Consider the following 58,748-nt stretch of genomic DNA (forward strand, 5'->3'; position numbering starts at 1 on the left):
AACTAAAGATTATGTAGTGAGATAAATATATCTCACTATGTGTGTATGTGAAACAGGCAGAATAAAAAACTGTAAGTAACTAAAATCACAACTAAAATAAAATACATGAATATTAAGAAGGATAGAAGAAAATACTAAAAAATTAAAATGAATATGTTAGGATAGGTAAATTTTCTCTTTTCCTCAAATATTCTGCAAGGTCTTATTTAGGTAAGAACTAATCACAACTTTTCATTTTTAGTGTGTTCTAGTTTTCTATTTATATTACCTGGATTTATTTCAAGAGCAGTTAAGAAGAACAATAAGGCTAGTGGAAAATTCAAGTAATAGATTCTCAAATTCTGGTACATGTGTGCTACGTATAACTGGATGACTTTAAAGGTCATTACATGGAAACACAAATCATCCCCTGAAGAGAGCTGCAAATCAGACTACTATAAACACATCATCTTTTTTTCAGGCTGACCATTCAATACTTGATGAATAAATAAGTAAACCAAAGCAGAAACCAAACAGAAGACTGCCTTACTAGTATATACATACATGCCTTTGAAGAAAGTTTTTTTTAACAGTACATCAGTCTGATTTACAGTTGGAAAGGTATTTATAATAACATTTTTAATGTCAGTATTCTGGCTGACAAACTCATTTCTGATTATCATGCAGGTCCTTTATTAGACTGACATCTCATTCAGAACTCACCTCACAGCACTTCAAACAAGAAATGAAACACAAGATTCTGTATTAAGGATAATGAAACCTGTTAATATTGCAGAGTTCATTTATTTTTATTGTTAAAAAATCCAATATTCTCATGAGCAATCTATACTAGGGCAATAAAGAATTTTTCAAAGAAAGTCCTTAAAACCTTTCTGGCAATGTCACTTAAAAACTGAGAAAAGCACCTATTTGCCAAGCTGAAAAAAATCATTAACTTAAATTTACAAAATTAAACCTTTTGTGGAAAAAATTAATAAACAGGAAAGAACTGGATTCACTGGCCAGGAAGACTTCTACAAGCAAAAGTATTACTACAAATACATATTCAACTCAGGAGATCTAAATAGACATAATGTACCTGACTGGAGGCATCTGGATATCAGCACGCAGCCGTCTGCTACGAAACTCTGGTGGAGATGAACTCACGCTTTTTCGGCAACTCTGCAATTCTGGCAAATATGGCTCTTTGACATGTTCCTTGAGTTCTTCTAGACCAAATGCTCTGGTGTATTCTAATTAAAAGGAGTATCATAACCATCTTCATTATTTCTTAGTTAAGTGTATCTATCTTCTTTTCCTACATACTATAATCCATAATAAAATATACTAAATCAATCATTAAGTAAAGAAAATTAAGCTACGCTACTTTGCCTAGCATCTCTCCCAAGTATATAGCTTGAATTCCTGCAGGGAAAGTGATTAAATTACAGCTTAAGACAAAAAAAGGAAAAAAGGACAGTTTCATAAATCTCCCAGTTTTCTGCTTTCATGATTTGCTATAACTAGAATTCTTAGAATATTACATACATTCACATTAAAAAGAGTTTAAAAGCACTTTCAAGAGTCTTATGTTATCTGCTACTTTAAATCTTTCCACCTTCCTGTTTTTATGTAAAAAATCAAGATGTGTAAATACATGATCATCTGACCTAGCAATAAGATGTAAGTATTCTGTTTTCAAGCATTGATTTTAACTATATCTCTGCAAAATTCCACACCAAATCTATAAACAACAATACTGAAGCACCAAGATTTCTTCTTCTACTGACCTCACATATTATTGAACAAAGATATTATCAAATTACTTTTAACTTTTTTCAAAATGAAAGACACAAAAGGGAAAAAAACAGATTAAGAGATTAAATGTCTGGTTGATCACTAAGGTAAACACAGAGAATTGTTTTTAAAGATTTCTCTACTAGGCAAGTCTAGCCCAGCAATAAAAAAAAAGTATTTAATGGGACTGGAATGATATTAAACACTCAAAATGCTATTTTGCAACCTTTGATTTTTTTTTCAAAAACAAAAAAAGTTTCTCTTGATCAAAAAAGTATACAGATTCTCTTTTCAGCAATTGAATCTGGGGATAGAGGACAGATAAACTGGTGTCTTCTGAGTACCTTTAATGGGAATCTAGTGAAGAAGTTGAAAAACTCTAGCAACACATTCAAAACCAGAAGTGATGAAATACTTAGGGAGTTTGAATTTTGCTATTTTTAAGAATTATATCTCCATCAATAAAGCTAATGGCAGAATTCAGTATCAATTTAAAAATACTATTATAATTTGAAATTAGGGAGAAAAGCTATGAATACACTCATTTACATGTCAAAAGTTCTCAAATTAGTCTTTAAGTAACTATACAATATAAGACTCTTTCCAAGGAAAGGAAGGAAGACAATTCTGGTTAGAATTACGAATACAAAAAGGTGCTGCTAAAGATTTGTGGATTTCTGGGGGGGGTGGTGTTTATTTTCAGAAGTAAACTTTTATTTATTTTCTTTTTAATTGAATTTATTGAGGCGACATTGATTAATAAAATTATACAGGTACAATTTTATAATACATTGCCCATATACTATATGGGGTGTTCACCACCCAAAGTCAAGTCTCTTTCCAGCAACATTTATCCTCTCTCTAGCCTCTTCTACCTCCCCCCACCCCCTTTCCCTAGATTTGAGTTTTTTAAAATATAAAAATGAACTTCAGGTATTGAAAAACAAACACTATTCATGAAAAATAGTATGATCCAACAGAAGAAGCACTGCATTAATATCAAATAAAACATTTTAAAATATCAAGAGAAGTAGTTCTTTAAAATTTGTTTCTGTTATGAGTTACAGAATTGCATTAAGCAAATTAATTTTAATTTGCTTCCATTTTTCTTTTCTTTAAACTGAAGATACTATCCTTACTTAAATGTTACAAAATTATAAATCTCTTATTGCTTTAAAAATATACATGTAAATTCAAGTTCACTATTTCTGTATTTTCTTTCTTAAGTAAAATTGAAGTTACCATTTCTCAACTTCTTTGTTTCTAAAACTGCTTTCCTCCAACTACTCTCAAAAAGAAAATAATTGTCAAGGGAATTTTTGGTGACACTGGAAGTCTGGACTTTGATTTCAGGAGATAGCACAGGCATTTTTTCTTCTTTCAACAGCAACGATGAAAGTGAGATGCTGACCCCGATTCAGGACACAAAATTCAAAGAAGAAGAAAAGTTATTTCAGACAAATATGTTTTCTGAATTTGTTTTCCATAGATCTAAATGAAAAGTTTACTTATATATGTAAATACAGATTCCTGGTATTTTAAAGCAAGAAACCTTTAGGAATATAGCTAAAATATGCACAAGAATTTTTTCTTTTGTATATTTTAATGAATTTATTAAAATTCCAGGTTATAGATATTTGTCAGTATAAAAATAATTAAGTTCAACAGCAAGTTATCATGTACAAGACAAGAAAATGCTTAAGATCTTCTCAAAAATATTATCATTATACAACAACTGACATTTATCTCTGGGATGCATTAAATACACAAAAATCAATTAATGTGCTATACCACAAAACGGAATGAAAGATATAAATAACCATGTGATCATCTCAACAGGTCAAGAAAAAACATTCGATAAAGTTCAACACCCTTTGACAATAAAAAATAGTTTTAACCAACTAAGAATAGAGAGAAATTACCTTAACATAATAAAAGCTATATATGAAAAGCCCAGAGGTAACATCATACTCAATGGTGAAAAATCCAAAACTCTACCTCCAAAATCGGGAACAAAACAATGATGCCCACTCCTGTCTCTTCTATTCAACATAGTACTGCAAGTCCTAGATAGAGAGATTAGGAAAGAAAGGGAATAAAAGGCATCCAGATTGGATAAGAAAAAGCAAAATTGCTGCTGTTTATAGAGGACATGATCTTAAATTCATGGAATGCCCTAGACTCCAACAAATAAAAAGAAAACATTAGAGTTAATAAAGGAATTCAGTGAAGTTGCAGCATACAAAATCAACAAACCGAAATCACTTGTAATTTTATATATTAACAACAAACTATCTAACAAGGAAAGTAGGAAAGCAATCCAATTTACAATAGTGTCACTTCAATAGAATACTTAGGAATAAATTTAACTAAGGAAGCAAAAGACTTACACATTGAAAAACTACAAAACATTAATGAAAGAAATTAAAGAAGAAACAAATGGGAAGACATTCAATGTTCACAGACTGAAAAACTAAATATTGCCAAAATATCCCTACTACCCAAAATGATCTACAGACTCACTGCCATTTTTACCAAAATCCCTATGGTATTTTTTAAAAGAAGTAGTAAAAGAAAACAATTGAAAAATTCATATGGAAGCACAAAGAACCCCAGATAGCCAAAACAATTTTGAGAAAAAAGATCAAAGCTGGAGGTATGAAACTGCCTGATTTCAAAATTCATTATAAACTTTGAGTAATCAAAACAACGCGATATTGCCATAAAGACAAACATACAAGCCAACAGAACAGTGCACAGGCTACAAATAAATCTACACATATATAGTCAACTGATCTTTGACAAGGGTGCCAGGAATACACAATACGGAAAGGATAGTCTCTTCAACAAAGAGTGTGGAGAAAACTAGATATCCACATGCAAAAGAATGAAATCGAACCCTTTCTTACACCATGCACAAAAGTAAACTCAAAATGGATTAAAGACTTAAGCCTGAGACCTGAAACTATAAAAATCCTAGAAGTAAACACAGGGGAAAGCTTCATGACATTGGTTTTGGCCATGATTTTACGACTATAACACCAAAAGCACAGGAAACAAAAGCAAAGTTGGCAAGTGGAATACATCAAACTAAAGACTTTTTGCACAGCAAAGGAAACAAAGAGTGAAAAGGTAATCTACAAATGGGAGAAAATATTTGCAAATCATGTATCTGATAAGGGGTTAATACCCGAAATACATGAGGAACTCTTACAACTCCCTAGTTCAAAAAACAAACAAATAACATTATTTTAAAAATGGGCTAAGGAGTTGAACAGACATTTCTCCAAAGAATATACACAAATGGCCAATGGGCATATGAAAAGATGTTCAACGTCACTAACAATCAGGAAAATTCTAATCAAAACCACAATGTGGTATCAACTCACACCGGTAAGGATGGCTATTATTTAAAAATTGTGAAAAACACAACAGCATCAGGGAGCATATAAACTGGAGCCCTTGTGCACTGCTGATGGAAATGCAAAACAGTGTAGCTGGTATGGAAAACAATATGGAGGTTCCTGAAAAAATTAAAACTAGAACTGCCATACAATCCAGCAATTCCACTTCTGTGTATTTATCCAAAAGAATTGAAATCAGTATCTCACAGAGATGTTAGCATTCCCATGTTCACTGCAGCAATATTTACAATAGCCAAGATATGGAGAAAACCCAAATATCTATCAAGAGATGAAGGAATTTTTAAAAATGAGGTACAGATATACAATGGAATATTATTTGGCCATAAAAAAGAAAATTCTGAAATATACAACATGCATGGGCCGTGAGGGCATTATGTTAAGTGAGATAAGACAGTTACAGAAAGAAATACCGCAATATTACATTTATATGACGTCTCTAAAACAAACTCCTAAGAGCATAGACTGATGGTCACCAGGGGCTGGTGTGGGTGGTGGGTGGGATGGGAAGTTGCTAATTGGTGGGTATAAAGTTTCAGTGAAGCAAGATGAATACATTTTAGGGATCTGCTGTGTGACGTTGTTCCTACAGATAGTAATACCATATTGTACACTTAAAAGCCTTATGTTAAAATTGATCTCATGTTGTGTTCTTACCGTGATAAAATTTAAAACATTTAAATTATCACCATTATAAAATGCATTTGTGTCCAAAGAAAAAGATAATTTCTATGCTCCATGGAAAAATAAACACATCCTCAGGATAGCCATTACTTTTCTAAATATGGATACAGACAAATAATCATGTATCAGCTTATTTACTACATATTCAATTTAATCATAAGTATTAAGTATTTATTTTATACAAGGCATTACTAAACTCTAAAGAGGATACAACCATGAGCAAGGCTTATATTAATTTTCTCCAATCTTCACAACAAACAGATTACAGATACCCAGATTTTGCTGTGCCCACTCATTCATACAAAATATTTACTGAGGATTGATTCTGTGCCGGGAGATGCACAAGGCATTGGAGAAACATGATAAACAAAGCAGTCCCTACCCTTGAAGAGCTTACTTAGACTCCAGTAAACACAGACAAGGACACTGGGCCTGCAGGGCAATAAGTGGTAGGAAGGGAAAACAATACAGGGTCCTAGTAGAGGAAACACATGTGAAAAGGTATGAAATGAGAGACAATGTGGCATGTGTGCATCTCCACGCATGGGTGCGCAGCAAGAAGCAGGGGAGAGAAGAGGGTGTGGGAGGAGAGAGGAAAGGTAAGAGAAGAGGGAAGAAGGAGAAAGAGGGTGGAGAGGAAAGGAAGGTAGATACAAAGGTTGCCTCAGAGATGGGGGAGTGATGAGAGGTTAGCATCTCCTAGGAAGTATCTCCATTCCTATCGAGCCACCTGTGTCAATCCTGGAGAGGTTACTAATTGGGACATGAAAAATGGGATGAGAATAAAGGGGGAAGAGTCTGGACTTAGTGGTGAGAACTTGGGTGTCCTTGAAATGGCAGTGCTGGTGTTAAAGACAAGGGTGAGGACCAGACAGTTATGGGCTACAGGAGGGGGTAAAGAGCATTAGCAAATGGAGAGACAGCAGAGAGAGGAGTCGCGACCTCAGCACCATGTCAAGGGCCCACATGGGCATCTCCAGTGGGACACCCCAGGTTCTCTGCTCTAAGCCACTGTCCCTCCCTGCAGCTGCTCAGAGGCTCACACTGCCTCCCTCACTCTCCATGGCTGCCAGCAGCCTCTCTGCCCCTGGGCCTGTCCTCCTTCCCAGCAGCAGTGGAAGAAGAGCGGCTCATTCTTTCTTCAACACTCTTGGACTCTCTTGATTTCACAGTGTTTATTGCTAAAGACTTGAGGAAACAAGACGATCAAAACAGCAACAACAATAAAGAAAATGACAATAAATCTGAACTAAAATAGAGAGTAAATTAAAATTTGAAAGTCTTCAAAGACTACTAGAATCAAAATCCAGGCTCAATTCTAAGACCTCATTTTTTCCTTTTACTTATAAAGGTGAAGATGACCTGACAGCTTTGTTTTTGCTCCAAGGCAGACCCTCTTCTCCTTAGAAGCATCCCTCCTGGGGCAGGAGAAATGACCATGGACTAACAATAAATGCCTCTTTGCACATTGTATCAAACCAGGTGAAGAGCGGTTTCCGCTCTAATACTAAATATTTTGAAAATATTCACCCAATAAGTACATGAGGGGTCATTATATTATTATCTCTACATTTTTATGTATGCTTGAAATTTTCCACAATAAAAAGTTGGGAGTGGGGGTGGGAAGCCCACAGCTGCAAGAATGTACAAGTTAAGGAATGTGCAGAAATAATTTTAAAAAACAAATGTTTTTGATCTTATGTTTCCTGGAAACATGGTCAACATCTAATTCTGGTGAAAAGAGAAAAATTAAAGATACTTCATAGAACAACAGCAACAAAAAGACTTAAAAAAACATGTAGAAAGAGAAGATAAAAAAGAACAATGTACCTATGTTCTAGGGCAGGCCATAAAAAACTCACTCAAAACAAAAGCTTTCACAAATAGTAAAGAGGCTGGAGATTGAGAGAAATTAATTGCTTAAAATAAAGAGCTGTAAAATAATTACTATATTTTTAAAGACACCCTAAAATATGAGTGCATTTAAATACTTTTAAAGAAATATTCCAAAAATTTTTAAATTAATATTATCTTTTTTCACCTAGTCTAGAAGAAAATGTTAATTAAATGTTCTCTATTCATTATTTGTCCATCCGTTCATTCATGCACTTAACAAAACATATTGAATGACAAACATGTCACACAATAAGGATGTAAGAATGAATGAAATCACATGGGGTCCCTGTTCTCCCAAAATTCAGGTGAGAGAGGCAGATATTAAGTAAACAAATTAACAAAAATCATTTCAGATAAAATACAATGAAAATAAAGTCAATTCTCATTATTCACAACAGGTACATTCTGTAAAGTCGATGTTAGCACTGAATTGGTGAACTGAGCTACTGCTTCTCCAAACTCCAATCCAGGGGTCAGCAAACTATGGTCCCAGGGAAAAATCTAGCTTGCCACCTGTTTTAGTAAACAGATTTGCATTGGAACACCAATGTCCATCTGTTTACATAGTTTCTATACCTCCCTTAGGCCACAGAGCAGAGCTGAGTAGCTGTGACAAAGACAGTGGCCCACAACGCCTATATATTTTACTGAACTTTGCTAGCTCCTGCTCTAATTTGTTCAACAAGCACCAATTGAATACTTATGCTAGGTGCAATTTCTCAAATTTAAAATAGTATATATGTAATAAGAATTTGACTTTCTTTGCGAATGGATCTTATTTATCTCGAAGTTCAGGCAACTTATTTTGGAGGTCATAGTCACAAACAATGGAAGCTGATGAAGGATTAGACCTAAGATTTTAAAATTCATGTCAATATTGTTTTAGCTTCAGCAATATTGAAAGAAAGATAGGAGCAAGGAGGCCAATTACAAGACTATTGCAATCCCCTAGGTGAATGGTACTGGGAGCCTAAACCCGGGACAAAGATTCCAGAGAGCCAACTGGCTAGGAGTAAATGTAGTAGCATTTAAATACCTGGGAGCTGTGCAAGACTGGTGCGATTCGCAATTTTAGGCAGGATGAGGAACTTGAAGAGATGCCAGTTGAACAAAGATGAGAATGTAAACATTCATAAGAATATTAACTTCAATAAATTAAAATATATTAAATATGCAGAATATGCAAATGTATTATGATACTTTTTAAAAAACACCACACTGACCATCTTTGGAGGATACTAAAGAATGAATTTGATTTGAAACCTACTACATATAAGGATCAAATATTTATTCAAAGGAATGATAGTGAAGTTTTTCTTCATAGAGTATCGAAGATAATAAATGATGGACTGATAATATTAAAACATCACCAGTTTTATAACTTTAATTAGTTCATGGATCTTGGCAATTGTGATGGTTAATTTTCTGTGTCAACTTGGTTAGGCTCTGGTAGCCAGCTAACCAGTTAAACACTAATCTAGGTGTTTCAGTGAAGGTGTTTTATAGATGTAGTGAATATCTACAGTCAATTGACTTTAAGTAAAGGAGATGGCCCTCAACAATCTAAGTGAGCTGTACCTAATCAGTTAAAAGTCCTTATGAATAAAACTGAATTTTTTCTGAGGAAGGAAATTCTACCACAAAACTCTAGCATCATCCTGCCTGAGAGTTTCTGACCTGCTGTCCTGCACTTCAAATTTTGGATTTACCAGCCAACCCTTACAAGTGCATAAGCTAACTCCTTGAAATCATTTTGTGCATACACTGGTTCTGTTTCTCCTGAGAACCCTGACTGATATAGCAAGGATAATCAATGGCAGCTCAGATCAAAAAAGAACTCATGAAACAAATACTAAGTACCTCCCAATGGAGCAATGCCTGTTAAGTATTCCTGAAAAGCAAAAGTCAAACCTGACTTTGATCAAGCCTTCAGATCCAACTACTGATTTAGAGAACATGCAGGGGGCAAAAAAACATACTACATGACATTACAAGGATGAGATCAGCAAAATCAGAATGTGTAACTCTAGACCTCTCCTGTTCTTTTCCATACTTCACTGTTCTTGCTTTATGGGTTTCCATACCTTCATCTCCTTGAATATTATTTTTTCCATCATGTTCTATTATGTTTTAGTTTGGAGACACAAATCTCCCATTTGCTAAATATGCCGTGTTTTCTTTCCTATGGTTCATTCCCTTATATAATTTGTAATCTTTACCTGTAAGCTCATCTTTAGAGAGGTTGCTATCTACAGGAGCCCTGTGTTCCCTGAGCTACAGAAACCTTGCTATAGAGTGAGATTTTTCCATTCATCTGCCTAGACCTGGGTTTCAGAGGTGCCAGACCAGTTACTATGACAATTTCTTGGAAAGTCCTGTGAATTCAGACCTCAGCCTTGAGCTGTGCAGGGTATGAGGCTCTACCCTCTAGCAGTTTACTCTTTTCTAAGTTCAAGTGGTTGGCAAACTTCCTTGCAGCCTCCTCAGGCCAGTGGAGGGTATTTTTCTAGTTATCTTCTCAGTGTCAAGGTTCTTGTGGCAGGTTGTGTTTTTCAACATATCTTGTACAAAAACATATCCAGTACCACGTTCTTCCGTCAATGTAATGTCAACACTCTTCCTTCATGAGGTGAAGTCTGTGTTCCCTCCCTGAAACTAACTTCCTCAGGCAATAAGACGTAGTAGAAGTGCCTGTGTGATTTCCAAAGCTAGATCATAAAACATGATACAACTTCCTCTGGCTTTCTCTCTTGGGGTACTCACCTTTGAAACCTTGCCATCATTCTGTGAGGAATCCAGGTGGCAGGAAGAGGCCACCATGCAGATGTTACAGCTGACGTCGCAGCTCAGGTCTAAGTCCACAGTCAGCATCAACCACCAGACATGGGAGGGAATGAGCCTTCAGGTGATTCTAGCCCCAAGCCTTCAAATCTGCTGTCAGAGGGCCCAGACATGATGAGGCAGAGCCAAGCTGTCCCTGCTGTTCACTGTCCGAATTCCTGACCCATAAAATCCATGAGCACAATAAATGGTTGTTTTCCACGACTACGTTTTGGAGAAATTTGCGATGCAGTCATAGTAACAGAAACAGTACTCCTTTGTGACTTCCAGATTTCAGCAGATGCTCAACAGTGGCTTCCTGTGTGGACATTCCTTCATCACTGGCACCTGGGCCTTTCCTTCTTTTGGTTTCCAGCTCAGCCACATATCTATAAATTACCTTATTATATTTTGCCCACACTGGAAATATAATGAAGCAGAATGGAGTCCCGTTCTTGTCAGCTCACTCTGCCCAGAAGTTCCCAGAATAACTTTTTAAATGAAGATATAAAGAAATGAAGAATTTAATTTTTATATACAGTGATTCTTAGAAATCAAAATAATAATGAACCCTATAGAGAATTTAAGAACAGATAACTCATTGCAGAAAAAAATACAAATGGCCAATAAAGTTCATTCTCACTAGTACGCCAATAAAAGCAATATAATGAGCTCATCACTTTCACCAAATGACAAGGATTTTTTTCTTTAATACTCAGTGGTGTAAGATGGGGTACAAGGAACGAGGCACTGTCATGGGTTTCAGTGTACGTATCTTTATAATATTTCCAGGGAGCAATCTTGCAAGATACATATGTCCTTATAATTTTATATACTTTGACCCAGCAGTCCATTTCCAGGAATTTATCTATCAATTCTGAATCATTGATGCAGAAAAATATTTATCTTCAAGAATGTCAAGTCCTGTGTTTTTTATAATAAAAAGGCTGAAAATAACCCTAATATCAAAAGCTGATAGTAAAATTATCTTAAATTTTAGCTTCAAGAAAAACTGTAGAATCATTGAGAAACTGGTTGTTTATTTATCTACAATGCCAGTCATTGTGATAGAAGTTGAACATACAAAAGTAATTAAAATGCAAAAGCCTACAGTGTATTAAGGGGAACAAAGTAAATGATTACAGTTCATTATGATAAACCCATGTTGGAATTCTGCAGTACAACAGACCCTTAGCTAACCTTATAGGGCAAGTAGGAGAGTTTTGCTTTTGTTTTTGAGCAAGGATGTTCAAGCTAAGTCCCACAGGTTTTGATAAGTAGAAATGAACTGTGGCAGAGCAGGCTAAATGCCTAGCAGAATTTTTGCTCCTCCAGAGAAAACAAAGCTGTTCCTAGGAAGTGGCTGTCTTTCTGGAATTGGGATGTGGGAGAATGTAAGGTGAACACTTTCTGCAGAAAGCTTTTATGAAGGTCTGCTTTCACCACACTCTGTCCTTCCCCTTCTTCTGGTTGTAATTAGATAACAGCAGTGTGCTAATGAATGGATCCTACTACCCATTGAAGAAAGCTGCCTGCTGACTAAGAACACCAGGTCATCAAATGATGTCATTTTGTTTAAAGTTGTTTCATTATTACGGAGATGAGAAAAACACTTGATTCCAGCCGGGGCCAGTCTGTGTGGAGTTTGCACACTCTCCCCATGTCTGCGTGGGTTTTCTCCGGATCCCCATATCCCAAAGATGTGCACATGAGATGAATGAGGACGTACTACTTACATTAAATCACTAAAACGTTAAGGTCTGTTTGTCACTATAGCTAGCAATATTCTAATATATGCAATTTTTAATCCCAAGTGAATGCATTAGCTCACTTACTCAAATATATTCATTAAGCATGTACTGTGTATACATCAGTGTGCCATGTACTTGACAAGTACAAAGGGTATCTAAATAGAAATCCTGCCTTCATAGAATTTATTGTCCAAAAGGAAAAACAGTAGCCACTCATACAGCTACAATACATGAAATGACAGTATTGGGGTAGATATATACATATGCATATGTACACAATGAGGTCTGTCTGGAAAAGGCCCAGCTATTGTTAACAGACGAGAATATTTTATGTGAAATTGGTGTAACCTGGCAGCCGAGAAGAGTGGACTGGAATGTACATGCATGAGCAATGGCAACTTCACTGTACTAATCACTGGGGGTGGTAGGCACCATTGAGTGAGCACATGTACTGTGTGGCCATCGCATTCAAAATGACTGAGTAGAACAACAAATATGCATCCAATTTTACGTTAAGTTTGAACATTCTTCCACAGAAACTATTTAGATGATCCAGAAGGCCACAGCTATGGGCAACTGGTGATTGGCAACTTCATCACAACAATGCACCCACTCATGCATCACGTCTTGTACAGAGGTTTTGGGAAAACTTCAAATCACCCAGGTGACTCAACCCCCCTGCAGCCCAGATTTGGTGCCCTGTGACTTCTGGCTTTTTCCCAAAACTAGAATCAGTTTTGAAAGGAAAGAGATTTCAGACCATGGATGAGATTCAGGAAAATATGACTGGGCAGCTGATGGAGATTGAGAGAACTGTGTGAGGTCCCAGATGCCTACTTTGAAAGGGACTGCAGTCTCATCGTCCTATGTACAATGTTTCTTGTATTTTGTATCTTCTTAAATAAATGTCTCTATTTTTCATATTACATGGCTGGATTCCTTCTGGACAGACCCTGCAGATGTCGCTCATAATATAGGAGTTAAAATAAGGGCAATAATACTTTCAAAGACTTGGGAAACACTAGAAAATAATGTTTAAATAAAATTCAGACAGGCAGAAATGTGGGTGGAAGCATTCCAGGGAAAGATACAAATGTGAAAGATGCCACAGAGAATGGAGACAATGGTCCAGATAAGAGCACTGTGAGAAATAGTAAAATGGTAGACTGGGGAAAGATCACAGACACATCTTAATGCTGGCCAAGGTGGTTATGCATGATTAACAACGGACTGAATTTAGGAGGTTGAACGACAACAAAAAAAGATGATGTAGGCTATGAGATAGGTTGACTAAGAGAATTTAGAGAACCATGAATTAACCTCAAAGAGAAAATGGCCTGGAGGCAGAGGACAAGGAGCTCAGTTTGAGATAACGTGACTCCAGAACATCCAAGTGGAGATATAACCTGGATCTAAGTTCTGGGGGTTGAAGACTCTAGGTTTGGTTGGGAAATGAAAATTAAGAATTATCTATTTACTGGTAAGAATTAAGGCCAGAGACTGGAGTAAAGTTGCCAAAGGAAATTTGAGAGAGAAAAAAGCCAGTTTCCTTTAAAATATACACAAAGGCAGGAAGATAAAGAAAAGGGGGAGAGAAATGACTGAAGAGGCAGAGGATCCAGAGGAACCAGAATCTCAGGAAGCGTTGTACCATGTCCAATTCAACAGAAGTAGAGAAAATAACTACCAATAATATGTTAACACCAAGTACATGACCCCATTTAATACTCAAACAGCCCAATGAAGCAATTCCCAGTTACTGACCAGAATTTCAGACCAGACAAAGAACTGAAAGTAAACAAACACTGAAGTAAAATGAACTTGGATTCTAATCTTAACTCCGTCCTTCAATAGCTACACAACCATAGGGCAATGAAGAAAATAATAGTGTCTACGGTTCTCATTGGGTTAGTGAGGATTACTTTTTAAATACATATAAACTGTTCAGTGCAGTGCTAGGTATGTATAAACAGTATGTGGAAGCTATTGGTTTAACTGTTTTTAAATAATGATCAACACAGGTTTTTCTAAACATGGTCTTTTGACAGAAATGTCAACTGATAAAGACTTTTTTGGAAGGCAAGATTCCACCAAGTTGTTTTTTAACATACATGCATACATACCTGATCCTGTGATTCTGCTTCAAGGAATTCATTTGTAGAACTATTACCATGTCTAAGAATATTCATTGTTGCAGTGTTTGTAGTAAGGAAAAGTTAGAACCAATCTTAATGCAAGATGTTACTTAAATTATTGTGTGTGTGTATACACACCATATGATCACATATCTACATGATACATCTATGAAGTATTCAATGCAAATTAAGTAAAATGATATGATAGGTACTTGCAGTATCTGAAGTGAAAAAGGCAATTTCTCAAAATAATCCATATATTATTCCATTGATGATCAGAAAATAAATGGAAAAAAATGAAACGATACACACTAAACAAACTCTAACAAATGTTAGCAAATAAAGAATAGAAAGCAGAGAGGGCTTTCACCTCAAATTCCTGTGCTGTTTGAATGAGAAATTTTGATGTATTATAATGTAATTTCAAAATGTAAGCACTTAAAATAAGAAACGTCAGAAGTATTTTTGAAGAAATGTCTTTGTAACCGGAGTTCTGACTCATTATTAGCAATGTGGATAAAAACTCAATACGACGATTTCGGTGCTTCGGAGAACACTACCAAGGAAAATGGTTGCAAAATTGCGTTTGTCTAGTGAGAGTCTCCACAGTACGTAACCTTTTTACCCCATAAAGGTTGTAGGGGAAATGACGAGTACGTTAGAACAGACGACGTGCATCACACAAATCTTTTCCAGTATTTTTAACCCCTAGTGAAAACAGTAATAAACACACCAATTATGGGTAAATCAGAAATAGTACAAAGCAAAATTGGCGATGAAAATGGGACCAGAGCTAACTAATTAACATGGTCAGTGTCCCACGCCTGCTCCATCCACACGGCTGGGTACAAGTGGGGGGCAGAGGGAGACAGCAAACACATCCTCCCTCCTCTTCAGTGAAATGCTGGAGGGTGGACCTGCGCGCTGTGTCCCGGGAGGGATGGCTGTGGGTGCCGGCCTGTACCAGAACGGGAGGAGTGCGCAAAGATACACATCTGGCGGAGATCCTCCCTGGTTTCACTCTCATTTGTCAGTCCCCTGACCCTGCGCAGCAGCCTGGGACCGGTCCTCCACCCCAGCCTCCTCGCAGGTCTCCTGGACGAGAACAGTTGGAGTGACTCATGTCCCTCTCCAAGTTAATTTCCCTTCCTGGGAAGGGGAAGCCTCCCTACAATCCCTGGCCGGGCAAGGTCCCTGGGCCCTCCAGCTGCACTCACTGTCCCCGCAGCTCCGCCATGGAGGGCAGGGGCTTCTTCGCCCGCTGGGCCGGGGGTAGTGGCGCCCAGGTCTGAGCCTCCGGCAGCGGGGGCAGCGGACAGCGGGGGAGCCAGCAGCGCTCCGAGCAGCGCCCCGGAACCTGGCAGGGTGATGGGTGGTGCGGGCCGGGCGGCCGCGCGCTTGCTCCGGCGCCGCTCTCCAGGCGAACATGCTCAGAGGCAGGCAGCCCTGCGACGCTGGGGAGCAACTCCCCGCCTGCTGGCAGCAACTCCAGAGGCTGCAGCTCCCCAACCCGACGCGCATCCGTTGCCAGGCGCCCAGAACTTCCGGCTGCACTCCGTCAGCAGGCCCGCAGGCCCTCATGGGAAACGGTGGCGAGTTGAGACTGCACCGGGGTGACGCAAGGGCGGGTAGCATACGCACGTACCCCCTCCATCCCCAGGACTCACTCGGTACTGCTGCCAGCGTTGTGGTCACAGCTACAGGAGTTGGCGTGGGCAGCTGATGCCGAAAACCGGGCTGGTGAAATGAAGTCAGTCGTGACACAAGGTCAGAGGGGCATAGAAGGTGCACCAAGCACTACAGGTTGGGTGGTGTGCAGTTGGACAAGGCTGGCAACATACATTTCTGAGTTGCATTTTTAAGATTCAAACGAGTGTCTCTAGAATACTGATGAGTCTACACCTTTCAAACAGCCCAGTAATACCTGACTATTCCAGTCTTAAGTTACAGAATCATCCCTGAATTCCCTCCCCACGTCTGCTGGAATTCCATGTTCTAGGCTTCCTTTGGCTTCTAGGATGAAAGCTTAGGTTGTCTTCTCCCTAGCACCCTGACTTGCACAGTGGGCTCTTAGAAGCTATACTCTTGTCTTCGTTTCCTGACTCCTCAATAGGGCTGCAAGTTCTGCCTTGGTAATATGGTTTCAGATTTCACAAAATTCCTGAAACTTCTCTCAAGCTCACTTTTCTGTTTTTCATTAAGTTTCACGATACCAACCTTTCCTAGTTCCTTTAAGAACACAAACTCAAATTAGACCTGGAACTTAACACCGTATTTTGCCATGTAAAATGCACTCCCATGTATAATATGCACCCACGTTTTTGGCCCCAACTTTTAATTCAATTTTTATTTATATATAAAACCAATTACCATATTACCAGGTTATTTACATACAGATATTGTTATTGCTTTCTAAAGTTTACACTTAATGCATAAGCATAAATAAAAATTAAAAACATGTAGGTATCGAATTAGTACCCATGTATAATGCACATCTTATTTTTCACTCAGAAATTTGGGCAAAAAGTGTGCACTATACACAGCAAAATATAGTACTCAGCCCCGCCACTGATTCAGTTGTGTAATCCTCAGGGAGAAAAGTTAACTCATCTAAATAATAGTGATAGTGATATACTTACCTAAGTGAATAGGCACACTGAAACCACGTGATCTTAAAGGGAAAATGTCTGGGGCCCACTCCAAAACCAATTAGGAATTCAGTTCTTGGTGCTGCCCTCAACACATTATCCAGTTTACTAACTGCTCTGCTTGAGTGTTGCTATCACACCCCCCCACCAACAGCTCTGTCCCAACTCTATGCCTGGCTCCTGTTGTTTCATAACTGGGCATCCAAATCCTACCTTTGTGAAACATCTCTTATATTCTCCTAACATGCTGCTCATTTTCACATACTACTATCCCTACACAATTAAACTCATAAATCCACATTCCAGTCCCCACTCCCTTCCCCATCCAACATGCCGGAACTACAAATGCCAAGTGGAGATACAAAATTTTAAATGGCTATTGCTCTTCAGGCAGCTTGATTAACTGAAAGCAGCAACTGGCACGCAATGCACCAAGCAGTTAAAAGTACTAAAACAGAGAAGGCAGTGATTCAGACAAGTCAGTAGAAAGTTATTTCAGGTATGAGATGCTATGGAAAAAAAGTTTCTGAAGAAACATGTCAAAGATGACCTTTTTTCCATAATGAAAAAGCCAAGTGCAGACCTGAGGGCTGAGTTATCCAGACACAAGAACAAGTGCCAAGACCCTACATTAGAAGCTTCTCGTATTTGAAGAGCAAGAAAAAAATATAGCTGGGATCCATAAAGATCAAATAGCCCTTCCAAATATTTCCCTGTCCTAGGTCCTGAGAATATGCTATCTTATGTAGGAATTTTGCAAATGTATTGAAACTAGGGAATGTGAGATGGGGAGGTTGCCCTGGATTACCTGGGTGGCTCAATGTAATAACAAGGTCCTTGTAAGAGGGAGGCCAGGGGAATCAGAGATGTTGAAAACATGGAAGCAGAGACTGTACTTGGAAGATAAAAGGTATGATGAGCCAAGAAATCCAAGTGGCTTCTAGAACAGGTAAGGAAATTGATTCTCCTGTAAAGCCTTCAGAAGGTGGGCAGGCAGGCCTGCTGACACCTTAAACCCCATGAATTGCGCTTTGGACTTCTGAAGCTCCAAAACTGTTAAGACAATAAATCTGGGTTTTTAAGTCACTTAAAATTTGTGATTTATACCAGTGATAGGAAACATACTTAGTGCTACAGGTATACCTCAAGATATGAGGGTTTGGTTCCAGACCACCAAAATAAAGTTGGAATCTTTTTTTGCTGGTGGAGGGTCTTGCTTAGCTTTGTTTAAAAAAAAAAAAAAAGCAGAGCCCTGGCTGGTGTAGCTCAGTGGATTGAGCATGGGCCTGTGAACCAGAGTATCAATGTTCGATTCCCAGTCAGGGCACATGCCTGGGTTACAGGCCAGTTTCCAGTAGGGGACATACAAGAGGCAACCATACATTGATATTTCTCTCCCTCTCTCCTTCCCTTACCCTCTAAAGATAAATGTAAGCTTAAAAAGATGAGGTTATGCCTGTGTTATGTGTCAGGTACTAAGTATGATGAAAAAGAAAGGCTGGCCTTAAAGAGTTTTACTGCCCCAGAGAAGGAAGGTGTATGAAAATGTTTTGGCCAGTTTGATACCAAATCTGTAAAGCAAAATGGCAGGGGCAGAAAGTGGTCAACCTTCCCCTGGAGGTGGTTCCCCCAAGACCCCAAGAACCTGTCACATTCTAGATGGCCCTATAGCATTTACCTCAATATGTGCTCTACACCTTGGCCATTACACTTACACATGAAAGCAGAGGCTTATTTTCATTTGTATGCCCCTGATAGTTGCTCAAGTTTTACAACAGTAAAATAGCACTTAGAACTTTCACCCAGGCTCTGCTCTAAACATTTTACTCAACCTGACATAATTTATTGAGCTATTATTTGGAGGTTGGATATGAACCCAAATAGTTTGGTTCCTGAGCCAGCACTCTTGATCCAGCCTATCAGAGGAAGCTTCTAAGCAACATGAGACTGAAGGACAGGGACAGCCAATAAACTTGGCACTCTGAAGGGTACAAATGGTAATGTACTTATGTGAGGTGAGTGTAGAAGTAGCACCTACTTGGTGACCCGGACTTTCAGAACGGTTAGTTAGCTTTCTAGCTGACCGTCCCTTGTAGAAGGGACTTTTAGAAGAGGAAGCCTAAGTAAAATAAGGCATTAACCTATATTTAGTTTGAACTGTTCACAAAATATTCTTATAACCATTATGTAGCCTTCATGATCCTGTGAAGGCAAACACACTATATAGGGTTCGTACTGTTCACTGCTTCCAGCATCCACTGGGGGCCTTGAAACCTATCCTCTGTGGATAAGGGGGACTAGTGTATCTAACCTCAATCTACTGTGAATCTAATACTGTTCTAAAAAAATTGTTTAAGAAGAGTTGTGTTTAAATGCCACCACCCCTAGACAGTTGCACTTCTACTTACTACTATCCCAATTCCTACATCATTTAATTTCACCCACCTACCCACGCCTAGGTAGTTAGCAATATGCCATATGAACAACTTTATACAACAATGAAATTTTCTTTCTTCTGAGTCACTTCTACCTTTCAAGATACTGGATGAGCAAAGGCTGAGGGGGATGAATTCTAGCTGCCTAAGCAGTAAAACAAAATAGGTAACTTCCAAACTCACTCTTTAGGCTCCACCTAGAGATTAATCTATGCTAATTTTTTGTACATTTATCCAACTGTTTACTAAGACACAAAATTTCTTGCAGACCACTTATACACTCAGACATGTAACACTGACTTTATAAATTTAAGGACCTTGCCCTGGTTGGCATGGCTTGGTGGACCATCACCCCACAGAGTCAAAGGTCGCCAGTTCCATTCTTGGTAGGGCACAGGCAAGAGGCAACAAATCAAAGTTTTTCTCCATCTTTCTCCCTATCTTCCCCTCTAAAATAAAGAATTGTAATCTTTAAAAGTAAATAAAAGACCTTAATTTCCCTCCAGAATTTACTGACTCTAAACTCACCAGTGCAAGAACAGCTTCCACACCAAAGAATTTAAAGAAATTCTTAGATATACTTGTCCAGCAACTTTCAAATATGAAAAAGTAATATTCTGGCACAAAAGTATCAAAAGAATTAACAGGGCATCTGTTTCATACGCACCATACCTTTGGCACAATCATTGAAGACTACAAAAAATTGTTACTGTTATTGTATATACACTTATGTTATACTGTAAACTTTCAGTTCACTGTCAGGTAAGATGACATACAAAACATAGAAGAATATAATTTATAAAATACCAAAACTCATTATTTAAAATTTTTGCTCAGTAGTTTCACTTTAGGCGTGCCAAAATAACTCAGATCAGTGGACACTAATTTCTTCCTTTGTAATATATACAATATGTAACGGAAAACTTACCAAAATATGGACAAAAGACACAAAACAAGAATATAAAAACACATTTACATGGTTCTCTATAGGCAAGCCAAAGCCTGAAAAAAAAATAGAGTTTCAACAATAACTTACTTTTATATATGTTGTTTTTATTACCTTACCTACAAGTCACAAAGGCCTGTGAACTAGGCAAAAGGCTGCCTCAATGGCACAATTCAAATTGTAGAAATAAAACCCCTTTCATATAGAAAGGGATCTGTACAAAAGGGATTTGGGAATCCCTTTCCTAAATCCAAGAAATGTTTTTCATAAGCTACAAACTGGACCTTACGTTCTGGATGCGATGGTTTTTGATTTGGCGTAATTTCATCATATAGCAAGTGGTGCCATAATAGTTAAGGGACATCAGAACAAGCTAACAAAAAAGTCACCAAGACAACATAATGTATGTCAATTTTAAAGCAGTTCCTGTTTATTAACTGACCAGATTACAAAAATGACCATGGTAGATACCTGTAAGAGAGAAAAAAAAACTATTATTAAAGAAACAACTTTAACAGCTAATAATTAACATAAATTAGAAATTTACATGGAAGTGTCAATCCCATTTCTTTTTAAGTAGGGAAAAACAGGCTTTTTCTTCCCTCCATAAATATCCTCAAAAGGAGTAACCAAACCAACTGTAATCATTTGAGATGGTTGATTCCCACTCCCTCCCAACTAAATATATGGATTAGAACTCAACCAAACCCTATTCGACATTTAATGGAGAAGACACTTGAGATTATACCACTTTTACTGTAGTATTAAGTAAACTTTTCAAGAAGTTACTCACCTTAGTTCATCCTTCTAATAAGCCTGTTGATCTGGTCTTCCCTATTACCAGCATCTCCACCTTCTACAAAATGGGTGGTCTTTTTCTTCATTCCACCTCTTGGAGAAGATAATTTGAAGGGCCACAGGAAGTTGTTTGCTTCTTTGAAGCGTTTTCCAACAGTATAGATCTCATGAATCAGATCCTCCATGCAGATTATGCCATATTTACCTGAACATTTTACCGTTAAGATGATTAGAACTAAGTTTTTAAATATTATTAAGTTTTAAAGTACTCAACAAGCACAATTATATATAGGATGTAACAGAGTTAAAAAGTAAATCAATAGTAAAAAGAGAAAAACACAGGGCCACAAGACACCAGAAAACATCAACTTATTTATCTAATATCAAACTTTTCCTCAAAGAGATAGAACCTACCAAGAGATCGAGCAATCAATGCATTATCTGTCAGGGCAATTCGTTTTTTGTTGATTTTCCCATACCCACGCTTGTAGATCAATTCATTTACTGACTTCAGGTTAGGGTACCTGAAACATGAAAAACAAATATAAATGACCAGAGAATATGGTTATTGTCAAAACACCTAAAATTCATCTTGCTAACATAGCCAATTTACCAAACAGAAATCAAAGGAAAAGACAGACTTACCCCCATGCAATATATGGTTCCACAATTCTCAGCATGTTAATTGAAGCCTTGTTGAGCTTAACAAAGGTACCATTGAAGATCTGGCGAAGGCGAAGAAGCTGCAGCACCTTTCGGACCTTTGGGCTCACACCATTGATACTGGAGTGAAAAAAAAGACCAAAAATTCACTGGCATTTTATAAGAATCTTTATTAATAAGAAAGTATTACAATTTTGGACAACCCAAGTCCAACCTAAATAGACAGAAATCCTTTCGTGTTACCAAGACCACTGGTGTTTTCCTCATTTAGGTAAAATTTTGTATCACTGCTCCCAGTTTGCCTCCTTTTCAAAGTAAATTGTCTTTGGACACAAATCTATTACATTTAAACTTCCCCTCACCCTTTCACCACTTCTTAGTTAACGTAAGTCTACACTTTAGAACTTTCGAACTTCATCACAAGGACAGTGAACTGAAGTCCAGCGCTCAATCAGAGAATGGACAGGAGCTTTGGGCACAGGTCTTCCAATTAAACCATTAAAATATTGTCCCCTTGTTAAAGCTACCCCCAAAGTATTTTTATTCCAGAGCCAAGGCCTCCAGAAGTAATGTTTAATTTTGCTGGAACTGCATAGTTTTCCCTTCAAAACCAGACTGCGGTAAAAAAAACGAACTTACCCTCTGATCCTGATGACAAATGCCAATTTGGGTTCTGCAGGTACATAGAAGTTGCCAGCTTTTCTTGCCATTCTAGCCATTCGAATCTCAGTTCTGTACATCTGCCTATATTCCTTGTGATAGTGCTTAGCTTTCTCATAGATAAGCTTCCTCCTAGCCTTTCGAAGCTGAAAATGAATGATCAGTTAGTCATCTGATTTCCAGCTCCCAAACACAATTAGCAATATGATTTTCCTAGAAAAAAACTAATCTTCCCTTGCAACTTTTTTCTTGCCAATCTGCACTAACATTATGAGAAGCAGATGCCACCTTCACTTGAGATGCCACTTTGAGGAGCTAACCAAGCTCACTGGGTACAGTGGGCTAAATAAACAACTCCTGTTAAGACTAACACCCTCCTCCTTTTCAACCCCAAAGCCTCTTTTTACAGGGTAAGTACCTCAAAAAAGTTTCCTTACCATCTTTTGGGCAAACTTCTTTCTCAGGCGCTTGATTTTCAGCTCTGCGAAATTCCTTCGCTTTTTCTTAAGGGTTTCTGGCACAGCAGGAACCTTCTTCTTCTTCCTAGTATTCACAAACAACATTAATACTTCAAAAAGCTCACAGCACTGCACCATACTGAGCGTCACTTAACAGTAGTATTAATGTATTAGTATTAATACAACAGTAGTAATATTATCATTAGCTCTAACACTAGTACCTTTAATTGTTCTAGTCTGCTACAGCACGAGGTGCAGATTTTAGGCAATTTCTATGCTAACAACCACCTATAACAGGGACATTACTTAACCGGCAGCCGCAAAGACAGCCGAGTCCCAGCCTCCCTCCCCACGAGAAACTACTTCAAGACACTGATCCCCAAACTTTCAACAAGGTCTTAGGCTTCCCCCAAATAAAAAATAGCTCCAGAAAAACAACAACAACCAAAAAAAACCAGTACCATCTGGTTTAGGCCTCAAGCTCCACATGCTGAGACCGAAGGGCCAAAGGCAGGAACGCCTAGACCAAGTACCACCCAAGCGCGAACTCATGTCAGAGTGGACTGGGCAACCAGCCGATTCCACACATACTCAGCTCTCACACCTCGCCTCGTTTCCAATAATTCCTAAACCTCCGCCCCAAGGCCTCCTGCATCCCATGTTAGCCTCTGGCCACCACCAGTATCACAAGACGTCATAAACACACAGATAAGTGGGCAAAGATACAGTCTACAGTTGGACCACGAGACAGTGAGCCAAAAGGCCTCCGATCTCGAGGATGGAAGAGGATTCTCTAAGGATGAAAGAGCAACTTACTCGGCGCCCTCCATGGTTCCAGCCGGAAAAAAAAGAAAAGAGGAAGTTGGCGCATGCGCACTGTTCACTTAAAAGAGTGCGAAGCCCCACGACTCATAGGTATTCCAGGATAAGCCAGAAAAGAAGTCAGAACTGAAAACTTGCAGACGCAAAATTAAGAAATGCCCTATTCAGCCTCTTAGGATCAAGTTCAGGATAAAATTTTATGGGGAAAACCAGCATGTATTAGTTAGGCTTTTTAAGCAACAAGAGCAAAGAATGCTGACACCTTGACTGCTCGGGGTCCTAGTCCTCAAGCCGCGTTTAACCCGGTACAGCACGAATTCCAACCACTAATGTACGCAAATAACACGCCGCTGGGGTGCGAACTACAAATCCCAGCATGTACCAGTTCTCTTGCCCACCCGCTGGGAGGGCAACGCTTGGCCGGGACTGTAGACAGCCACTACGGTCGTGATTCCAGCCAAAAAAAATGAGAGTCTTTTGGCCGACATTGCAAAGGGCTATCTGCGATTCCCAAGTCGCTCCCGAGACCCGGCTTTAACTGCCTTTTCGGCTCTGTCAAACCCAGTCACAGCCTCCGGCACCCCAGGTTGCCGTGCTGCCGAGGTCCTTTCGTTCCTCAGTGTGAGGGGCTGTCTTCCGCAGCGCCTGACTGCAGGTGGAGTCGTCCAGTGTCCCGTGGTTAAGTAAAGTGGTGAGACTGGGACAGCGAGGATCGGACGCCCACAGGAGGATGGCCGGGACACTGCCAACTACCGGGCCTGGCAGGCGGAGGCCGGGACACCCCACGGCAGGGGGCGTGAGTCGCGAAGGGAGGTGCGACGAGGGTTGGAAGCTGCGGCCACGGCCATGTGAGAGGGGCTGCCCCTCCGCGGCTCGGCTGACGGCTGGCGGGCCGGGGGCTGGGCCGGGGGCGGGGTGCGCCCGGGGGCGGGGAGGGCCGAGCGGAGGGAGGGCAGATGCTGCTGCTGGCTCTTCCCGGTCGAGGGTTATATAGCGCGGAGCGTGGAGCCCGCTCAGAGGCGGCCAGGAGCGCTCTGACCTGCGAGTGGCGCTTCGCTGCGGAGCCTGGTGCCCGAGTGACAGCAGCAGGGAGTGCAGGGCAGGGGGACACGAGACTGCGGGGGCAGCTGCCAGCATTTGGGCAGCGCTCGCCTGCGCCGAGCGAGTCGCCCCTTCCCGGCGCTCCCGCTGCCCCGCACCCCACCCTCCCACCCTCTCGCAACTTGGGTCAAGTTGACAACTCCCGCGGTGGCCAGCCGGCCCGTGCAGTCTCCGCCGCGCTCCCCTCCCGCGGGTGAAAAGGAGTCGCTGCGCCGGCTCCGGGAACTCTTGTGCGGCGGCGGCGGCGGCTTGGCCATGAGGGCAGCGCGCGCCGCCTAACTCAAGGCTGTCACCGCCGCAGCGTCGGGACCCGCGGGCCGGGAGGGCGCTCCGGGACCGGCAGGGGGCTGCCCGCAGTAGGCGCGGAGCCCGGGCAGCTACCGCAGGAGGCACAGCCCGGGGCCACCGCGCGGAGCCCCGGCGGTAGTGGCCCCGCGCACTCCAGCCCGGACTCTAGCCCGGCGGGCACCTCAGGGGCGGGCGCGGGACGCAGGCTTCTAGTACCCGTCGCTCTTACACACTCCCCCGGGCGGGGAGCCGGGCTGTCCGGCGCGGGGTGGGCGCGAACCTTGGGCGCGAACGTGGGCGCTGGGCCCGTGCGTTGCCTCGGGCTTCGCGATGAACATCGTCGTGGAGTTCTTCGTGGTCACTTTCAAAGTGCTCTGGGCGTTCGTGCTGGCCGCAGCGCGCTGGCTGGTGCGGCCCAAGGAGAAGAGTGTGGCAGGCCAGGTGTGCCTGATCACCGGCGCCGGCAGCGGCCTGGGCCGCCTGTTTGCCCTGGAGTTTGCCCGTCGTCGGGCGCTGCTGGTGCTCTGGGACATCAACACTCAGAGCAACGAGGAGACCGCGGGCATGGTGCGCCACATCTACCGCGACCTGGAGGCGGCGGACGCCGCAGCGCTGCAAGGTAACTGGGACCTGCGCCCCAGCATTGTTGGGTCAAGCCCCTCCCCGTCCCCGCGCCCACCCGGGAGGGCCCTGGAACCCCACTGTCATGGTCAGCCAGCTCTCGAGAAAGATAACCACTCCCCACACCGACTCGGACTTCTGCGAGTGGATTTTTCTCGATAAAGGAATATGATCTGTATTTTTAAAGGGGAAAGTGTGCCAAACCCTTTTTGTAAGGGAGGTCCTGTCTCTTTGGGGACGACTGTGGGGTTTCCTAAGCTCTCTGAGGACAGGGAAGGCAGAAGGAACTTGTTTTCACAGGTTTGAATCCTAAAGAAATGCCTCCATCGCCTTTGCAACGGGAAACTTATCTGGGAAGTTGTACTTAGAGTCGATGGATGCACGTATATATGTTAATGTGGCTTGAACCTCTTAGACTAGGGGCAGCACTGATTTCACTGTAACTTCAACCGTGAGAAAATAATTACATTGTTTCACCAAAGATAAGTACTTTTAGTTACATACTTTGCCTGATTGAAAGATGCTCTGCCTCTTAAGACAAAGTGCTTGAAGGATTTAAGCCTTTTTGTAAATTTATTCCGTGTTTTTGGTAACCTCAGGAAATCTGCATTTTTGTATATTTATGAATTGGCTTGAATCTGAGACTTTAAAAATAAATCAAAGTGGGAACAATAATCAACCATAAGTACTGGTTCAGGAAATTTGATAATCACTCTTGCTTTTTGACAGAATTCTTTTATTTCCAGGGAAAACATTGGACTTTACAGGGAACATTAACTTGGGCACCACTCCTACCCCACGATGATCATTGCCACCAAAATTACTGGCACTGGCCTTTTAGGTTAGAAAATCAAAGGTCAAAAATGTTACATCTTCAACAATGGTTTGGAGGGCAGAGTAAATAGATTTCTGTGCTCTCTGCCAAAACCTAAGAGATAGTGGTATTTGTTTTCCAGGAAAGAGATTTTGGTTTTTTAATTGAGTTCTTGTGTGCTAAAATGGCATATTTACCTGTGAGTTTGATTCGTGTGATGGTGCTGTGCTGGTTAGAACACATCAGTGTGACCTCCACTTTTCATGAAAAACTTTAGGTTCATTTCTTGGCTTTGAATGAATTCAGATGATTAATTAGAGTTTTAATTTGTGAGCCTTGAGGTGAGTTTTTATTTTGAGGGTGCACCTACTAAAGAGTAAAAGCCACTTCTGGCCACTCCCCCCCCAAATGAGGAGTGTAGTGTGTGTGTTTGGGAGGAGGGGTGTTAACTCTCTGGGTGGAGATCAGTTCTTTCCAGGTGTCTTTAGCTCCAGGAAGCTGATCCCATGAGGTCTGACTTGTATTGGGCTTGTCACAGTTACATGATTTTCCCCTAAGCAAAGTTCTCCAGCAAATTGCTCTAATTCCCCAAGACTTCTAGGGGAGGAAGGCAGCTGTAAATTCAGTCATTGGCAAGCCTCACAGTGTTAGAAATTTGAAGCTCACTGTAGTATTTTTGTTTTGTGTGATCTTTGTCCTACTGATTACCATGTGACTTACGTTTTGCCCCCCCCCACCCCCTGTTGCACCCGCCCCCTGCGCTGCTGCTCGTCTGGACTTCTGAGGACAGCTGGGAATGGTGAGGAAGAAATTCTGCCCCACTGTAACCTGCAGGTTTTTACCTACACCTGTGATGTGGGAAAGAGGGAGAATGTCTACCTGACAGCAGAAAGGGTCCGCAAGGAGGTTGGCGAGGTCTCAGTCCTGGTCAATAATGCCGGTGTGGTCTCTGGGCATCACCTCCTGGAATGTCCTGATGAGCTCATTGAGAGAACCATGATGGTCAATTGCCACGCACACTTCTGGGTAAATATAAACATCCTTATTTTCATTTCTGGGCCCTCCTCAATGAGAAGCTTGGGAAGGAGAGAGACTTCAGTACCAGCCTGAAAGCCACCTGCACATTTCTTCACACAGCTTCCTTCTAAGTCACTATTCCCTGTGGTGAATTACATCGTGCACCAGTTACTATTAAATAGCTGTTTGCTCCCCCCGCCCCAATTCAGTGTGTCTTGCAAGGGTAGAGAACTGAACATTTTGAACTAGTTTGAAAGACTGCCATAAAAATAACAAGAGGAAGCATAAAATCCTGGGTTTGTTTATTTTACTTTCTGTTGAGTTTGTAAAACATTGGTTGTTCCTATGAATTCCTAAAATCGGAGTTTAGGCTTCCAAATTACTGCTCAGCCACATTTTGGGAAGTGCCAAAGAGTCTGAGATCAGCATTTGTGGTCCACTGGGAGCGGTCAGGCCACCCTGGCAAGGCACTTAACATCCATTGACCGTCTCAGGGTCTGTGACCTTGTTCTGTTGGATTACCTCTCAGCTTAGCAGATGCCTCTCTTAGAACAGAAATCACCCTGATAGGACCACAGAATCACTATATAGGGGCAGGAGGACTGTGAGGTCTGGTGGACCAGGAGCTTAAATCATATCAGCTTCTAGATGATGGTTAGAACACGAGAGCTACTATAGAAACTAAGAGTGAGAGGGCGGGGCGGGCTTTCTATTGCTCTGGGGACAAAACTAACCTCAGTTTTTCATCTGAAATGATTCAGTGGTGGTAGGTGTGAAACCTTTCCCTGTAACTGTATGTTGTCAATCCACTTTATGCTTTTCTTACTCTATAATATCTCCCCTTTACTTTTGTAGACAGATAAAATCTGATAAAGAAAGGGTAAGGAAAGAGGGTGGTATGTTTTGTTTTGTTTTTCCATAGGCAGATTAGCCTTCTAATCGAACACAACAAAGAACTGTTTCTCCTAAATAGGTCACAATAAACCTCATTAGTTTTTAGCAAGTGCTTAAAAACTTAATCTGGTTTTAGAAGTACCTATTCAAATGTTGTTCCTTGAACATCAAACCATTTTTCTGATTCTGGAAGAAGTTTGTATGTTTTATTTTCAAACATGAAGTATATTTAATTTATTTCCACACCTGTAAAAATGAACATATAAATGATGTGAACTAATTATGTTTTACAGGAGGAAAGAAATTACCAGATACAGTTTGGGAGAATTTAAGTGTGTTTGTGTGTGCATAGGGGGTATGTGTGTGTGTGTGTGTGTGTTGGGTGCAGTGTGGGTGGGGACTGACTAAAAGTCCTTGCTGCCTCGGGGTCCACAAGAACAGGTGGCAGGTGAAGAAGGGGGCGGGGTCAGACAAGGAAAGGCCAGTACAATGGAACAAATGGGGCAGTACAGCTTATCCAGAATCTTGTGTGTTTATTATTCTGGGCAAAACAATCACCATTTGAAATAAAAGATGTACATAATTTGCAGGTGGACTGAAGTTTTCATATTTGAAGATGATAAGGATGAAGCTGCTATAGAAACCTGAGTTGATTTTAGTCAACTTATTTATCCTTAAACAGATATTCAGCCATCAGTAGGCTAGTTATGAGTCGTTTTAAAGACACCAGGACTGGTCTTTTCTGGTAACATTTGACTGAGGTGATGCCCAGTTTCTGAACCCATTTACCTACACAAAATATGCTAAAGTTTAACTTTCTTGCCTATTTTCTCTGTGTGATTATTTTGTTGAATTGTAAAAAAAATTCAAATGGAATCAGATTATTAAAGAACTCCCATTTGACTCTCAGTTAAATACTTACAGGAGGAAAGCAGCTTCTGATCTCTTATCATTCTATGAAATAAGAGCTAATTTAGAATGTATTAAGCACAGAAAATCCATAGCGTTAGCTTTGAAAATCCACATCAGTTAGTGTACTTGTACCTTAAACATCAGGCTACTTTCTAAGAAAGGAGAAAATTAAATCTGCAATAGCAAAATTATTGAGGAGCTGAATCTATACAGCAAGAAGAAACAAACCACCTTCCCAAAGGCCTTTTGGCTTTGAGATGTTGCTTAACTACACAATTTAGGGAGTTCTTGGAAGCCTTGACAGTAATGACGTCGCTTCATATTAAAATATGGGAGGTTCCTGAATTCTCCAGCTGTTTTTCTCCCAAGCATCTGAAGTTAAGAATTTATTTTCAATATTGAATCAGAAAATTCGTTTTCAAGTTGGAATTTTTAACTTCTTGCCAAGACTTAGAAACCTTTTAAGAAGTTGAGATCTAGTAACTAAAATGTAGAATAAGAATGATTATAATTTTTACAGTAATTTTTTTGGTGGGGGAGATTTACGTGGCCTGAGAGCCACCTGAATTCAGCTTCCTTTCAGCAGTCCTCTTAGGAAAATGTCTGTGGTTAGTTCAGAGATGTGCAGTGTTGGCATGTGCTGTTTCCCTTCCAGAAAAATAACCACTGTGTTTTTCCACTGTATTCAGGTGGGGAAAAGATGCTGCCCCAAACGTTTTAAAAAGTATATCAGCTGAGCAAAGACTTGTTTGGTAATTTGAACAGATCTTCTTGAGCCAGACTCTTAAGTAGCAGTTGTCGTCTGTTTTCATAGAATCAATAGTATGCAGTTCTGACAGAGAGTTAAAGACATGTGCAGTGAAATAGAAAACCATGTGGGTGTCCTGTGGACATCCACCAAAATGCTGTGGATGCTGCTAATTCCAAACCATTCTTCACACTGTTGCCTGAAAGGCCCTCTTCCCCTATTCTATCTACCTTCGAAGGCCTAGCTCAAGTTCTTCCTATAACCTTCCCTCACTACTCCAACGCTTTTCTGGCGTTTTTGCATATTAGAGCTGTGAGGGTCTTTAGAGATCATCTTATCCAACCTCTTGTTTTCCTATGAAGCTGCAGTTGAATGACTTGCCGAAGTCTTTTCTCTTACTGCCATGAAGCTCTTGCAGCCTTTGCTGTCGTTCCCACGCTTTGGTGTATAGTATGTGTTCTTTGGTAGAACTTTTCAGACCTTGTGCTCTGAAACCCTGACATAGATGCAAGCCATCTGAAGGCAGTTTGTTTGTTTGCCCCCACCTGGCACAGATCTCTACTCATAAGTCACTCAATAAATGTTTAATAATAAAGGTGAGGCTTCTTCTTAAACATTTAGAAGATGACCTATTCAGAGAATGCTCACATGAGTCTATCTTCTGAAATTTCAAAAGGTAAGCATTATGCTAGACTAATTTAAGCTGGGTAAGATTGATGAGATTTCAAAGTGGGGCTGGCTCACATTCATTATTGTTTGTATCTCCTTTTGTTTTCCTAAATAAATTTTCTATTCTCCTTGCCCCACCTGTATGCTCATTTTTTATACACTATGTAATACCATGGTGTGTTAAATATGCTCAGTGGTGTGAGCCTAGTAACTTTGAGAAAGCTGGTATGTGTATATGCCAATTTGAATTAAGCTCAAGTTGAATGTCTGGCAACTATTCCTATTTCCCAGTGACTGGGCCTCGAGGAGAAGACTCCCACTCTGACTCTTTACTTGCTTATTGCTATTTCCATGCACATTGGCAGTTTTTACAGTACTTGACATTATTCTGCACAGCCCTCCAGTCTGCTGCGATTCTTCAACCTCCAGTACTCTTCCATCATCAACTCTCCTAGGAACCTTCTCTTGGTTACCAGTTAAGAAGCGATAGATTTGGGGTAGGTTCTAGTCAGCATAATCTGTTGTGCAACGTTCATGGTGAGGACAAGATGATGGAGAATGTACACAATCAATGCACTTTTTTTGCCATAACCACAGAAACCATCTTACGTGGTGAGATGCAAAAGCTTGAAAATATCTCCCTAGTTTTCTTTGAAAAATGGAAAGTTGGCCTCCACACAGGAACTGCAAACCCATGTTTTTCCCAGAACATTAACATGGCTTTGCTTGTTTTTTTTTCTAAGAGAAGTAGAATCTTAGCTTGCTGTTTCTAAAAGGTAAAGTCATTTGGCCTGTCTACGTGAGCAGCACATTGATCCCTGATTAACCAAAAGGGGGAAGCAAAAGCATTTAGCTGCAGGCCTTTTATGTTCTGAAAAAATTTTGCATTGCAAAGGACTAAATCTGTCAAATAGCTAGTCTGTAATTTACTTCTATTGATATGGTAGTCAGACAAGATAATTGGTAGTTAATTAATAGACCACTTAACTTAAAAGGTTTCACAGTTTTAAAATACTAATTACTGAATTTGGCATTTATCTATATCCAAATGTCTAAAGTCTATTTAGTTAAAATCCATCCAGGAAAAGTAAAAGCCCACTAGTAGATCTGAGTAATGTAGCACTTAACAGCATTAGTACCTAATATCTCATGAATGGTTCCTAATCATTAATGTTGAAGATTTTTTGTGATTTACTAGATTTTAATCTCAAATACTATAATTCTGTTCTCTGGTTAGAGAAACCTAGTTTTGTTCACAGCCTCTTAGATTTACATTTTTTATTTATTTTTATTTTTTTAAAGATTTTATTTCTTTATTTATCTTTAGAGGGGAAGGAGAGAGGGAGAGAAACATCAATGTATGGTTGCCTTTTGTGCGTCCCCTGCTGGGAGTTGGCCTGCAGAGAACTGGACTACAACCCAGGCATGTGCCCAGACTGGGAATCGAACCTCGATCCTCTGGTTCGCAGGCCCGTGCTCAATCCACTGAGCTACACCAGCCAGGGCCAGATTTACATTTTTTAAAATTATTTCTAAATTATTCATATAAAATTATATATCCAGTGCTTCCTTCTCCAAATCATGATATTAAGAATTGTTTTAAAAATTGTTAGACTATATATTTTTTATAGAGCATTATTTTCCTGTCTAAGGATAACCCTAAAGACTTGCCATTCAAGGCTTCTTTTATTTTTTTTTAAGATTTTATTTATTTTTAGAGAGAGGGGAGGGAGAAAGAGAAGGAAAGAAATGTCAGTGTGTAAGAGATACACTGATCAGTTTCCTCTTATACACCTCCAAGTGGGGACCTGGCCCATAAGCCAGGCATGTTCCCTGACTGGGAATTGAATGGGCAACATTTCAGTTCACAGGCTGGCACTCAGTCCACTGAGCTACACCAGCCAGGGCCCAAGGTCCCTTTCAAAGTCTATACCAGGGCTGGCTTTTGTTATTAAATAAATAGATGCATAAAAATCAAATGTTTGAGCTTCAGAAATAAAGGCTTTTTATGTCTTAAACTGAACTTTAAATTGACGTAGGGTAAGCCTACTTTGTCTTATTAATTCTTGTGGTCACAGTTAAAAATTGAGTAAAACATCTCTTTAGGTAGTAACTACTTGGGTACCTGAGACTGTGGACCTAACAAAGTCATGTCATAGCCTTCTTGACACAAAATAAGTGCACATGCTTATTGAATTTTATTGTATTTGCTACTTTACATGCTGGGCCCACGTCTACTGCTACTAGAAGTCAGTATCTATGACATGATAAAATGTCACTATACATAACTGGTGTGAGCAAGGAACCATTCTGTAAAAATCTCCCCAACATCTTTGATATATGTTCTCATCTGTGTCTTATTATCTCAATTGTTTAGAAGATATTATTAAGTAACCAGTGTCCTAGGAAACAATAACAGTGCTCCTTAGTCACCACATGCAATGTGTAGCTTGATCTTCCTGCTGAATGTGACCCTGTTGACCATTTCTTTGAAGCTCAGTGCTTTAGCTTCCATGATAAGCCCGGTTTCTCCTGCTTCTCTTCCCATCAGTCCTCTTAGCCTCCCTGCATCCAGAATGTAATGACTCTGCAGCCTTGCATGCTCAGACCTCTTCTCACTGTGCACTTCTAACTGGATAGTTTATTTATTTCAGTGGCTTCAACTGATTTATGTGGCAGTTCCCAAGTTCACACAACTATCTTGCCTGTTCCACGCATTTTCGAATATCAGCAAATCTGAAAACTGAATTATACTGTTTTGTCCCTTACTGTGTCCCCAAGCATGGCCAGTATCAGATGTGGTGACACAAGCAGTACCTTTAATTGTCCCTCCTGCACACATGCATGGGTCACCAAATCCTGGCTGCTCTCTTGCTTCCATGTATTTTGATCCCTCCTTTCCACTCCTGCTTCCACTTTGCTTCTGTCACCTCTTGCCTGGACTCTGGAAAGAGTCTCTTAATATCTTTCCCTGTTTCCAGCCATTCCTCTCCAACCTAGGGTCATAACTTAAGCAGACTTAAGTTAATGAGATGCCTGTTTAAAGGTTATACTGACTGGAACCTACCTTAAACCCTTGCTTGACTATTGTGTTCCCATCATGAAGTACAGGTTCATTCACACTTCAGATTAGACCTCCCAGGGATAATTTCCACCTGCCTTCAAGCTCATCACTTAAATATTCCCTGGTATACCCTCAATTGAGGTCCTGCAGGGTTGGACACCTTGCTATGCCCTGAAGGAGCCCTGGTCATTGACCTATTCTGCCATTTGAGTCCTGTCTTATTGGGAGTCGAAGTTAAATAGTTCAGACAAAATGTAGCCCCATTCCTGGGAAAGAAAAACAAACACAATCATGTTTTCATGTTGAGTGACTAGAATCTTTATATATTAAGGATCGGTCCTTGTAGAATCATCTCAAATTCTTGGTTCAGGGAATACCCTCTTGTTAAATTATGGGCTACTCATCTCAATTCCTGGAAGCAAAGTTGGTATTTATTCTTTTTTCCCTGGCTATTTCTACATCCAAGGCTTTAGCCATTATCTGAGCAGGTAGGAATTAATCTATAGGTCATGTCAAAAGGGAAGCATTCTTTAACCAGTGCTCATGCTAACACTGATTGAGTATCTTTTTCTGAAAGACTCCCTGGATATTGTCCATAGCAGTCCTTCACCACTCACTGTAGGACTGGACCCCTCAGGCCTGGGGAGGAGCTGCAAACCCAATGGCTAAAAGCTCAACTGCCCCCATCCTCAGTTCTCTTCCTTTAACACTGTTTTTACCCTAATCATTCTTCAGGTTTTCCAGTGAACTGACTTTAGCAACTTGACTGTATCCTTTAAAGATGTGGCAATCAGAAAATTTACTTCAAGCAGTTTTAATAATCTCACTTTGGAGTTAGAATACGTTTTTTAAAGTAGGAAACCCCTTTTCATTTAAGTTTTTCTTGAGTTAAGGGATATTAATAGCAGATTCATCTAAAATTTCTATCTTTTGGAAACTACAAGTAAGTCTTTTTCAACTATGATAAGTAGCCAGTTAGCCTCTGTCTAATCCAGATAGCTGTATGGGTAGAGGTTTGTGTGTTTGCTTCTTTTGGAATGCTCGATGAGTGATAAATGCAGAGGTTCATGGCTGTGGTGCAGTTACACCATCTGGACATGAGAGAGTCCATCCCAGCTTGTGCGAAGTCCTCAATACCCAGGATATTTTGGGACCCCCCCCCAAATTGTACTATGCTGAAATTCCACTAGGGGGTGTACTGGCAGGGTGGATTTGTATCTTATTTCCTTCTACACACAGTAATCTTCCCAAGATAAAGGGCCTTTTGTAGCTAATCTTTGGAGTGTGACAAACTTTGATAGTCCTTAGGAAATAGTAAACTCTCCCCTGCCTCCACTGAATGGGTTGAATCCAGTGTTTTAAGCCTATAACTCCAGGGATTGGATAAAAAATGTGTTAAATCTCTCTTGGTTAATTATTGATTTCTTATCTCAAAATTTACTATCATAGTTAGATACTCAAAGAACTAACATCTCCTACAGTTTCCATTAACTGACATGAACACTCCTTTTAAGCTCAGACTCCTTGTAAGCATACCTGGAAAAAAACTCAGAGGATGGAATCTTTCAATTCTTTCTTCGAGAATATATATAGACAGAGCATCAGCATTATGGTCCCCATAATAGGGCAGCCGAGGGGTCCTCCCTGTGTTGTGACCTAACACTTTATTGGACACCACCATTCAGAGTAGAGGTTGTCAGAGCATGGCCTTAGGGTCACATCATGTTGACCCTGACACACTTGGCCAGCCAGTTCCAGTCACCTGGGACTCTGGGTTTGCAGAGGCTTGAGTCATCTCAGTCCTGGAAGGGATGCTTTCAACAGCAGGAATGCTACCATCTTTTACTTGATCTTAATACTGCATGGCCTATTCCTTTTTCCTTTGTCAGTTCTCAAACTCAAGTTCACACCTGTCAGGGACCATTTTCCTAAATGCTCTGAAAGTAAAATTAAGTGAACCAAGGGGGGGAAAATTGAATATCCTCTCATAATGATCATAAAACTTTCAACACTTCAGCAAATGCTGCTAGAATATTTAACAAGTAAGGGCAATTACTGCCGCAACCTTGAGTGCTGTCAAATTAGCCCAACTGACAAGCCACTTACAATGACTTCACATTTGGAAACAAAACATTACTTGGTCTGTGAAACTTTCAAAGATCACACAAAGCCGTGTGAAAGGTGGCAGCCATGTTAACATTGAGAACATGGGCGATTTTTGGTTTGGGAAAACCGGTGTTTCTCATTTGCTGCTTGCATAAAATTTGAATTTCTTGCTTTTCCTTCAAATAGCTTAGTGCTGGGATTTTTTTAATATTAAGATGGTTCACCCTCTCAGTGTGATTCTAACCAATGGGGCTCAAACACTTCCCAAATCAGTGTAACTGGGAAAATATGTGTGGTGTAATGTAAGTACATGGGCGTTTTTAAGATAAGGGAAACTTAAAATTCAAAGCCTGAATTTTTCCACCTGCAAACTGTATTACCCCCAACTGATTTCTCAAGGATTTCTTAAAACAAGGTAGTTCTATAGTCTCTTGGGAAAGAGGAAACAGCAGCTATAAAAAATATTTCTGTATTAACTGTTACTATTTTTACATTTGCTGGGTACTTCTTCATCAAACATTGTAATTTATATTTTAAAACAGTTGCTTTCTGGTCTTAGTAAAAAAAGACTAAAGAAAAGGATTAGAAAGGGTGTCATGGGAAAGTGCTTGGTGTTTCCCAGCACTGGGGGAAAAGGCGAAAAAGGTGACTGAACAACTGCTCAGCAATGTGTTTTTGAGGCTTCCTCTAGTGGTCAGGATGGGTTTTTGCCCGAAGTGTGTGGAGGGCAGGAGGCTGGGAGCCATACCTAGCAAGCGCCAGGCATTGCAGGAACTTGAAAAACAACATAACCAAGAATAGATAGCACTTATAACCAAAATAACCTATAAGTATATGTTTACTGAACCTTGTGTGCATTTACTGTACTTTTATATAGCACTTAAATTTTACAAAGCCCTTTCATACACACCATTCTGAATTTAGTAGAGCTTATCTCCATTTTTATGGAATAAACCAAGATAGGTTATGGGACTTGTCCAAGGTCACCCCTGGGAAACAAAGAAGCAAGGACTCAGACCCTCTTCCTAGGGCTTTAGTTTGGAACCTCTACAAAGTGCAGTAAGTCCTCACTTATGTCAGTCGGGTCTATTACTTTAAGCAAAATGACATGTGACAAAACCACCTTTACCACAGGCTAATTGATATAAACAAGAGCTAATTTCCTAAAGCATCTCATCAGTGTTAATGAAATGATGTCAAATGAAGTGACGTTGTTCAAGGAACTGCTGTATTTCCCTGGGCTACATGTTCAAAGCACCTAAATTTGCCTGTGAGTCACATATGCTTTTGTCCTGTTGTATAATGTAAGAATCCACCTTCAAATATTGATTGTTTTTTATTAGCATGGTTAGTTTAGCAATGGCTAATTAACTCTAGCTTAATATCTCCAGAAAGTTTGCTCCATAAATTAGACAAGCATGTAAACATTGTAGACTAAAGAATGAATACCACATTAAAATTTTATTACCAAATCCCAATTGATTTGTTTTTCTGTGCCTTTCTGTAATTTTCATGGAAAATAGTACAATACACCCATGCTCACCCAGCTTCCTTCCTCCTCTTTCTCCCGTGCGTGTCAACATTGAGATGTGAAAGTGCGTGTCAACATTGAGATGTGAAAAGTAGTGGGTGAAAAAAGCCTCTTGTACAAGGGCTGGCTGAACAGAGCTCTTTACATATTGATACTTGGTACCAAAATGTCAATAACAGTGTGGTTTTAGTTTAGTTTTATTTTTAAGCTTATTATCTCCTGGAAAACGTAAAATCTTTATTCTGTTACATAATAAGCTTACAGGATTGGAATTCCAGATAAGTCCATCAGCTTTGCCTTTGAAAATGCTAATCATGGTTTTCTAAAATTGTTCAGTATTGGCCAGCTGGTGGTATCCAAACTTAATGCCCAAGCATCAGATTTTCAAAGGGGTAATTTTTTCCTAGGTAGGGTTTTCTCATAGGCTTACCAAAGCATGAAAGCTTCAGAAAAGTAAATGTGAAAAATGAAAAAGATAAATCCTGAGGCTAAAAGAGTCTGAATTTCCTGTCCTGAAAGCTAAGCTTTCAAAGCCTTTGTGGATGAGGGGAAATGATTTTGAAGGCTTCTAGGTCTTGTTTTGAAAGCTTGTTCTAATGTGGACAGGGATGTCTGAGTCTTTTCAGACTTGTATGACAGAATACCATAGGTTGGGTGGCTTATAAACAAAAGAAATGTATTTCTCACAGTTCTGGAAGTTTGTCCAAGATCAGGGCTCTGGCAAATTTGGTGTCTGGTGAGGGCCTCACTTCCTGGTTCCTAGACAGCTGTCTTTGCTATAACCTCACGTGGTGGAGGGAGTAAGGGAATTCTGGGTCTTTTACAAAGGCACTAATCCCATTCATGAGGGCTCTGCCCTCTTGACCTAATCACCTCCAAAAGCTCCACCTTCTAATACTATCACCTTGAGAGTTAGGTTGCAACATGAATTTAGAGGGAGACACGAACATTCACAGACCACAGCAGAGGGACCTGCTAACTACTAGAAATGGATCCAAGGCTAATATGCATACAGGCAGTCTGTAAACTCCCAGTCATCCCTCAGAGTTTTGGGGCTTTTGGCTTTGACTTGACCGACCTTCATCTATCTGATAAACATTATTGAGAGAAGAGTGTGGGGAACACACTAACATCCTGGTTTGGGAAACATGAGTAGGATGGAGAGCAGAGAAATCAGTGCCTATTTTGCTGAATTCGTAGGAGAAATTTACTTGAAACCATGTGAGGTTTGGAGTGGACAGATTCTCTGGCTTACACTAGAACTTGATGTTCAGCCTGTGGTCCAGAACAGAAGCATCACCCAGATGGCCACATGTTAGAAAGTAGACTCAGGACCCTCCCTGACCTACTGGGTCAGAATCTGTGTTTGATTCAGGTTCCAGTTGATCTCTTTGCATCAAAGTTGGAGAAAGAACTGTTCTCAAATACTTATTTTCCTTCCCACTTTCTCAATATTCTCCTTCCTCATACCTTTCCCCCCAGCCCCACCCGAGGTAATCAGCCCTTTGGGAATCTTGTAGACTAGGAAAATGGCAGTCCATGTAAATGGACCCCCATTCTCTGGGGTCCACCCTAGTTGGGGGTTAATTCTTTGCTTTGGGTCCAATGGCAGTCCAGTGTCTAAAAGAAAGCATCCAGGTGCTTTCTTGTCACTGTTCCCCTTGGTCACTGTGCCCAGGATGGAGTTTCCAAAACCATAAGCATCAGGCACAGAGTCAAGACCGTGCACTGAATTGCCCCATTCTTCCTGCCCAGGGTCAAATGGCTGTCTGGAAATAGGTTAGAGGGAGGGGACCTCACCAGATTCGAATCCTGCTCCTTCACTCCTGGCCCCTGATGTGTAGTTGGCATTATTGTCCTTCAAAGTGATTTCTTTTTTTTCTTTTCTTCTTTTCTTTCTTTTTTACCTATGAGGATACATTTATTAAAGCTGGAAGATATTTCTTAACAGTGGAGTGGTGGTTTGAAGATGTTGACATATAAGCTAAAAGTGATGGGTGTTTCAGCCCAAATTTAAGTTGTTATTTTTTTAAGCCCAGAATCTTTTCCAAACCTAGAAAAGTGTCATAACAATGCAAGGATTAGAGCTTAGAAAAAAATTGCAAGATGATAAGATGACTTGATTTGCTAATGTGTATGTTCCTTCCAGAGAGGATTCTCTCTTGGAGGCAGTTTTCCCCTTGGGCATTTGGCAACATCTAAAAACAGTCTTGCTTGTCAGTCCTCGGGGCTTGGTACTGGCATCTAGCGGGTAGAGGTCAGGGATGCTGCTAAACATTCTGCAGTGCACAGGACAGCTCCTCCCATGACGAAACTACCCAGCCAAAATGTCACTGGTGCTGGGATTGAGATCTTCTTCTGGAACACTGGTTCTCAAATTTGGCTACGTATTGGAGTCACCTGGGAAATGTTGTCTCTTGATGCCTCATTCTCTCCCTGGTGTAAGTAGCCTGGAATGCAGCTGGGGCCTCAGAAATGAAGTCTCCCTCAGGTAATTCCATGTGTAGCTTAAGTTGAGCACCACTAATTCATAGAAAAGGTGGTTTCTGTAATCCTTAAATTTATTTAACATGCCTAATACAGTAATGGGACTTTATAGACCCTCATACATAATGAGTAGATTTTAAGTTGTGACAATGCATACTCAAGAATAAAGTAAGTTTTCAGTATACTTTTGATGGTATTTTTAAATTTAGGTTAAGATCTTAATTGTTTTAAAAAGGTTCCACAATAAGCAAAGTAGAAAACAGAAGAATCTGAACTGTTTACACGTATGAAACACAAGGGATGATGGAAGGTGATCACGGGGGGCCTTGCCGGGCTGGGCTGTTGGAGGGGTGGGATGGGGAAGGGCCCTGCCGCTGCAGACAGCCCGAGCAGGGGCAAGCCTGTGTGCACGTGTTCCTGCCTCATGGAAGTGGTTACCAGTCACTAGAGCAGAACAAAACCTCTGCCCTTTGGAAGATCTGTCTTTATTACAGTTTCTGAGATGTGATTTGAGCATGGGGCAAAGCAAAGGGATTAATGACAACCTGTTGTTCAGCCAACGATTTGGCTGCAATTTTGTGGGCTATTTTCATTATTCTATAAAGAGTTATTAAATGGGGGGAGGGGCCTGAGCTTGAGGGAGATCCTGGAACACTCCTTTGATCATCTGGAACTCAGCCAGGGGGAGGGTCAGGGAAAACAGCCTTGCAGAAACAGTGCTCAGGATTCATAGTTTCTTTTAGCACACCGAGCTTCCATTGGCTGAAGTCAAACACAGAAAAGCAATGATCGTTTTGCGGATAATTTGTAATTTTTTAATATAGAAAATCATGAATTTGAATTACATTATTTTCAGGCACAGGCATGACAACATATACATGTTTGATGAATAGATATTTTTACTGCTCACCAGATGCCGACGCTAATGGAGTGATACCTCACTGAGTCATTTACGAGAGTCTCATGCGAGTAATGCCTCAGTGTTACAACTTGAATTTTGAATGCATGGCAGGAATTAGAGAAAGAATTGTTGGATATACATCATCATAACATTTTTGAGCTAAGAAACTTGGAGATCTCCTTTTCATGTGACAAATGAGTTAAGTCAAGAGAGGTCAAGTTACAAGGAAGGTTAAGTGATTGGCAGTCAGGACCATGTGGTTTCTGGGGCTCCAAAGGCCAGTGTACTTTCCAAACAGTGTGAGTTTTAAGTCATCTCCTTTTTTAGTGTTTCTCTATGGTGCTGTGTAAAATGTAAGGGAATGTTGGTATCTGAGTTTCTGCCTTGGGGTAGAATCATCTCATGCTTCAGCAGTGGTGAGGCAAGTTAATGAACCACTTTTTTGCTGAATAATTCATGGTGTCATCATCTAGGTGTTGGTTTGAAAAGCTGCGCTCTTTTATTAGCTTCTTGGTTGCAGGGCAGCTCTGGGAGTGGACGTGTGTGTGAGTGTTAAGGATTAACTCCTTCTGCCTGCAAATGTGTAGCTAATCCTGCATCCTCAACACAATCGTAAAAAAAGAACATTAGATAGTACGTGTTCGACGATTATGACGTCTTTTCATGTCCCTCCTCTATAGTTAAAGACAGAATATCTTGTATGAATCTGATGTAGATTTCGATGGACTTTTTGTTAAGACAGAATAGTTGTAGGTGTCAGTATCTTGGGCTCTATTGCACAATTTGTCCCTTTCTGTCTACAAACACATCGACATAGGAAAGAGAAAAAAAGCCAGGATCCAGTTACGTGAATTTCAGAATTTGTGCTGTTGACTATATGTAAAATAATTCAAGTCAGTATATTAGTAGCATAGATAGATTCAGGTTTTACTTCCTAGTTGAAGATAATTTTGCAATGAAAAATTTCAAGTACCATTTTCTATGTCAAAGTGAAATGTTTAAAGTTTGGTGGTCAGTGTATTCATTAAGCAGATAACCTTTAAATCTACAGCATGAAGACTATACACTTAACCACAGGTTCCTTTCCCAGGTTAGGTTGGAGGTATGTTGTCATTGTAAGTGTCTGAACATGCTAATGGTTTATCCTGGTAACCTTTGTAACACAGTTCACTACATTTCCAGTGCCTTCAATAGTTGGTACTGTTGAATCATAGTTCTCCAGGAGCGGGATCTGAGTTTTCAGCAAAGAGTGCCACCAGATGTCATTTTAGCCTTGTAAATAAGCAGTATGGTCCTTTGTGATTCTGACAAAAATAAGTTACTTTGGTAGCAGCACAGACAGAAGCAGCAGCGCACTCCAGGGAGCGATGTTGAACCTCTTGGAGGGGTGGGCACCCTAAGGATGTCCAGTTGGATGTTCTTTATTCAGTGGAGTCTTGATTGTATAATTTTAATTGTATATATTGCTGTTATTTGGAAATTCTAAAAACCTTTAAACATCAGAAAACTATACCATATAACTGCTGATGGTATTAAAATGTCCCCATCATAATATAATTTGTGGGTCTCTTTAGAATGTCTGCTCTGTTTCTTGGATGTTCAAATGAGAGATAAACACTACAAAACAATTATTTTAAAATATGCCTTTTCTTGAATTGACCACAGGACAGTTGTAAAAATGCACAAATGCACAAAAATACAGTATGAGGCTTTTTCCTGCTGTGAGAAACTAACTTCACTTTCCTCTTCATACCCATTAACTTGGACTTGCCAGTAGATATGGAGAATACATTCTGGGCGTCTTACCTGCACCTTTAAAATGTCATCATCAATCTCGCACTTTCAAAAGTCAGACTTTGCCGGATACCACATTTCTTCACATTCTCTCTTGTTTAACTTTTGGCTAATTTGTCCTGACATTGCAGCCGCAGGCTCTGCGCTTCAGTCTGTCGTTAGAGCACCAGGAACAATGTGGACAGCTGGGGCTGTTGGAAGTTAATTTGGTGTAAACTCAACATTATTCAAAGATTTCTCGAGATACGACATGTCATGTCTATATCCAGTCACACTTCTGTTCAAGAAGTTCTTGTTTATATTATAAATATGACCTTTACCATTATTTTTCAAAGTGCCTTGTTGTAAGTGCCTGGTGCTTTGAAGAGGACCCCTGAGGAGCTGTAGCGATCCTAGACTTGTTAACTGTGTTCCATAGGAATGTCAGTGTCCATGTGAGGGTCCCTTTTCCTTCTGTTTTCTTTTAAGTCCCATAGCATCCCTGTCAGCTGGTGGCAGACTGTGGTATTGGAGTCTTGTGATAACAGTTCATCAAAGTTGTAGCTCCACAACTTTTTAGCCAGGGGCCATTATTAAGAGTTTTCAAGGTAAGATAACCCCTAGGTCTATTTCAACTCTAAATTCTTTCACTGAACAGACAAATTAGTGTATACTGGTTACTGACTGAAACCAAGATCGTCAATCCTATTTTCCTGATGAGGAACTGGATATCCTCTTCGGTTTCTTAGACATTTGAGTAAGAGAACATAGTGGTGGAGTGTAATTCTCTAACTTAGGTTAAGCATCTAGCCAACCTTGCCAGCCACCATTGGCACCAACCAATTCTGTACTTCCTTTAGGGGTCCCTTTATCAGGTGCTAGCTCCTAGCTCCCGGTCCGTATAACCCATCCCTACGGAGGAGAAATCAGAGCACTCTGGTGTTCAGTGAGTTGTCTGAGCCACGCCACTCAGACTCTCCAATGGTGGCACAGCCATGAATTTACACTTAAGCTGTTTGGGTGTGCACTTCAGATCTGCCCTTTACGTTCTGCTAAAGACTCTTTGAGACAAAGTGAAAGATCGAGAGCCTTAGCTTGAACTGACTGGTGTCATGGCAACTAGCACTTCACCTTTCGCTGGTCCCCATCTCATACATTAATAATTCATTATGAAGTGCCAGATTTCTGTGTGCTGTCAGACTGTGTCAAGGACAGAATATGCTGTGCTATCTCAGATGTCATCTACCAGACTGTTGAGGGCAAGAGTAATTAGAAAAGAAAACTAGTCAGGTTACTTGAGAAAATTCCTGAAAGTGTGATGCTTTCTAGCCACTCATAGCATTTTTCTTGTAAAGAAAGGGATAGAATTCGTGTTGATCAAAGTTTATTTGGTAATGTGCTCCAGACGTAAGGCAGGAGTTTGGTTGTGGAAATAATGCATGAGCAGTAATTGCTGGCCTCCATTCAGGCAGCAAAGAAAATGATTAACAGCCTTAGTGCTCAGTCACATGGATCAGGCTCCAGGGCGCACCCTGAAAACTCAGGTTTAAAAAGAAACTTGAGTGATCCCTATGTGAATGCTCTTGTCCTGGGCAGACAGTAGGAGCTGAGTGCTTGACACCAGCTTTGAAAGACAATCAGTCTGTGTTCTGAGGCCGACTTTGGCCTTGGGTGCTTACTTCACTTCTCACTTTCCTCAGCCCCTGGTTTTCTCCAACATTGTTTGTAGTTGTCACAGTAATTGTAGTATTAGACCTGTAATTGGTAAGTCTTTCTGAACGGAGAATATAGGCCTTTGTCTTGGAATGAGAAAATACAGTGACACATTGGATTTAACTCATACAGGCCAGATCTGTCTCTGATCAGGCAAGAAATAACATATTTTAAACAAAACATTGATCTGACACTACTTTTTTCTAAACTAACCCCTTCCTCTGAAAAGAAACCTTCAGATTAAAACAGACCTATGTTACACTTTACTAGCTACTTAAAATGAAGCATATTTCCCTGAAAAATATGTTTACATCCCACAGTTGCAAAAGGTTTATCACTTAGCCCTGTTTGGATCCTTTTGTTTCTCTTTTTCTTTGTCCTCTACATACAAAACCAAGAGCTTAAATGTCCCTCCAAACTGCTTTGGCAAGGGTGCAAGAGGAAAAAACCCAAATGACATTTTGTATTGAATATGAAGTCATAAGACTCTGCTTTAGTGAGGGATAAACTAGAACTGCTTTATATTTGATGTTCTGATTTAACACAGTTAAGTGCTGCTGAGTATAAATTCCGCATAGAGACTGGAAGGGGACCCGATGTCATTTTCCCATTACTGGTCAGATCAGAATACAGAACCTGCATGTAGTAGATGTTCAAGAAACGCTTGTTGAATAAATAAGTTAACCCTACCAGACTAATTTCAGGGGAGAAGACATTCATCAGTTTCAGAAACTTGGCAACAAATTAAAGTTTAACAACTGTTAGGGATATGTTAATCTTGTATCAGCTACTTCTATATGGTGCTGGGACCGGGATTAGTTGTTTAGAAGTTGGTAGCAACACCGTGGCACATGAATATGGGGAGTCACTAGAGCCAGCCCACTCAGAGCCATGATTCTGGGCAGCGCCAGCCACCAGCCCGAGTTAGAGAGGACACCGCCATGTGATGGTCACAGTGAGGGCACCAAGTAGCATGTTATTATTGGTGTTTTATACTGTGTATAATTTCTTGAGCTGTAACACTGAGTTCTTATACTTAAGAACTTAAAAATATGGCCCTTCTAAATCTATACTCATCTTTCAAAACTAAGCAAACTTTTAATACTTAAAAATGATTTCTGAATAACATCAAGAATAAATTTTATACTTTTTAAGTAATCTGGAGACAATCATAACTAGATACTTAAAAGAACACTTACAGACTTGATTACTTAAGATTTTCTAGTTTAGATTGGAATCCGTAAGCTGCTTTGCGATGCTACCCTATTGCAGTTCTGTGATATAATGGCCATATGTAAGCTATAGAGCCTACAGGTGAACCTGTAATGACCACAAGTACGACAGCTTGCCTTTTTTTGACTACCAGGTAGGCCAAATTCATAATTACGACCTTGACCGTTCCCACTTACTACTACAAAGGAGTAAAATCAGGTTGAAACATGTATCTCTCATTCGTGCAGCACTGTGGCGGGTCTGTGAGGAATGTGAGGAGTCAGATCACTTTTTTCCACAGTCCAGTCACAGCGTAGTAATTTTCCCTTAATAGTTGAAGGAGACTGTATCTTCCAGCCCAGTCAGAGCAACCAGACATATGAAAACAATTAAAATCAAACTATCATAAAACATGTTATGGTTAATAGTACCAAGTATAAATCTTAAATAATGGACAAAGTCAAGGTGAGTAGAATAATATTAGATAAAGACTTAATACCCTGACTATTTTTGATAGAGAAATATTGGGAAACTCCAGTGACAAGAGCACTTTCAGGCATAAGAGGTTGTGTAAATCTGTGATGAATATTATACTTTGAATTACATAGGAGGGCATTCGGGATAGATTGTCAGAGTAGAGAAGAGGTCACAGGTAAAAACAGGTGAGAATAAGCATGACATAGGTGACAACAGCAAGGAGGCCCAGACAAATGGGGTCTAAGTTGGGGAGCAAGGGGTGTTAGATGCTGGTCAGGAGTCAGATTAGGGAGGACCTTAGGATGTGTCACCAAGATTCACTTGGTAATTGTATGTGTCATGTATTGGAACATGGAAAAACTTCAGATTAATGGAATGACTTTTTGATCTTGAACATACAAAAATTATAACAAATGAAGTTGGTCCGAAGGTTGTGGGTTATTGTTAAGGTGATTAACAAAAATTATAACAGATGAGATGTTTTTGCAAAAATTCAGTGACCCATTAACCAGGAAACTCTCTGAGAAGGGAGTGCAGCTCTTCTTAAAGTCCATTGTATAGCGTTTGAGTTTTTTAACTTCATAAATCATGGGAAGCTGTGTTGGCAATGGACTATAACTCAACAGTAGACAGATTGCTCTTTGCTGCTTTCTTTTAAGAAGCAGGTTATAAAACTGTTGGGAGCCTGGTAGAGTAGTTCATAGATCATCTTAAGCAATTTGAAGTAATTTAAAAAAAAATACAGCCTTGTATCTTGAAGGCAACAGAGCTAGAGGGAGAAGAGAATTTGGTGAGTGAGAAATCCATGCTGCTTGAGTCCACTGTCCTGGAATTTGTCCACGAGCTCTGCTACACTGAGTGGCCAGTCGCCCGCCTCTGTGGGAAGGTCACTCCCCAGCGTAGGGTGTGGTCATTCAGAAGTTTTTATCAATGCAGAGTTAGCATTATGACACAGTTTTCATTAAAATGATTCTGTACTTTTACCCAATTTTTTTACTATACTAGAATATCTTCTGTTAGTGCACTTTGGCAGTAAAGCTCTATGTGCTAGAATATGATGCTGGGACATCCCTTCATTCATGGATTTATCACTATTTTGACATAACTATTAGGAAAACATTAATATAAGACTCTGTTTGTGGGGAGGCTGGAGGTTCCTCACAGACCACAAGATAGCTACAGTCAAGTCATGAGCATGAAAAGATCTCTGACTGGGATCGTTTAGGTTAACAGATAGCTATTGCTTGAAAGGTGATAAAGAGCCTTATACTAATGGTTTTCTTTTCATCTGGACATTGTCCCCAAAACGCCTTCTGTTACAGTCTCGTTGGTCACGGCTGATAATAGGCCTGCCGTGCCAATGACGGGTGCAAGTTTAACCAGACACTTAAAGGATCTTCTGGTTTTGATAAATATAAAATTTTGTTCTGTGATGTTGGGTTGGGTTTTAGATGAAACTGTTTTTTTAAGGTTTTATTTATTCATTTCTAAAAAGGAGGAAGAAAGAAAGGGAGAGAAATATAGATTAGTTGCCTCTCACCTGCCCCCAAATGGGGGTCTGGCCTAGAACCAAGGATTGTACCCTGATCAGGACTCAAACTAGCAACCTTTGGGTTCATAGGCCAGTGCTCAACCCACCAAGCCACACCAGCTAGGGCTTGATGAAACTCTTAATGTCAGTTCTGAAGCCTGAACCTCACTTTTCTTTCAGACCACAAAGGCTTTTCTTCCTACCATGCTGGAGATTAATCACGGTCATATTGTGACGGTTGCGAGTTCCTTGGGATTGTTCAGTACTGCTGGAGTTGAGGTTTGTCAGACACAAAACATTTCCTTCATTCAGTTGCTGTATCTCCTGACACCCCCAAAGCCTAAGAAGAGTAGCTGCTGCTGGGATGTTCCTGAAAGCCTTCTGCCCGGGTGCCCCAGGGCCATCTAGTGTGACCTGATAGCGGCAGGGGGAGAAGGTGCTGCACGAGTCCCCAGTGTGCCCCATTCCCACTAGCAGTGTTGACTGGTGGTGATGGGAAGACAGGGTCAAGAACAAAGCCGTGGAGAGCCATAGCAGTGTCACAGAGAGCAGATAAATGAGGCTAAAGGTTGACCTTCTGTTGTTTTTTTTTTTAAGATTTTATTTATTTTATTTTTAGACAGAGGGAAAGGGATAGAGAAAGGGAGAGAAACATCAATGTGTGGTTGCCTCTCACACGCCCTCTACTGGGGACCTGGCCCACAACCCAGGCATGTGCCCTGACTGGGAATCAAACCTGGAACCCTTTGGTTCACAGACCGGAGATCAATCCACTGAGCCACACCAGCCAGGGCTGGCCTTCTGTTTTGGTCAACTTACCAAAAGTGAGCTATCTCATGTCAGCTCATCAGGTGGGATGGTTGTGGCAGATGTGAGGGGGCCTGCACTGTAAGTTTGTGGAACTGGCCCCAGTCAAACCCTGCTCTTCACTGTATTCAAATTATAAAGCATGTGTATGTGTGTTATTCCGTGCTGTTTGTCCTGTGGGTGGCTGTAGCATTAACACTGAAAGCATCACCCCATACAAATACATAAAAGGAAAACAAGTATACAAAAGGACACAGAATAGAGAGCTTCTACATTATGTAGTCATTGCTAAATTTAAAGTTGGGTAATGGAGAACTTTGTTATTCTATGTTTCTTTAGGTTAAGTTCTAGTTTAAGTTCAAGAAGTAAAGTTATTTTCATTTGTCCTTCATCCTAAAAAGAAAATCAGATCATACCAATGTATAACCTAAGCTAGACTGGCCTTTGTTCTCCTAGCATTAATTTAAACAAACTGTTTTTCAGTTTCCTTTGCTGAACAAGAGGCCATTTGTAAATTTTCCGGACACTTCAAAGTGAACCTCTCCATTTTTAACTCCAGCTCATTGGCTTTCGTAGAGTCCTTTGTGGTGACTTCCCCAAAGTAATATGATACGTCGTCGATGTGGCAAAAGTGTTCATCTGTTTTTGCTGTTGCTTTGAAAATATTATTTCTGCACTGAACCACATCAGATATCTGTCTTTTAAAACAGCTTTCCTTTTCTTTGCTTAGTCACCTGTTACCTTTTGTAGTAAACATGTAACTAGAGTAATAGGCCAGGGAGGAAGCCTGGGTTTGGTCTGGTATCTGTGCATGTACTTAGCACATTCCCCTCCTCTCTCTCTCTTAACTCAGGATTACTGTGCCAGTAAATTTGGAGTCGTGGGTTTCCATGAATCCCTGAGCCATGAGTTAAAGGCTGCTGAAAAAGATGGAATTAAAACAACGTTGGTTTGCCCTTACCTGGTAGACACAGGCATGTTCAGAGGCTGCCGGATCAGGTTGGTGAGAACATACATTATTACTGATAAAAAGCTGTTTTAAAAATTTCCTTTCCATATTGGGAGAATATGTGAAATTGGATCCTCAAACATAGTCAGCTTTGCACTTTGACTGTTATTTGACAGTCGTCCCGTAGTTTTCCTTGGTCAAAGGCTTTGTAAAATTGAGGTAGGAAAGATTAACAAGCGAGGGTCTGGCGCCACACTGGTATCACCTTGCAGAAGTCAGTCTAGAAGCATCAGACATGACATGGCTTCCCTACGTCTTCGAGAAGAAAACATGGATACCCAGGGTTTCCTTAGGAGCCACTTCTTTAGAAGGTATTTTGTTTCTTTAATACTAGTGTTGGGATGTCAGTGTCACAGAAGAGTTACACTCTAAATTTGGGAGCTTCCTTTCTACAAAGGGTGTATGTAGCTAGATTCACTCTGACAGAATGAGAAGGAACAATTCAGTTTACTAGACATGAAGTAAAATACCCACCCACTTTGAAAGGAGGCATATGGGAATATAAATGTCAAATCACATCTGACTTGAGCTAAGCAAAATAAACAACACCATGAATCATTAAGAAGGTACTTGTGAAGACATGCTTACTTTAAGGTCTTTGCTTGGATGAATTTGAAAGGCAAAGGAAGATAACCAAACCAATTCCCCGTTGGTCACCTCCTGAACCTGACCAAGCAATGAAATAGGTGGAAGGGGATTTGAGTCATTGAATTCTCAGCCCGACTCCTTTCCTGTGTGTGTGTGTATGTGTGTGTGTGTGTGTGTGTGGTTTTTCCCTCTTATGTATTGGGAATCAGTTGCTGGGGTCTGAGGAGCTCTGTTTCCTATTTAGCATTACAGCCAGTGTCCAAAGCCATAGTGGGACAAAGAAGAATAAAAGGTATAAATTATATATCAGGCTATTGCAACATGTAACGTATTGAATTCAACTGAAGGTACATGTCTCAATGCACTTCACATCAGAGCCCTAGAGAAAATACCTTGGCTTCTCCCTGTTCTGGCATCCGGTAAAGTATGTAGCTGACTTTTACTTCCCTCAGAAAGGCTATGCCAGTGTTTGCACACCATTATTTGAACCACACTGAATACTAAAAGTTTGGCATCTTGGTTGGGTTTAGTGTTTGTTATGCCAAACACCCTTTCCTTTTATGTTGGAAGAAAAAAAATAGAAAAGTCAGTTGAAATACCTTTTGAGGCATTTTTAAAACTTGACTCCTTGCAGAAAAGCAGACCAGTTTTGCCTTTTTTCTTTAACTTGTTTTCTGGGCTATGCCCATTCACAGTAGGAAAATTTAGAAAATACAGAAAAGCACAGTGAAGTAAACAAAGTGGACCTAAAACCTTTGTCACTCAAGTAACATCACTGTTAATGTTCCAGTATGTGTTTTCAGTCTTGCCTAGTTTGTGTTCATTCTTAATTGCATTTTTTAATTATGTAACTTCCAGGAAAGAAATTGAGCCTTTTCTGCCCCCTCTGAAGCCCGATTACTGTGTACAGCAAGCCATGAGGGCCATCCTCACCGACCAGCCCATGATCTGCACCCCGCGCCTCATGTACATCGTGACTTTCATGAAGAGGTAACTGAGGGATCCCTCTTGGGTCCAGTCTTTCCATATCTGCCCCCATAATGTAACTAACATTTCACATTTGCTAACAACTGTTGCTTTCCTTTCCAGCATCCTCCCTTTTGAAGCAGTTGTGTGCATGTATCGGTTCCTAGGAGCGGACAAGTGTATGTACCCTTTTATTGCTCAAAGAAAACAAGCCACAAACAATAATGAAGCAAAAAATGGAATCTAAGAATCTTTTTTGTATGGAACATCATTTCTCTCAGAAGACGATCAGGATGTTTCAGTTCAGTGCACATCAGCATTACTGACATTCTCTGGATTCTAAATCTGTGTTGACTTTTTTAAATCAACTTTTTTAAATAAAAAAATAAAATAAAGTGTAAATTAACCAACTAGAGTACTTGGAAAACGTGATCAGCAAAAGTGAGGTCAAGTTGTTGCCAGCGGGGTCCTTTTTAGGCAGAACCCTAAAATCAGTCTTTTCTTTCAGACAAGCACTGTGTGCTGTCTCCGGGCAACCATTATTATTATTATTATTATTTTTTTTTTGATGAGCAGAAAGCCTGGAGATGATAACTACAGTGTGTTTCACATGTGCGGCTTTTCTTAGTTCCCATAGAGTTTATTAATTCTTGTCATTAAACTCTAGCCAGTTGACACCCTTGCAACTTCAAGGACTGATAGTGCTGTGTTTTTTCATGTTTTCTGTTTCAGTTTTGCAAAGTCTCTGTGGCTCTTTCTTGATGTTTGTGTGTATAGCTCTTTTGAAATGGAATTTTGAAATCTCCATCAGTTTGAATTAAATGATGTTTGATTGTTAGAGTAAGATGATCAGGTCTCTTTCTTATTAAAGTCATAATGACTAAGGTGTTAGCCAAATATTTAAAATTTGCCTCTGAATCCTTCCTTAAGTATCGGTTATTCTGGAGACCTAGTTATCCAAAACAAGATCATGCATTTTCTACCTATGAATTTTGCTGTGTACAGAAAGTGCCCTTTCCTTGGGAAATTACTGTTTGGTTTCTTTGGGTGGACTTTTATCTAGGATACATAGCAGCTCTGCAAAGAAAGCATTTCTAAAAATGGGAACTTCTGAACTTAAAAAAAATCTCCATTTTTGTGCCAACTATGATTAGTGAGGGAAAAAAATCTTATACCATGGAGTACATATGGAAGGGTGTAAAGATTCTTTTGAAAGTTTTGTTCACCTTGTACAACAGCAAATGACATTTCTACAGTATTTTTTTGTAAAGCAAACAATTTTGTGCCTTGAATTTGGTAAATGTGTATTAGTGAAACGTAAAAGTGAACTTCTACCTCTGTATCTAAATGTATACCATCCACTTGTAAATGACTATAAACTATTATGTGATTGCTTTTTTTAGAATGTCTTGTTTAAATAGTGACCAATGTTTAAGGCTATTAAAATAAGCCATCTTTTACTAATTAATTGGGAAGTTTTATAAAAGGCTGATTAAATTTAAAGAATTAACTTACATACAACTGAGTTTGTGATTTATTAGTTATCAGCAGCGTGGAAGGGAAAATTTTATTCTTTTCTTCTCTGTGCCGCATCACTCCTTAAAGAGCAGGGCTTGAACAGGACAGTGTTCCGGAGTCGACACTCACTGCTCAGGATACCACACGCTCAGGGTTGCCTAGATTAGACCCACCCTTTATCAGGGGCTTGTTTACGCTAAAGTGAGAAAATAGAAAGAAGCCCGCTCCCTGTGTGTGGCTCCGGTGTGGGTCAGATCGGCACTGCCACCTGCAGGACCGCCCGGCTCGCAGCTGCTGTCCCGCTGCTGGTCTTTATGAGGAGTAGCTCCACGTGACGTTTGAATTTCTCTCTGTCAGGGATGACCAGGCCTGAGGCCACTAAAACAACGGAGGCACTGGCTGCTTCTTCATTTTCCATTTTGAATTTAAAGTAGTTTTACAGCAACGTGGGCAGAGGCAGATCTCCGAGGTGAGTCAGGTCTGCCTGAGCCCCAGGCACACTCAAACCAGCCTAGAGAAATCTGTTCTACTCTAGTGACCCATTTATCCATCCCAAGACTAAGGAAACTCTTCCTTGTGTTTAATTTTATGTTCATGTGTTGGTAATTTAAACCTATTTATATTTTTGTTTGTTACTGCCCTTGTAAGGCTGTCCATTTCTGAGTTCAGTAAATGCAATTCATTTCACTTTCTTTGTAGAAGCCTTCAGTATCCATGCCCCAAACTAGTTTCATTACATCTGTGGCTCTCCTGTGAACGTTGTCCAGATTCTCTGGCTGTGGAGTTGGAAAGGGGTTACAGTTAATACAAGGGTAGGAGTCCAGGCCTCCACCATGTTGTAGTAGCTCATCTCAGCATCACAGGCTCAGTACATAACACAGCACCGGTGACTGCTGTTCCCCCCAAACGTGAGCTCGCTTCCCATCAAGCCTGTGTACTGCTGTTGCTCACTTACGTAATGGCCAAGGTTGCTGTTCTTGCTGATCATTCATCTACACCCGCACCCCCACCCCACCTTCACATTCACGCTGGCTTTGGATTATGTTCTCTTTGCTGTCATCTGCCCAGTCAGGTGAACGTCCAGAGCCAGTGGGCCCAAGGCTGACCCCTAGTTAGACTACATCTGTGCCCCAGCTAGAACTGGCTCATGAGAGTGCATCCTCCCTCTCTCTCTGCCCCCCTCACCCCACTCACTAACACACACACACAGACCCTTTCAGCCAGCTTAATGATAATCATATTGAGTGGGACCCAGGAATCATGAAGCCAGTGAGGATAAATTCCAACCATTGTTTTCCCCCTTGATCTACCAGGTCTGCTGCTCTGTCACAAAAGATTAGGTCAGCTTGACAGGATTCCACTGTGTGGAGCCAGGCTGGGTTTGGTTTGGTTTGGTTTTTTTTCTTTTCTTTTTTAAAGTATCCTATTTCCTTGAAAGGCTATACCTTTCAAATTTTTCCCAAGTAAAAAAAAAGAAGTCAAATGTCTTATTCAAAGATTTCTTTTCCAATTGGCAGAAATACTTCTAAATTGGTGTTGACCTGAACCTTGGATATTTCCTTTTGCCTCCAACAAAATATAAAATCAGTTGGGGTTAAGGAAGCAGGGTAGTTCTGTGTCAAATCTATTGCCTGTGTCTGATTTAAAAAGTGGAATAAAGAGCAAGACTGTGATGGGCCTGCTGGGCTGGGACCCGGGGCCAGGGAGCAGATGGCCAGCATTGGCCCACAGGCAATTTAGGAGGCATACCCAGCATCTAGGCCCAAGGGCCTCTCCCCGGGACTCAAGTAGCTTACAGTGAACTCACAAGGTCAGACCCGAGTGTATTTCTGTGCAGATGATGCAAATGAAGACTCAGAGTATGATGAGGGCTCAGCAAGGTGGGGAGGCAGGCGGTGGCAATTGATGTTAGCCTTGAGGGTTTGGGATGCAACAGGAGGAGAAGAGAATGAGAGCTGGGCCATGCCAAGGAGCAGGCTGTCCAGAAAGACCCGGAGATTGAAAAAGCAAGATTATACTCATACCTCAAATAGGATGTGAGGAGAGAATGACACACTCTCCCTAAAGAAGTCCCATCTTGAAATAGCCTTCATTCCAGGAGGAGAAATGGGGATGCTTCACTTAACAGGGAAGAGGGAAGCCCTGGGGAGTTTTCTAGTAGCTACACAAGCAGAGTTGTGAGGTTAACAGAGTCAGTTCGGTGCTGTAGAAGAACCTTGGGACACCAGTTGGGATGAAAGCTCAGGCAGCAGTCTAGCCAGGAGTAGGGGGACCCGACAGAAGAGACAGACAGAGAAGGCCCGGAGGGTATGTGGACCATAAGGTTGACAACAGATGCATAGTGGACTGGACTTTTATGACAGGCATGCTCATCATGAGCCAGGTTGTTTGTAAATGTGAGCGGCAGAATGAACCATGAATCTGATGTCAGAAACATTGCCCTGGAGATGACAATGACTGACAGGTGGATGTCTAGATTCTGTTCCCAGGAAAGAGGCCAGTGCTAAGACTCTGCAGTCCTTGGCAGAGGAGCTATGAAGTGAATGAACCTGGGAGGAGGAAACCCAGGATGGGGAGGTCTGGGGACCTAAACGTGGGGAACATGGAAGAGCAGCTGGGGAAAAAGTCAGGAATGGTGACATCGGAACAAAATGAGGAGGGGAACGTCCTCCACCCATGAAGAAACCAGACTAGAAACAACCATCTCCTCTGCCTGGACCTAATCTCCAGTCTGAGTCACACTGAACAACCTCAGTCTGGCCCAAGAAAAGAGTTCGTGTGGCCAGTCCCAGGGCCACAGCCCAAAGGTGAAGGCAGTGATGACAGACAGGACATGGAGCTGTCACCAGCAGGCACTCAGGTGAATCCACTGTTCAGGTGACCCAAAATAAAATATCCTCCTAAGTGAAAGCTGTTGTTCTTTTGCAATTTTGTCAGCTTGGCCTCAGAAACATGCCTTGCTTAAATGTTCACTCAGTGGTTCGTGAGAACCCCAGGGAAAAATAAAATGCATTTCAGTATTACCCAATGGATACATGTTAGTTCAAATGCACATTTCCATGTGCCAGGAAGATGGGGTAAGCTTCTTACCAGTCTGTGCAACAGAACAGGCTCCTATGTGAATCCCTCCAGTACTGACCTCAGACAGGCCAGGAACTGCTCCAGGAGGCCCCAGGCCAGGAGGGACATCACCACACTCCCTGCTCCCCCAGGAAATGCCAGGCAGAGCGTGCAATCACAGTTCCAGGTACTATTAATTATGATTCTCTTTGCGGGTTGCTGTTCCTACATTACAGTAGTTATTTCACTGCATTTAACATTTCCATGACTCCGGGGAAGCACTGAAAATGTGCCGTCACTGGTCTAGAATCCTCCTCACTGAGTAATTATTTCTCCTTTAACTTGCTCCACTTCTGTAGACAACTTAAGATGTCTTTTAGGAGCTTCTCACAAGCTGTTTAGCTGTGATTGTGGAATCCTTTCTAACCACTAGCCAAAAGCAAGAGCATCACTTAGCAAGAAAAACAAAGCATCTCCAGCCCAGATCTAAGTTTGAGGTTTTCCTGTCAAGGTGATTTAAACCATGCTGTAGGGAGAGAGGTGTGTTCATAGCAGCCATGAAAAATGCCCCCATGCCTTGCCCACATGTCCTGGGTGGTCCACCTGGACGCCACTCGGCAGGCCTCCCCTCCCGCACAGCAGCAGAGCCCGTGCCTGGCTCCTCCGTCCCGGCCTTCTGTCTACAGGTGTGTGTCTCCCCGTCCCTCCTGGCTCATTGCGTGGTCCAGGAGGCCAGTGGACAGGTGGGGGTTCTGGCCCCCACCCAAGTGCACAGTGTCTTGCAGCTGTAGTGTTCCCATATAAGAACTCAGTATTGTAAGTTGACTCATGTCCCCCCACCAAAAGATAATGTCGTCCTCACCCTTAATTCCTGTATATATGACCATTTTGCAAAAAGGATCTTTGCAGATGTAATCATGATGAGGCCGTATCAGATCCGCTGGGCTCTAAATCCAATCACTGGCATTCTTTTAAGAAAACGGACCCGGACCAAGGCAGTGCCCTGAGCAGTCTCCCCCACCTCACCTGTCTCTTGCTTCAGCAGCGTTTGGACAGATCAGAGCCAGGGACACTCCGTCTTCCAGGCTCCAACCACCTCCAGACCTCTTTCCAGTCACCACCTATGGAACCATCTCAGCCATCCTTGGCCCTGAGACCAACCAACACACGCTTTTTGAACTTACCTACCTATTGCCGAGCAACCATGAGCTCCCAAATTTGTCAGAATTATTCCACCGAGGTGGAGGCCTCATCAACCACCTGGGCACCCTGCATCTGCGGACCTGCATCTGTACCTGCCTCTCTCTCTGGCCTCCTTTTTCTGAGAGTTGGCTGAGGAGAAGAGCTCCCAGTAGCTTTTGAAGATGCAAAACAAGGGTATGGCCATATTCTCTTCCAGGACGTGCTGACGCTGTCCCAGGATGAGTGGGGTGACATTCAAGAGGCCACAGAAACTGCCATGGTCCTGGAAAGAACCTGACCCAGGCCATTTTGGATCTGCAGGTCCTGGGTTCTGCCCACACAGACCCTCATCTCCTGACTTCCTGAAGAACACGTCCTGTATGAGCAGATGAAACCCATCCAGAACATGGGCTACACCTGGCTGGCCCTGAGGCTGCGCTGGGCGAGTGTCTCATTGAAAGGGTCAGCTCAAAGCACTAGGAGCCTTTGGAGCCCAGAGCCCGAAGGCTCCCTGCATCCCTCTGGTGTTTGGTTTCTGTCTGAGCCTCTTCCTGCCACCACTAGGCAGCATTTTAACCACCCTAGAGCCCTCTCCAATGCCAAGGAAAAAAGGAATGGAGGGAGGGCGGGAAGAAAGTAAAGAGGGAGGGAGGGAGGGAGGGAGGGAGGGAGGGAGGGAGGGAGGGAAGACACGGAGAATGCCAGTGAAGGCAGAGTCAGAGACTGGGTGATGAGGCTGCCTAGAGGAACACCACGATGGCCTGCAAGGTGCTGGCAGGAAGAGGCAAGGAGCTCTCCCCTCAGAGCCTCCAAAGAGAAAATAACTCCATCAACACCTTAACTTAGAATTTCTAGCCTCTAGAACTTTGAGAGAATAAATTCCAGTTGTTGCAGCTACTCAGTTCGTGATGCTTTGTTTTGTCAGCCCTGGGAAACCAACACATTCAGGGTCACTGTCGGAGCTCCAGGTCAGCCCTGTACCTCACACACCTTCGAGCCTGGGCCTTTTCCTAACCTGCATTAGTCTCAGTGTCCTCATGTGTAAGTGGGAAGAATAGTGTTTGTCTCAAGAGTATTGTGAGGGACATGTGACAGGTGTGGACAAAAAAGGGGCCACACACTAAACCTGACAAGCTCAGGGGAGACCCGCATGGCAGGCCTACAAACCCAGAGACCTAAAGTAATCACACAGGGTGATCTGAACATAAAAATTCCTAACAAAAAACACATCATGTAGGGTAGTCATGTCCTGGAGCTTCCTTGACAAAGGTCAGTCTTTACCTTAAGTGAGCCCTATCCATTGTGCTTATGCATCTAAGATAACATACTTTTGAAATGTCAGAATAATCTCTTGCCTCAGACCCCCAAGGAATAACCTTTGGTATTGCTTCCAGACATGGGACCTAGCCCTGAGCGGGTCTGCTTAGTGTGCGGTCTCCTGACTTCATGTAGGAAAGATTTCACGAGTCTAGATGACTATGAGGGTACGTTTATTAAAGGTGGGGACAATGAAACAAGGAAGAACTTAGCATAGAAGCAACAGGACAGCCCGTGTTGGGCTGCCCTAGCTCACTGGGAAGTCAGAGAGAAGAGGGCTTTGGGGACAGGTTCAGGGGATTAGCCTGGAATAAGCTTTTAGCTGCTATTGCCTTATAGTTTAGGAGACTCCTACCTGTGGGGAAAGGACTGAGGGAAGAAGAAGGGAAAGGGAATGGCCGGAGCTGTCACCCAGAGGGAGAGCTCACCACACTGAGTCCTTTGTCTTGAGGCTCTTATCTCTGTCTTGCTGATGGGAATCTTAGGGGAGTTCTCAGGGGAGGGTTTCGGGAGACTATTCCTCAGTTT

The 58,748-nt window shown here is 41.2% G+C and overlaps 3 protein-coding genes across 3 annotated transcripts; 1 reads left to right on the top strand and 2 right to left on the bottom strand.

The window, feature by feature from the left end:
- Positions 1–1,059: 1,059 nt before the first annotated feature.
- Positions 1,060–15,984, bottom strand: CUNH8orf89 (chromosome unknown C8orf89 homolog). The gene is made up of 3 exons (XM_037039721.1): positions 15,702–15,984; positions 3,019–3,182; positions 1,060–1,232 (listed from the first exon to the last, which is right to left on the bottom strand). The coding sequence occupies exons 1-3, from the start codon at positions 15,719–15,721 to the stop codon at positions 1,060–1,062; spliced, it is 357 nt and encodes a 118-aa protein (XP_036895616.1). The 5' UTR covers positions 15,722–15,984.
- Positions 15,985–20,917: 4,933 nt separating this feature from the next.
- On the bottom strand, positions 20,918–24,008 carry RPL7 (ribosomal protein L7). The gene is made up of 7 exons (XM_037039735.1): positions 23,909–24,008; positions 23,072–23,177; positions 22,614–22,780; positions 21,957–22,094; positions 21,726–21,835; positions 21,307–21,516; positions 20,918–20,984 (listed from the first exon to the last, which is right to left on the bottom strand). Exons 1-6 carry the CDS (start codon positions 23,920–23,922, stop codon positions 21,308–21,310), a joined length of 744 nt encoding a protein of 247 aa, XP_036895630.1. The 5' UTR covers positions 23,923–24,008; the 3' UTR covers positions 20,918–20,984; position 21,307.
- An 858-nt stretch (positions 24,009–24,866) lies between these two features.
- RDH10 (retinol dehydrogenase 10) lies at positions 24,867–52,253 on the top strand. Its single transcript, XM_037039734.1, has 6 exons — positions 24,867–25,922; positions 27,529–27,764; positions 47,954–48,052; positions 49,434–49,579; positions 51,036–51,167; positions 51,267–52,253. The coding sequence occupies exons 1-6, from the start codon at positions 25,634–25,636 to the stop codon at positions 51,388–51,390; spliced, it is 1,026 nt and encodes a 341-aa protein (XP_036895629.1). The 5' UTR covers positions 24,867–25,633; the 3' UTR covers positions 51,391–52,253.
- The last annotated feature ends 6,495 nt before the right edge of the window (positions 52,254–58,748 follow it).

This window comes from Sturnira hondurensis, unplaced genomic scaffold (assembly GCF_014824575.4).
Source record: "Sturnira hondurensis isolate 20B ecotype Veracruz unplaced genomic scaffold, ASM1482457v3 Scaffold0025406, whole genome shotgun sequence".
NCBI lineage: Eukaryota > Metazoa > Chordata > Mammalia > Chiroptera > Phyllostomidae > Sturnira > Sturnira hondurensis.

Excerpts from the sequence above, each read along its gene's own strand:
- CUNH8orf89 (XM_037039721.1), bottom strand. The coding sequence starts at position 15,721 with ATGGCGGAGCTGCGGGGACA. Across the intron at positions 3,183-15,701 it reads ATGGCGGAGCTGCGGGGACA|CATCTCACTTTCATCGTTGC; the intron begins GTGAGTGCAGCT and ends AATCGGGGTCAG. Across the intron at positions 1,233-3,018 it reads AACAAAGAAGTTGAGAAATG|AATACACCAGAGCATTTGGT; the intron begins GTAACTTCAATT and ends CCTTTTAATTAG.
- RDH10 (XM_037039734.1), top strand. The coding sequence starts at position 25,634 with ATGAACATCGTCGTGGAGTTCTTCGTGGTCACTTTCAAAGTGCTCTGG. Across the intron at positions 27,765-47,953 it reads ATTGCCACGCACACTTCTGG|ACCACAAAGGCTTTTCTTCC; the intron begins GTAAATATAAAC and ends CTTTTCTTTCAG. Across the intron at positions 51,168-51,266 it reads ATCGTGACTTTCATGAAGAG|CATCCTCCCTTTTGAAGCAG; the intron begins GTAACTGAGGGA and ends TTTCCTTTCCAG.
- RPL7 (XM_037039735.1), bottom strand. Across the intron at positions 22,781-23,071 it reads AGAAGTTTGCCCAAAAGATG|CTTCGAAAGGCTAGGAGGAA; the intron begins GTAAGGAAACTT and ends ATTCATTTTCAG. Across the intron at positions 21,836-21,956 it reads GAACCATATATTGCATGGGG|GTACCCTAACCTGAAGTCAG; the intron begins GTAAGTCTGTCT and ends TTCATGTTTCAG.